Genomic DNA, 72,089 nt, shown 5'->3' with positions numbered 1-72,089 from the left:
TAGCCACAGCCAGCCTCTGCACATCGCGTGCCCCTCATCAAAATGCATTTTTTTCTGCCTACAACCCTGCACCTACAGCGCATTCGCCCTTCGATCAGGGTATTATGCATTGCCTCAGCAACCTCTTCTGTATGCGCTGCCCATATCTACGCCAAGTCCTCCGCTCCCTCTGTACCCTTTTCTTTCTCATCTTTTGTTGAAGCCTGCATTTATTTTCAAAGACTCCTCTACTCAGCCTTTTATGTGCTGTGCTTTAAACCCTTTTATTCCCTTGAGCATTCCCAGCTATCCATTCTTTCCCTGAGAGGGAGGTGGATCTTCCTTGAAGTCATTATTCAGGGGAAGGAGACTAGGCCCCATTATTTGATTGATTTCACAAGTCATTTAAATGAATGGTACGTATGCGCAACTAGCAAATGCTTGTTAAAATGGTTAATTTGATCATTTCTTTCCAGTGATAGTGGGAGAACATAAAAATCACAAAATGAGTAACTGAGCAAAATGGCAAGAATTATATTTTGTCCTGCTTTCTTTGAAATAATATTAAATGACAACATAAATCCTATAGAAATACTTATGGGGTATTACTGTATCTACCAAGAGTTCATTATGTCTTACATTATTAGAATGAAAGGCAAAGAAAAGAGTGATTAGATTATGATGTTAAAGCTGCACCATTTTTATTTAAGCAATTGCATTACTCGCAGTGCAGTGTGCCAGAAAAATGACTGGTTCGGTGACAGATCTCCTTTTCTATTACAAAGCCCCTTTTAAAATAATTAGGAACAAGACAGAAAGTAAGATACAAAATATCTTTAAATGTAGGAAAAACAAGAAATTATTCTTGATGGTCTAAATTAGCCTAAAGCACTTGCTTGTATGACAAAATCACTGCAATAATTTGTCTAACTTAGTGGTCTTCATGCAGGGGAGGTTGAACTCTTAAATAGGGTAGCAGTTAGGATGGGAAGGACAGCGACAAAGCTCTTCAAACAAAATCTTGCCACGATCTGCCTCACTTATGCATTGCTTCAGCCAATACCAGAAATTTTGTACTTTACTGAGGGGAAAAAAAAAAAAAAGAGTTTTTTTCTTAAAAACAAAACTGTCTACCGTCAACTTCTTAAAACATAAACAACAACTTCCTGATTACAATTAATTAAAAGACCTTGGAAAAATGCTACATTGGCTTCAAGTGAACAGGCTAAATTTCTGTTGCCAAACATTCGGGTATGATTTCCACTGGCTTTATCAGGAATTGCACCTGTAGTCAGTTAATGGAGAGAAAAATACAGCCATGGAAATAAAGATTCCAAAGTCATGTCTGACAGTGTCTCCAAATATGCCTGTGACAATTGCTGGAAGTATAGTTGGAAACCACACCACTAAATTTTGCCAGGCAAGTGTACTGATGACAGGCATCCTATGTTTGGAGACCTCGTTTAGGCATAAACGTATTCCTTAATAGCAGAGCCTTTAGTCTCAATGCTGGAATTTCCTATGGGCTCAGCATTTGTTAACGTCCAGCCCTGGTCCCAAGCTTGCCTCCCTTCGCTCAAATAGAGGAGAGGAGCTGCAGTAACTCACCACTTCTCCCTGGCCAAGGACTTCTCTCCAGCACGTCCCCAGAAGCGTTACAGCCAGCACAGTGCCAAACCCTTTGCCATCACCTTTCGCAGCTCCGGTCCTAGAGGTGTCTCAGGGACAGCTTCTGTACAGAAATCCTCAGCTGCCAAAAGCCCCCTAGAAGCTCACGGGCAGAAGGTACAATGTTAATTTAAGGACTAGATTAAAACGTTTCTGCAGAGTCATATTGCCATTGGCCATTGGACTAAATGCCATAAGGCACTCCGTTTACTAGCATAAGCTTGATTCCCATGAGGGACTGTTTCTCCTTGGGGGTTAATCCTTCAACTGTGTATTCTCTATGTCAATAACTTTATTATACTCTTAACAAGAACAGAGTCATATTTCATGCATCTCTTTTTAGCAGTGATTGGGAAGCACCTTGAAACTGATTATTATTAAGCTTGCCTATACTTATGTGCAGTTTGCTAACACTTCCCAGACGAGAAAGCAATGACCCTTTGTTCAATGTTAAGCCTTGAGCTTGTCAGAGCTGTGGCAGTGGGTCCATCTTTATCAGACATGTGCTCGTTTCCTGATTGAACTTCCATAGTTCTTTCTGATGTCAGCTGGCAATAGTGTCTGAAATGAAAGGTCACTCTTACTGAAGTCTATGCAAAGCAGTGATTCCAGCAAAGCAAGTATCCTTCAGGATGTATAGTGCCTTCCATGCACTGAAAAACACCAGTCTCTTATATGCATGCAGAGATATGCTTGCATAACTTGTATTATTTATGCTCTAGACTTCATCAGTTTCCCATATTAAAATGTGATGATTTCATATTCACTCTGTGGCAGCATATGCTGATCATCCTGGAAAATATTAATCATTTTTCTACGGTTTCAATTCTACAGAATCATTGTTCTGCCATTTCTATCTTCGCACTGGATGAAGGCTTACCCACTGGTGTCATTGTAAGATGATAGACTGTTACCAGGTCCTTACTAGAGGCATAAAGCATGTGTTTAAAGAATTAAGTTAATAAAGAAATAGGAACTCAGTGGCAGGAAGTAGCATTATAGACTTTAGAACACCAGGAGCATAATTAGTACTGTGGCATAATGATGAAAGAAGGCAATAAAATAATTTTGCTTCATTCTGTAATTCTTAGAGCAATGCAAATTAGCTTGTCAGCAGGGAAGGGTTGGTTTCTTTTCTTAAAATTTCATCTGTATGCTGTCTTAATGTTATTTTCTTTTAAAAAGATTTTGCAGAACACAGTGAATACCATACAACTGAATTTTGAATTCACATGGTACATGAATGATTGTCCTTTTCCAGGTTGAGAATCTCATCTACAACACAATTAAGAGACTTTGTAGTGGCTGGAGAATCAGTGGTTCTCTGGTCCCAGGAAAAAACGCGGGATGTGAGCATTTGATCTGTGATCTCTGCAAAGCCATGGAGGCTCAGGAGGGCGGAGATAATAGCATCACTGTACCCACCTTATTCAAAGGAAAGAGAAATCATGTTGGTGGCAATTTGAAAAATTCAGAGTGATGAGAAGAACCAACATGCTCAACTATTTAAATTTTGTGGGAAACAAAACCAAAGACTATCTCATAAAATAATGGTGGAGAAAAGTTGTAAAGCGATAAACCACTAAAACAATCAGAGTAAAAGCATATTAGAAGCAGAAGCACAAGGCAAATGACACCAAGTGCCTTCTCCACTTCCTGCTGATGCCCACATTAAAACTTCCCCTGCACTACTTGTTATTTCTACCATATATTAAAAAGTGATTATTTAAAGTACTGATCAGAGAGATCATTGTGCCACTGTTTTATTTAAAATCCTTACATTTTTTGTTTCACAGACAGAACATGTTTGGCCAAATTCAGCTGGTACATGTTAAACAACTGCAAATGCCCTGACATCAATGCTCTTCCAGTATCAGTACTGCATTTGCTCTATAACCATTTTACTGTTGGATATTTATTTCCTGTTGACTGTATTTATAATACATTTGCAATACAAAACTGAAACATTAATTTGCTTTTTATTTCTGGATGATAATTGAATGTGATCTGATTCTCTGCTTTTTATTTACCTTTACTATTTTCAGCAGGGTACTGGAATTCAGATTTCTTTAGAAAGAGAACAGTCAGTCTGAGTTTCTATATATAGTAAGTCAGTTTGGTGCTATTTCATTAAAACCTAATTTAGACTGAACTAAACACTTCTCTGAACTAATTAATCTGACACGGAAAACTTCAGAATACTAAATCATTAATGGTCTCATTTTATATTAATAAATGCAGGCAGATGTATTGACATCTTATAGATTCATGTCTATATGGTATAAAAACACAGAACAAAAGAGAAGGAAGGGCAAGACCTGACAGGGACATAAGTTTAATGGAGCCAAGCTCGGTCAAGAAATGGGACCGGGTTCTTTTTGAGAAAGATGGACAGGAATTATAGGCCCAGAAGATGGGATTTGGTGATGGGATGTAAGGCAACTCAGGACACCATTTAGTCTGTTCCAGATGGTGAAGGCAGCATGGGAGAAAGAGCTCACTGCCAGCTGTGGCGAGACAAGCAGGGGAAACACAATATTTAAATGATTTCTATTGAATGACATAAAAAGCCTACATTCAAAGAGTGTTAGGGTTGCAAAGTTGGGTACTCAGAGGATAGGAAATGCCTGATTTAAAGTTTCCCAGACAAATTAAACTTGTAACTCTTATATGCACTGTAAAATCTTTAATTACAGGATAACATATACCTTTTTACACAGGACCTTTGGCCTTTCTGTGCACATGGAGGGCATACATTTAATGAGCAACTATTCATTAGCTTGTTTTATCCTCATTGTTAAGTGCATGGCCTCATGCCTTATTTACTATATCCTATTCAAACTCTGCCCTGAATACACAATTAGTAATATCCTCATAGGATCTCCCATGTAATTTATTGCTATAGTACTTAGTGCTTCACAAACATTAATTAATGTCTCCAACCTCCTTGTAAGGACAGGTCATTTTTCTTATTTTTATGGTTGGGAATAGTGTGAGATGACAAAGGACTGATTTTTTTCAGGAAACCTTCATGCCTGTGTCTCTTCTTGAAGAAACAACCTGGTGTTTCCATCCTGGTGTGAAGCTGGGGCCCCTTCCCCTCCTCCTGCAGTAATACCGTGCCAGTCATTTGACAAGCCAGTGAATCTCTGCACTTGATTGTTTTGGGGCAAGTCTATCCCACTGGGCCATCTACAGCCTGAGCTCCGACCAGACATTTCCTCGGGCAGCAGCGGGAGAAAGCGAACAACCGCCTGTCCGAACCTACTGCTTGAAGGAGAGGAGACCACTGTGTAACCAGAGTCAGGGAAGTGGTCCTTCAAAATGAACCAGCAGCCCCACGGGAGATGCTGCTCCCACAGCTCCTCACGTGTTAGTACTGGGGGTGTACGATGAGGGTTTGAGTGGCTGCTCTGCCTGGCTGCGGCACACAACAGGGGAGCAATGCCACTGGCCAGAGCTGGCGGCTGCCACCAGAAGACGCCTAACTTCCTACCTTGCCCCATGCAATGACAGCAGTACAGCCATTATATAAAGGTCCAGCACTTCCAGCCTGTCATACTGTGCTCTTGCCTGCATGGAGTATAGAGACATCCCATGCAGCCAACCCGGTATTCCTGCTCCTCCCATAGCCATAGCTGTGGCATCCCACTGGGCCCTGCCTCCTTGCTGGTAGGAAGAGAGCCTCTCTTCTGTGCCAGCCAAAATGTGTCCCCTGAGCAGAGCCTGGTTACTGTATCTTTCCTGGGTTCATAGCCCATCACCGATCTCCTGACAAAGTGAGTTCCCACACCAATACACTCACTGGGACATTGATCTTGGCCTGGGGGAGATACAGGTGGTCCAGCTGATTCTCCCACACTTCTAGAAAGACGGGTAGCTGTACAGCGGGCAAAGTTTGACCTCATCCATGGCTCCCTCCTTAACACACATGGCCACCCCAGTGCCTGTAGACACTAGCTCATGGAAGTTATAAAGCTGCCCTGGATCTTATAGAAGTGTACACCTCTAAAGTTGCTCTGGTGGACTCCTCAGTACAAATCCCAGGGAGATAACCCTAAAAGACACAGGTGTACCAAGCTTCTCTTATCATGGTACTGCACATTCACGTGAGCTACCTTTAATTTTAGAAGTTTATATTTGCATTGCTCCCTGTACAGCTGAAACAAGCCTGAGTTACTGCCATAGCTGGCAGGAAATTTTTCTAGTAGGAAATGGCATCAAGCACATTCCTCAGTCCTCTGCCTTCCCAGACCCATTAGATGCCAGCCTAGCAGAAGCAGAAGTGCTGCACATAATTCTGTGAAGAGCTGTAGTAGAAATGTCAGCCTTGGTAAGGATGGTGCACAAGTCAGAAATGTCTGGGTGTGGGAGAACAGAAAGAAGTGGAAGAAGGGGTGAAAGAATACCATGCGTTAATGGCACATAAATTAGTAGGTCATCAAGTCCCCAGCACAACTATCTGCAGTTTCGCTAAACACCCAGATTGAAAAAACAAAGGGCAATATAAATACAACAGCCTACACCCAGAAAGAGAGACAAAAGAACAATGAGTTAATCAGCAATTTTACCTAATGATTCACAGAGGTGGGACAGCAGGAGAGACAAACGATTCACAGTCACTGTCAACTTTTAAAAGGTGTAAAAGAGACATTCAAAAACCAGCCACGTGGTTGCCAATAATAAGAACAACCCAGAAGACACGATGAGAACTAAATAACTAGCTTCCCTCATCCTCTGTCACCGCAAATAATCCTGGACAGACCACATGCAGACACATCTTCCAGCTTCTGAGTACGAAAGAATGAGTGAGTAAAATCTATGAGAGAATGATCATGCACGAGTGATACCTCATTTGTACAAAATAAAATGACCTTTCCTTCTTATGCTGTCTCTTGTTGAGGGTTGCTCCATTAGTTGACCTTTGCAGAACAGTTCTGGATGCTGGATGCCGCTCCATGGCTCCCCTCCCACCGGGCGAGTGAAGCCACTCCTGCCAGGACTCTGCATCGGCTTAGCCGCAAAGTGCAAATCAGCTGTGCTGGCTAAGAAGCAGCACATGCTCCCAGCTGCTATTTCCTGGTGGAAATCAGATTTGATTTGAGTCCCAGGTCAGATGATGAGGGAGAACCAGCACACGGTGAAGGGCTTTGGGTGGGCACAGGCGTATGGCTCTGGCTCTCGTGCAGGGACAGAGTGTACTCGGCTTCCCGCAAGCCAGCATCTGAGTGTTGCACGGGGAATGCTACGCAGATTGCAAAAGAGGATGTCACCTATCCACCATCATTCCCTGGCCCTTCATTAGGTCCTCTCTAACCACTGACAAGCTGTGTCAGTCACCTCTACTGTCTGCAGAAAGGCAACATCCATCTCCACTCCCAGATGCCTGTCTATTGCAACAGTTTTAGGTCACCAGTCTACTGAGGCACCCACTAAACTTCACAGGTTGGGGAGGGGATCTTAAATACCAAGGCTACACACTCTTTACAAGCAAGTCACTCCTCCCTTGCCTATTAATGGCTTTGCAAACTCCTGTAGCATGTAGCTAGTGTACACATCTTTAAATGTTTTACGAGCTTGTGATAGTCATCCATTCATTATGGTTGAGCACTAAAATGTTTTGCAGGCAACTGTATCTAAGACTAGAAAGTGTTAATAAATATCAGTTACGTAGTGAGAACTACAACTTTCTTATATGTAAGAAAGTTGTTACATCAGCATAATTAGCATTTTAATTTTCAAAGCACTTTAAACAAGAATGAATCCATATAGGATCCTCGTGACAGAGGTAGGCGCTGAAGAGAAATTCAAACTATTTAATTTCCATGCAGCACTGGGAATGTGAGCCTGGGTTACAGTCTTATGCCATCAGGGCTGGAAGCTCTGCTTACGTGTGAGTAAGTAGCACATACTGTAGTTGTATTTTCTTGTATACCGTACTCTGCTTTCCTTACAGGTGAGCTTTTAGTTTGGGCTCGTTGAAGTTACTGCTGAACAGGCTGCATTCAGACACGGCAGCATTTTGGTTATTGCAAGGCAAAATAAACTGCTTCAGTGTGTGGCTATCTACAAACATCATGCTTGGTCATAGTCAAGATTCACATAGAATTAAGTTACTTTCTATATCTAAAAGCTAATCCTTCATTGTAAAACAGATCCACGCCATCATAAACAAACAGAAATTAATGGTAAAGTAAATAATAAAGGGCTAGTTTGTTTTCTCTGCATCTCTTCAGCAGTGCAAAGGGATCCCAGTGAGAATGATAATCATGGCCAAAGCCATTACACAACACAGCTGTAAAATTAGTCTAACAGTCTGAGGCAACAGCTACACATTAGGTTCAGCACTCCTTAAATAGTTATTTTCCCACCCAATCAGCTCCCTGATCTGGTTCATCACATAACCAACGAATATAACCATGCTGGGGCAGAGGGCAGAAAAGAGTGGCAGAAGAGAGTGGCAAAAGAGTTGAAGGGCAAAACGCTTCTTAAGCCCTCACCACCAGCAGGTGAAGATGCTGGGAGCTACAGCCTTATGCAAACAGTCCCGTGGAGTTCATCATCATGTCTTTTAAGGACATGGTTTAGCGGTGGATTTGGCAGTGTTAGGTTTATGGTTGGACTCGATGATCTTAAAGGTCCTTTCCGACCTAAATGGTTCTGTGGTTCTATGATCTTTCCATAGCAGTTTGTGGTGTCCTTCCTCGTGGTCATTAGGATGCAATATTTTTAGAACTAAGCAGTCAGGGACCTGTGGTAGTACGTTCAGGAGAAAGTCCAATCTTATGAAATGGTCGACAAAATGTAAACATTAGGTGACAGCTGATCAAATAATGAGTCTACACAAATCTAGCAGCAATTCAGCTGCGATGTGATAAAATAATTCAGAAACAGATTTATAGCAGTATATAGCCACAGCCATCAACTAATTTCTACAGATGTATAATAAATGTACAAAGCCCCAAAACTGCCTATGTTATTCAGACTTGAAGTGAAAACTCAGAGCTGGTTTTTCCAATCCTGGGTGTGGCTATAGTAACAATGACTTCAAAAAGGACTTTGGTCTGATCAGGTATTGCAAAATGGTGGCTATCATTTTCCCAGACAGAATTTTGGTCTGGCTGCAAGAGAGGGAATTATCCTCTTTGCTTCCAAAACCAGCTGAAACCCAGTTGATGGTTTTCTCAGAGTTTGGGACTCACCAACCTGATGATTCCTGGCAAAGTTTAATATTAACAGTTGTGACCGTTCACTCAACTCCTGGTCAGATTTTTGGCTAGCACAGCTCATACTAAGGCCTGATGTATTTTGGGAGCCATGCTATTAGGTCAGGGGAAGAGCACCACATAGGCAGGACAGGAGGGACAGGAAGAGATAAAACGCTGTTATGCAGCCATAATCACCTGCAGACTGCTGTCTCCTGCAGCCATCATCTTTGCATGTTGATTGTCTGGCAGTTTCCAGAATCCCTAACTCATGGAAATGGCACAGACCAAACTTCCAAGCTGGAAGGTTGTGCTGGTTTTGGCTGGGGTAGAGTTAGTTTTCTTCATAGTAGCTACTATGGAGCTGTGTTTTGGATTTGTGCTGGAAACAGTGTTGATAACACAGGGATGTTTTCGTTACTGCTGACAGTGCTGACACAGAGTCAAGGCCTTTTCTGCTTCTCACACCACCCCACCAGCGAGGAGGCTGGGGGTGCACAAGAAGTCGGGAGGGGACACAGCCAGGACAGCTGACCCCAGCTGACCAAAAGGATATTCCATACCATAGGACATCATGCTCAGCATATAAAGCTGGGGAAAGAAGAAGGAAGGTGGGGACGTTTGGAGTGATGGCGTTTTGTCTTCCCAAGTAACTGTTATGCGTGATGGAACCCTGCTTTCGTGGAGATGGCTGAACACCTGCCTGCCGCTGGGAAGTGGTGATTGAATTCCTTGTTTTGCTTTGCTTGGGTGCACGGCTTTTGCTTTGCCTATTAAACTGTCTTTATCTCAACCCACGATTTTTCTAACTTTTACTCTTCTGGTTCTCTCCCCCATGCCACTGGGGCAGGGGGGGGGTGCAGTGAGTGAGCGGCTGTGTGGCGCTTAGTTGCCAGCTGGGGTTAAACCACGACAAAGGTATAAAAACGTCAGCTTAACCAAAAAGCTTTGGAAGCTGATGCAACAGCAGCTGGACTGCTGAGGCTTTTGTGCTTCCAGGTGTGATACAGGGGACACTCACATGGTCACAGAGGAGGAAGGATGAGCACTCTCACCGCCAGCTAGGTAACTATTTTGCTCATAGGTGCATGAGTTGAGTTACAAGTTATGTGAGTTGCAAGTTATGAATTGGAGAACTTGCAAGTGAGAAATCTCACGACTTACGTAATGAATTAATGAATTCACATGATAGACTAGTCTGTGCAAAGGGGATTGAGCCCTTGTTTGTTTTGTTAGTTTCTTTCTTAATGAGCTTATAAAATAAAGTTTAATTTACAGAGTAAGTTGTCATGTAGATTTGAGAGATCCAAATGGACCGTGACAACAGTCTTCAAAAGTTGAATTTATTTCAACATGGCTTGGTCTATTTCAGCACAGAAGCATGAATGAAAAGTTGAATTAATTTACTTCAACATATTTTGAAAAAGTAAATAATTAAAAAAAACCCCACAGCTGAGGCCTGATACATATGAAAGTTTGCCAACAGCTAGCCAGGCGGGTGAGCCTAGGAAGCCATATTCACTGTTTTGATTACATAAGATGCCTGTGAAGCCAGAGAGATACAAACCCCAAATAAACTTATTTAAAACCAGATTGGACTAGCTATTTTGTTTTTTGCCAGTCTACTACACATCTGCCTTTGAAGTCTGGAATTTAACGATTTCTGCTCTAAGTTTCACTACAGGGTTTCCTACATGACATTAGCAAACTTATATCACGTATTTCTAGAGATGTCAAAACTTCATACAACATAGCGCTGATGCTTGTGGAGACTTTGAATTTAATTATACCACTTGCACTTTGTATGATTTGACCAGGGTGAACCATCTCGATTAACCTCTTCACCATCCTTTCTAGACTGCTTCATTTGTCTGTAAGAGCTTCCTTCATGATCTCAATAATTATCATTGCAACATCCTAGGAGTGCTTTTTTAAGGAGACTCGGTTCCTCATCTGTGATTTGTTTACAAGCATGGTCTCATGCCAAGAATTTGTAGATAATTGTATGGTCTCTGTTTAGGCATATTGCCTGTGAGTATTACTAATTCCCTGTAAAATGCTGAAGAAAAAACCACTGAGTTTGAGCCAGTTCAGTGAATTTTTACTGGCATGGTAAAGAAAAGGGAGGAAACAGAACCAGGATCTGCCTCACTGGTACTCCGTCATGGAACAGACAACTTTTACACCAAATGGTCCCTGAGAGCTACCAGAGAGTGTGTGGATGCTGGGTTCGGATGCTTTTCTTTTCAACGCTGTGTCAATATCCCTGATTGTTTATGACATGCCTTGTGACAGTTCTCAGCAGTGGACCAAGACAGTAGGTGCTGTGTTGTCAGAGGAGAAAAAGGTCCTGGCCCTCAAAGCTTCCTGTATCCCTACGCAATGCAGGCAGGGTGAGACGGAAATCCTGGCCAGGCACACGGGTGCCAATAGCCCCAGCCACAGACATGGGTCCGTGGCTTGAACATTGGTGATCTGCTCTGCACCCAGTCTGCCTTGGGGTGGAAGAAGAGTGTTGTCAGGCCTGGTGAAATAAGACAGCCAAGAAAGTGGCAGCTCATGTGGTCTTGTATGGCACAGGGGACAGCCCTTCTCCCCTGGCCAAGGGATGGGGCCGTGGCACGGAGGCAGTCGCTCGCACAGAAGGCGCTGGGGATGGCAACTGTACTGTTTGCAGACACGCTGCCTGGTTGCACATAAATGGAGCTGAAGAAATGTGGCAAGAGAAAACTAAACAGAAGGTCTGTCACATGACTTGTGATAATAAATATCGTGTTGTATAACCCCATCCCAGATCTCCTTCTTGTGGGCAACAGAAGCAAATAGTCTATGGCAAGGGAAGGAAGACACAAACAGACAGACACACCAAAGAGGGAGCAGAAGCAGCTCCCTGTCTATAGCTAGTAATGACCTTTTCCCTGGATGGACAAGAAGCAAATCTGTGCATATTCACACACACACGCATATTACCGTGCCCACACTCTTACGATGCTCCAGCTCTGAAAACAACTTTGTTGTTGTGCAGACTTTTGTTTAAAACGAGCAGAATGGGCAGCCCAAACGCAGCCTGCTGACCAAGCATGCATGCTCTTGTTTAGATAGGAGGTGCCATGACACTCGCCCAGAGCAGCGCTCAGAGATGGGACCTACGGGTTTCTCAGCACCACCACAGCAGAGGCTGGCCAACACTTGTCTTCTCACACTTCTCATATAGTATTTCCTGCTCTGCAGAATAATAGAAGATCTCCCCTATAGCAACATTTTTATAGAGGTTCTGCTACTAAATTTCCTGTCTGGGAGGGTATGGCTATTTTTGTATTTCCAAGACACCAAGTCAACAGCCAATGTTGCCTCCTCAGACAAAAGTCACTCACCAGGCATCTCTAGCTCTCGGTTGCTATTGTGTTTTTGCTTGGACTGTAATATTCTTTCTTCTGTTGCAGCATTTATTATTACATTCTGTACTAGAGGTACCTTACATATCCCTAGCAGCCAAAAATCAAAGGATGCATTTCCCAAATAGGTGGCAGGTCTTGTACATCTGTTGAGACTGACTCCATTCCTCACCAGAGAAAATTAGTCCCAATTTATGTTCTTTGAGCAAAGCCTCGTATCACCGTAAAATCCCAAAGCAATTTGTCTAACAACTGTCTGCTACGTTCAGCCTTTATTACTGGCAGGCTTGCAACCCTCAAAGGAAGAGGTTTCTGAAACATGTAGTAGGAGGGCTCTTTCCACATCTCCCAGGCAACACAAAACCTCTGCCACAGACTCAGCTGGAACCCCTTTCTCTGCAATGGGCCTCTGGCACCTCAGGGGCCAGAATTTACTGACCAGCGAAAGCTTGTGACGTGGTTCCACCTAATTTCAGCTCTAATCTGCATGCAGTCCTGGTCAAAATGTCCCAGCTTCCAAAATTTCCCACTGCCCATAGCATTTTCAAATTTCATGTAATCCTCAGTAATCCATGTCAAACCTTGGTCAGGGCATTGCTCTGATCCTTCTAACCAAAAAAGCTGCACAACTCGTCCCAGCACCCCTGGTTGCAGAGAAGCACCCGCTGCCATTCCCATGAAAGCGTCCCTGCACTCAGCTTGCACTTTCCCTGCCTCCTGCAGCCTTTTAATTGCACTCATTCCTCCCTCCTTGCATTGCCGCTCCTGAGCTCCCCAGCTCAGGATCTGCCACTTTCCGACTATGGATTTGTTCTGGTTGATGTCCAGCGCAACGCTCTGCACTGCTGATATGCAGGCAGCTCTGCGTAGCCAGGGGGCTCAGCCAGCCCATCCCATATGGCTGTTTATATCCCTGGACAGGCTTTTGCTGCTAATCAGGCTGACCTGATTCCCATAGGCTCTACTTCTCTGGTGCTGTTTCTGCCTAAGACTGATTGCCAAGGCCTCACACTGCAGCTCCAGTGCACCTTTTAGGGCACTCTAATCCATTGGTAGCACAGGCACACACAAGCCTGAAATCCCTCCCTTTGAAGGGCAATAGCCCAAAATCTGCCTTCTCTCCTTCAAACAAGACTCCTCCTTGCAGCTTAATAGTGGTGCATTATCTAGGAGCTTTTACTCCCTCAACCACTAAAAACATTTCAGGTGTAGAAAGCGAGCAGAGAGGTCTGCAGCTTCCCCATCCCTGGACCTTGCAGCAGGTCAGTGCAGGCAGACGCAGGCCCATGCTCAGCCCGGGATGTAGACGGCGCTGCTGGAAGTGCAAGCAAAGGCAGCCGAGGCAGCCGACTCCCACAGACACCAGCTTTCTCTGGGTGTGAAGTGTTTTCCTGGGCCCAGGCAAAGACTGAGCTACAATAGCTGTTCCTGAGCTCTCTCTGGCTGTGGGAACCCCCATCTGTCAAATGTGAACTCTACAGAAATAGCCAAGTGGAAATAATCATTTCTAAAGAAAAGAAGAAAGAAAGAGGGTTTTGATGACCTAAGATCCCAGGAGGCAACTTGTTGCCTGGCTCACTCTTTCCCGCCCCCTTGTAACATCATCCCAACCGCTTTGAATCAAAAGTTTAAAGATCCTTTGGGAATTTGGGTTTTAAAGATGCCTGAGAAACCTGCAACAGGTTATTCAGTAAGAGGATCTGCAAGAGGTGGCTCTGCCAGTCCATCCTGAGGGACCAGGCTGAGCTCTGCAGGAGGCCTGCCGAGGGATGCTGACATGTTTATCCCGGCCATAAACACAGACGGAAGGAAATTGCCATAAAAAAAACCAAAACATGAAAAGCCATAAAGGATGTAGCTACACCTAAAACGCGTCAGAGATGAGGCAACTTTGAGGTTTGTTAAGCTACAGAGGAAGATTTCATCCAACCAAAAGCCTGCTGTACTCAGCCAAGTGACCGAGTTCAGAGAGGTCCAGCAGGCTGCCCCAGGCCAGCCACATGGGACAACCCATCCCGGCCCATTTTCTCTTCTGCCGAGCTGCCAGGGAGGGGCCCAGCCACCAGCACGAGTGGAGATCCCCAGCAGCAGCGAGGGTTTGGAGGTGGCCTCAAGTCTCAGTGTCACATCAGTACCCAGCGGTGGCCACCAGAATGACATGCCAGCCATGACTCGTATTCCTGCTGCCTCTGAGAATGGCAGTGCAACCAGAAATAGGATCAGTGGGGACAATCTCCCCATTAGGAGGAAAGCATTAGCCACAGAAATGAGGAATGAGCCTATAAAAGAATCTCGCTATCGAGGGACCCATCTGGCTCTCACCAGCGAGCATTTGCGTGGCTCCCAAGCATTTAAAAGTAGAATTAATAAGAATCTTTTTCTTTCATCAGTTCTAGGCAGTAGGAGGAACAGTTGATTAGCTTGCTTGTTAAAGTATTACTGACATACCATACTGCAGTTTTCAAACAATCAGATCTTGATTAATTTTGGTCATGTAAATAAAGTTCTTACAAGGATTATTTTCAAGCCTATTTAAGTCTATATAAAAATGCAGCATTATTTTCAAACCTCAACTTCCCTTGCCCCAACAAACTAAAGAATATGTTTTCATGCACATGGCACAGGAAATGAAGAGTTTTTATGGGAATATTTAAAACTCACTTTTGCAGACAAAGCAGACTTAGAAAACCTCATTGAAAAGGGTCACTTTTTCAAGGTTGAAAGGGGCAAATTTTGAGCCTTGGAAACAGCATTCATCCTCCCAAAATAATTTCATTTTAATCACACTGTTTACTGGATACTTATAAAGCACATGCAGAAGATTAAAGGTGGAGAGATGGAAGGGTATCAATTGTGCAGAGCTTGGGAAATATCCCCAGATTCCGGCTTTGGAGAGAAGTTCATTGGAAATTCTTGGTGAGAATTCTTATTACCATAATAAAACCAGAAAACAGACATCTTCCAAATGCAGTGGATGCACTACAGTGGCCTATGCCCACAAGTACATCTACTTTGGGAAAAGCCCAGATTACCAAGCTTCTGGGCCAAGAAGCAAACAAACAGCAACAGAAATGTTTCTGGGCAGAGATGGACTCTTGCCTGGAGGACTGCGGGCTTCCCTGGCAGAGCCAAGCATCCTCAAGGCAAGATGTGTTTCAAGAGCATGCAACATGCCAATCTAAATATAAATCTTTGGTTCATCTCTCCTTGCACAGTTTCACACTTGTGCTTTAGCTGAATATTCCCTAATGAAAAGGGAAAGGTTTTCGGGGGGGGGGGGGGGGGGGAAGAAAAATCAAAGCAAGTCTACGAGGAAAGTGTATTGACAGCAACATCCACTCTACAGAGGCACAGACAGAATTTGCCTCACTTCCCGTTAGCCTGTAACTCTATTACAGAATAAGCAGAGGAGGGCCAAGGCACAGCTAATGAAGGATCTTAGTGACACACACCAAATAGCAGGAACTTTTAGATCATCAAGGAACAAAACTGAAATGTTCTTCATCAGAAAAAACAAAGTCAAAAGAAAACATGTAAAAGTAGGAGAATATCTCACTGATAGGGCAGGAAGAAAATTCAAGAATCAGTTCAACAGCAAGACGAAAAGTTCTGGGGGATGTTTTTCCACAAGCAGTGAATTTGACAAAAAAAAAAAAGGAAACAATGAGTAAATTCAGGTTGAATTCAGCTAAATTCCTGGCTGAAAGGAGAGTACAGGAATAGATTTTTGAAGATGGCAAATCCTTCCATTCTAAAGGTTTGCAACTAAAATTTTGCAACTTACTCGTTCTAAGTGTCATTCAATTAAAAAAAAAAGACAAGAATAATCAGAACACAAAACATTCAATATTGGTGGAATAAAACATTTTGGTTCATTCAAGGTTTTGGCATGATGAGTTTTTTGGTTTCATTTTGCCAAAGAAAACTTTAGAAAATTCTGACCCAAGACATTTTTTTCCTGCTTTTTTGGTTTGGCCTCTGAACAAGAAAACCCCCAAAGCAGTATTTGCCCAGATCTATTGGAGTCATTGAATGAAATGATGCCAAGGTAACATCATTTTATCATAGCAAAATGAAGATGCTAAAGCATCAGATTAATCCGAAGCAGCTGTGTGCTATTTTATGCTTGCTGACTGCTGAAGGAAATACAAAAGGAACGATGCAATGCTACACATGATGAATTCTGGAATATGATCTATGTGTCTAGAACCCAGAGAAGGTGGAGGCTTTCTCTCCCTCTGTCCTTTGCTTTTTCTCCCTAGGCTTCTGGCCACACATACCAATGATATACCGCTAGTGAGGCAGACAGGTGCTCCCCAAAACTTTTTTAAAAATGGACTTCACTGACAAACAGCGGCTGCCTTTTGCTAGCACAAGTATTGTCTTGGCCTTCACAGGTTATTTATCGGTGCAGTGCTGCAACATACTTCATTTCAAAAGACATAAGTCATTTTAGCTGTAAAGTTATCTGAAGTCCTTTCAGTTTCTGTGTGCCCTCGCTTTTAATGCTGAATGTTCTCCAGCAGGCGAGACGTGATGGTTCATGAGACAGGCACAGCCTCCCGCTGCTCTCTCTGCTCCCATTTATGCAGCTCCTATGGCCATTCCCGCCACCACCGAGGCCACCGCTGGGATCAGTGAACTGCTGCCAGCATCAGTAACAGCAGCATGAGTGGAAACATGTTTCAGTCCCTTTCATGTGTATTTGGCAAACCTAAGTTTTTAGAGCTCTTTTCTCAGAGAAAAAAAAGGTCCCGTATTGTCTTCACCAGAAAATATATGTACACAGGGCACAGATAAAGAATAATGAATGGGAGCTAACAGAGCAGTTATTAATGCAGGAGGAGTCCTCACAGCGCTCTGCTTCCAGCAGCAATGATCTGTCCCATCTTGCTGATGGTCCGTGTCTGGGGCTTGGGGGACTGAGAGCAGCGTTTGCTGCCAGGTAAAGAGCTGTTTCATGCCCCCTTTGTGCTCCCTGCTATGGCTCCACCAGTGAATGCCTCTATTTTATGTAGAAATTAATTAATTAATAAAGTAAACACCAATAAAAGAGATCTCTTTGAAAAGCACCCAGTCAAACCTGCCAGTTAATTGTTTCATGAAAACATCAGTAAAATGCAGTGTGTACTACAGCCCAAACAGAAATAGTCTTCCTGACACGACAGTAAACAAGAGAAGCAATGGAGCAGTAACAGAAATGATGAATTAAAAACAGGGAGCATAGCATTTTGACACTCTTGCAAGAGCTTAAGAACATTATTTTTGTGCTGGCATGAAAACTCTGAGTAATGTAATAAGGTGTGATATTTTCAGTGGTTATTAGCCCATTAGACAGCACATGTGACAGCCAAGCACTTTGACAATGATGTTAAGACTTGCTTAAGACCACCTGGGAGGGGAGAAAGTGATTTAGAACAACATTTTATGGTCTGGTGAAGCCCAAATTAGTATGCTACAGTTTACTAGAAAGGTCCAAAGATGAAGCAGGGAGAAAGAGGACCTAATAGGGAGACATCTGCTTTTTCATATTTAGGATGGTGCCAGAATAACTTCCAAATGTGTAATGGTACATATTGTAAATATATGCTTAGTCATATTTTATAAAAGTATTCCATGTGGTACATACATAGTAAGGCAGTATTAAAGCAGAAATACTCCTGTCAAAAGGCAAAGACACTGTAGCCATTGGCTAAAACATGGATAGAGGACAACAAGTTACTGGAAAGAAGATTTTACAGGAAGCTAGGTAACATGCGCACACTGGCATCCTTGCACCCATTCCCACACCACTGTAACCAGTTGTTCCCCAAAAGAACAAGTTCAGATTTAGAAACATGATGTTATGTCAATTTATTATTCAGCACGACACACACAACAGGTGAGGGTTTCACTTCATGTATTTCAGGTTTATAATGAAAGCATAAGTCAAAACTCTATAGCCAGGCTATATCTCGGATTCACCCACTGTGGGTCTGGTACCATGGGCAGCTGCTTTGCAACAAATACTAAATAAAGGATAGAAAACTATTTTCATATTCATTGAACTTTTCTCTTTTGAAACTGAGGAGTCACAGATAACATCCTTGATATGGTACTGAAAGAGGAAGACAATTTCACTTGTTCAGAGAACATAATATCTGAATATCTATTTTTGAAGACACTTATAGTCTGTGGTAATTAACATAGATTAAAGTCTTAAGGACCTTCTCACCAGCACTAACATCTATTCCCAGTGTTGCCATGAGTGAAACAGCAGGAGAGCTGAGTTTGGAGACCCTCCCTTTAGACAGTGGGCTTGCCAAGACTAAATTACCTCTGCATCCTTCAATCTGGAATCAAAGTTTTTTGTTTCCTGGCTAAGCTTTGTCCATGGTATTTGTTCCACATAGCTGACACAATGCCAGTGCAATAGGAGTGCTGCTGTCTACTGCACAGAGGATGTACCTTCACCCCAAGGACTTGCCTGCTTATCTGACTATGCTTGCTGTGAGGAGCCCATTTTGAAGCACTACGGCAATGGGCTGCATTTAAACCACTGCTTACAGAAGTCTTGAAAATAGACACAAAGGCAATTTATATTCCTATTCATGTTACGGGTTACTTATATCAGGCAGACCAGACTGTCGAGGGGTCTCCTCACTGCATCCCTTAAAGGCAGGTGAGACCTGCAGGCTTGGACTTAATTTAGGTAGGCAAGAAGTCAAGCCTGCATTGCAGGAGCTACAGAGTGACATGGCCTTCAAGGCACTGCATGACCAACATACCAGGTACAGAGCAGATGTTGCCCAAGTTAAGCATGTGAATTGTTATCTGTGGTACTAAGACTAGATTTCAGGCTCTTTGGTCCAGGAAAAGCATCTTCCCCTTTGTAGAGCTGAGGTGAAAAAGCTACAACTTCCAAACGTGACAAAAATCTCTGCTATAAATTATGCATTAGCTTTCTGTGCAAAGTCTTTCAGGTGACAGAAAAGCAGATGGTTTTTAAGTCATGTGTACATATGTTTCTCAGCACAAGAGGTTCCTGTGGAAGCTTCTAGGCACAAAGAACACAGAAAAGATCAGATAAAATCCTTTCAAAGAGGAAGAGGAAAAGATGTCATTCCAGTGACAACTTTAAAAAAAAATAATCAAATAGTGAAAAAGATACTTCAGCATGTATTTACAGCTGAGTAGAAGTTTTCTGGATCGAGACACAAATGAATATATGAGGCTTTGTGTCTTTGTTTCTTTTTAGTGTTTTTTGAGCAGGTTGTCACAGGGGCCTCTGAGAATACACACCTCTAGGATGACAGCAGAGGCCTTGAAAGTACAGGCACAGGACGACTCCAGAGGTAAAAGCACAAATACAAATGGTCGAGGATGGTCAGTAAAGGAATGCAACCCTGAGAGCTGCTTTAGGGCATAATAAAAAAAAACATAAAAAAGGGAACAAAGAACTTATATTGAATAGATATAAAACATCTCCTATATGGTGCAAATGCAAAGGATGAAAAAAGGAGGAATAGAAAAAACCCTCTGCAAGATTGGGAACACAGGAAGAGCAGAGTGAGAGGAGGTACGCCTGCACTGTGCCATCACCTCGCCCAGGCAGTAACAGCATCATGTCCAGCCAACATTTATCCACAGCGGGTCCTCACTCCCCTTCTGCGGAGAAGGAGTGCTGTCCTACCGAAACTCAGCAACTACCCATCAAGTCTTATCTTTTTGTCTATGGGTTAAATAATCTGGAATTACAAAGAGTTTTGTACACTTGCATATGTGTGCATGTATTAATACATGTGTGTGTTTTCTGCTCCAGCCTTCCCACAGAAGGTGATTGAGACCACAGCACCAAGTCAGGCTAAAGGAAGACACAACCCGGTTGGTTTTTTTTTTTAATTAATTAAAAATGTGGAAGAGTAAAAAAAAAAAAATTCCACAAAACCTCTAAGTACTTAAAGATTTATAAAATGGTGTAAAACTTCAGATAATGAGTAAATAATTCATTACACAAATAATTTCTAAAGTTGCATTTCTTTGCTTGAGGAATTCCTGAAATGAAGCCTGGCAAATGCAATGAACCTATGAGAAGAACGGTATTAATTCCAGAAGGTACTGAATTTAACAGGTTTGTACCTTAACATGAGATGGAAATTATTATTCTGTCACTCTTTCTGGAATGCTATTAAGATTCAGACACCGAGCGTGGCAATGGAGTGCGAAGGTTTGCTGTACGCCGAGCAGCTCCTCACTGCACCTGTTTACGATCGATTGCCTCATTATCATTTCGCACAGCGGGAGAGAACACAGCTAAATTCACCTTCGGAGAAAACTGAAAATTCACCGGGCTTATTAATGTCCCTTTCATCTGCAGCCCCGCATGCCGCTTCCTGGGGGCCGGGCAGTGCCACGTGGCCGTAACAGGGAGCTTTATTGCCCGGCGCTGGATGGCAAAGAATTGCATCAGAGAAGTCTCCAAGCTGCCAGGACGGTGAGTGGGCATGATAGAGCAGAGAAATAAGAAGCCATGCCCATACAATGGATTTTTTTCTCCCCCCCCCGCCCCAGATAAATCTAACCAAGAGCAAGGATAGAATAATACACAGAGAGGAAGGAAGCAGGAAAATCATTGCATTTTTCATGTTTTCGTAAATCATAATAAAACACCATCCCTGACTATTTCATCCCTGCGGACAGGTGGGCTCCGTGCCGTGGTGCACAGAACCAGAGTTTGGGCTTCACAGCACGACTTTTTGCTTCCTGAGCTAGCGAGGGCACTGAGACCCAGTGCTGCTGGGCTGCTCACTGACTTCAGAGCTGCCAGGAGGGCTTCAGGCACCCCTCCAGGCACTCCCCAAAGTTGACTCAAGGAGTAACTTTAGGAGGTAGCCTCCTATCCTCTTGGAAATGCAGTTATTACAACTGGAGGACCATAAGACAAAAAAAATGCTATAGAGATGCATTTCATTGGTACTGACGTTCCTCCTGACAATATTTGCAACCCCTTCTCTCTGTTTGGTTTTTGTATGCACGCTGCTGAAAGCAAAATCTATTTGCACATAGGGAAAGCTTGAAAAATAGTCAAATATATTCACCCAAAAGAGCCACACGTAAGAATCATGTGTGCAGAGACTGGTAACCATCACGCAGAAATAGGTGACCAACCACAAGCCTCTAAACAGCAAATACCCAGTGAAATGGTTGTAACACTGCAATATGTTTGCATAAATTATTCACTGAATAATTCTCTGTGCTGGTTTTGGCTGGGATAGAGTTAATTTTCTTCATAGTAGGTAGTATGGGCTATGTTTTGGATTTGTGCTGAAAGCAGTGTTGATAACACAGGGATGTTTTTGTTATTGCTGAGCAGTGCTGACACAGAGTCAAGGCCTTTTCTGCTTCTCACACCACCCCACCAGCGAGGAGGCTGGGGGTGCACAAGAAGTCGGGAGGGGACACAGCCAGGACAGCTGACCCCAACTGACCAAAGGGATATTCCAGACCATATGACATCATGCTCAGCATATAAAGCTGGGGGAAGAAGGAGGAAGGGGGGGACATTTCAGAGCAATGGTGTTTTGTCTTCCCAAGTAACTGTTATCGTGATAGAGCCCTGCTTTCGTGGAGATGGCTGAACACCTGCCTGCCGCTGGGAAGTGGTGATTGAATTCCTTGTTTTGCTTTGCTTGGGTGCACGGCTTTTGCTTTGCCTATTAAACTGTCTTTATCTCAACCCACGAGTTTTCTAACTTTTACTCTTCTGACTCTCTCCCCCATCCCACTGTGGGGGAGTAAGCAAGTGGCTGTGTGGTGCTTAGTTGCTAGCTGGGGTTAAACTACAACATTCTGAATATTGAATAAGTACAATGTTAAGGCAGTCTGGGAAACTCTGCACACATACATTTTTCCTTTTTGTAGAGTTTTTTATCACTTGTCCTGCTGGTCCCCTTAATTCCCGCTCTCATCACAGCCTTTGCAGACAAAGGTGTAACTAAGTGTTCTTCTCCAACAGAAGCCCTCGTAAGTCAGAGTCTGACCAACTCTGAACACTAAGAGCAATGGTTAATATGACCAAAATGGTTAAAAGGATTCCTTCATTACAACAACTGCCTGTCTGTTATTAGCAGATCCTATTTGCTTGATGCTGAAAACGCTTATGGAAAATGAATGCTGAGAGTTGACTTGTTTTATTTGCCACCGGTGCATTGCATTGGCTTTTGGTTGCCCAGATCCTATGCTGACCAGTCTGTAGCAATCTGTCACTTGCCCAAAAACCGCTCATGTCTGTAAGGTGAGATAAAGTACCAAAGGTCCAAAAAGAAGCAGTTTGACACCACTATTTATTTCCTGTGATTGATTCAGCACAATGCTAGTGGTACCACACAACAATTTCAGTTCTTTTCTAGAGTGAAAGTACACAAGAAAAATAAATATTCCTTTCTTAAAATTCACAGAAGGTGAGTTTGAGGATTCTCTTGATTCATCATGACCAAAGTATTTAATCCTATTCTGACAAGTGCATTAATTTAAGTCAATGCATCTTTGGTGGAAAAGGTATGAATCAACCAATTTCTTTTTATTTATATTCAGTAGTAAAAAAAGAAAAATTGTAGGGGAAAAAAAAAGTCTTGTACCACTTTTCCTCTACTGATTCTCCAGCAGCAAGTAAAGAATAAGAAGTGTTTTGTGCAGGGTTGTAAATTCTCCTACTAATGGTGTTCCCTGTGGTACTTGTGCACAGTGAAATGAAGAGGAAGCAATGCCTGAAAGGAGAAGAGGCAGAAAATTATCATCTGATAGGTAGAAGAGGACAACCACAGAAGGGGAAGGCGGCAAACAGCAGAGGTCAAATGAAAGGAATAAAACAACCAACAACTTCTGAGAGGTTTCAGAGGCAGAAGTCCTCCGTTTTTCAGTCAATAAAGCCATAAGCAGAAAGTGATTAGCTTGTGGCCACGTGCAATCCTTATTTTCAACACTGAACTCTGTCCAGTGTCTCAGGATACATCTTCATGGCACAATACCAGGCCACACAGGGACCCTGAATGAACTTGCTCAAAGAGCTAAAGCAACTAAAGCCCTTCTGAGAAGTGTATTAAGAGCGTCACTTTATCCCGGCTAGACTGTGTCTAGCCCTGAGAGGATGATTGAATATAAATCTCTCAAGCTCTAGAGAAAAATATAGCCATTGGGTGCTTGTGTGCCATCTGCACGATATAGTATTTTTCCGTCTAGAGAAACTCATCATTGCCTTGTCTGATGCCGAATGTTTCTTTTGGATGGCTAACTTACAGACCTAGTGATGTAGGTATTATTTCAATTATTATGGGAAAAGAAATATAAATAAGAATAAAATCCCTTAAAGGGTAAGTGGATCCTAAGAAGTCAATAATAAAATTCACCACTGATCTCAAAATTACAAGAAGTTCATCTTTACAGCCAAAAACGTCCTTTCAGACAAGATGGAAAGGTCAAATTAGCATCAGGAACTATGTAGTCCTATTTGTAGTAAATTTATGACTTCTATACCTATTAGGTATGACAACTTCACGATTGTTAGTACGTTTATCAAGTATATGAATCATCCCATCTCCATTTTTCAGGTACAAACTCAAATGCCCCTCAGAGAATGTCAAGATACTTAGCATCTAACCTTAACCAATTTCCATGGAAAACAAATAGGCTTTATACCTTGAAGAATCTAACACTAAATTATTTCCCTCAGGTCTTAGAAGTAATCAACTGCAGAAGAGAAAACTGAATCCAATTTCCCAAGTTCAAGGCTGGCAACCTAAGCTCTGGACACGTTCCCTCTCTTGCGTGTTAAAACAGCAGCCTGGAAAAGGAGCCATGTGCTGTGCATCGGTCGAGTCTTTGACCTTGTCATGGCACGAAGGATCAGTGGGACTTCTTGGGGCGGGGTATGGGAAGAGGGCTTTCTATATGGAGTAAATGCTTACTGTAGGATCTTACTGCCCAGAGTCACTTGTATTGCTAGTATGTATTGCTACAAGAAATATCACAAATCCACCTGATTTTTTGGGTTTTTTAATCTCTTCCACCATACCAGTGTTAGGGAACTTGACGCTAGCAGAACCCTGCCAGGAGCCACAGTGGCGACTCAACAATTGGAGTCAGAGCGTGTTTTTCGCATTGCGAGCACATGCTGGTGCATTACCAGCAGTCCCATGTGCTTTGCAGTATTGCTGCTAAGAACTGCTGGGAACCTCAAGGGAGAAGGGGACTGCACAAGAAGAGCAGCCTTCTTGAGCAGGCAAGACCTGCAAGTTCAGAGGCAGATTTAAGGTAGCGTTTCTGGCATGTCTGTGTTCTCAAGAATCTCGTGTTTTTCCCTCCACAGGCCCCAGAAAACTCTCGTTCCCCACCTCCAACCCACAAGCGAGTCGTAAGTAACAAAACATTTCAAGGTGAATGTTGAGGTGTGTTCTAGGCCTTCTGCCCCACTTCTGCAGGCTTTACTCTGGAGAGTGATGTGAAGCACGAAGTCAGAGAAGGCTCCTATAATCCCTGGGATCCCTGTAAAAATCCAATCCTGATTAGCTCTGCCGTCCTCATCTCTAAAGCAAATGCATGAGACTTTGGATTTGTGGGCTCTAGGAATAAGTTCTTTAAGTTATCAAAGCCTGTTTATTCAATGTGGAAAAGAAATCTGTTCCTCAGTGAGTTTATAGGACTATTGAATAAATTCCACAGTCAAACACAATCCTTAATCTTCAATTTCCTGTTCCTCATCACAACAGCAGATTTAAATCTAATTAGTTTGTTTATTTTTAATGGAATTCTTCTCTTATGAAAGATTTAAAATCTGAATGATTGCTTGACAGTGGGTTCACAAATTACGTAAACAAGGGCTTCATCCCAAGACCACTGAAATCAGTGTTTTCAATGAGTTTTGGATCAGGCACTGCATCAAGTAAATTTTGTACAAATATCTATATATATTCTGTTGTATAGGAAAACTCTAGAAAAGCTCCCGTCTCGGTATACAATCATTGCCTTAAGATCACCTGTTGCTTCCTCAAAAAGATTTGAAAGACGTTTTATTTGGAAAAAAATTTATCAACATGTCTGGTACATAGTATACTTTCCCCATCACTCTGTTTCAATTACTACTAGTATTATTATTAATAAATCACAATTAGTTACTATGGAGGTAATTAAGTCTGCAAATAAAAGATTATGACTGAGCTTCTGAGGGAAACAAACAGTAAGTATCAGGAGCAGATTAACCCTAAACTAGCAATGAGTTTATTTCCATGTAAATTGTGTAATCAGAAAAAGAAGAAAGAATAAAAACCAAAACATAACACCCCCCCTCCAAAACCCCGAAACAACTAAATCATTCTCCATATCCAGCATTTTCTGATGTCTTCCGAGAGACACCATGTCTGCTAGAAAGTTTCACTTCAAAATCTGAATATTTATTAAATTACATTATAGCTATCGCAAGGGCCGGGCACTAACACGTTATCACACCGTGTTTACCACTGGCAGCCATGCCAGTCAAAAAGAAGCACTAAAAGTGCTGTGTGTACACACAACTTCACGTATCTGCTTATTTGAAATAGGATTGCAGAGTTAGAGGCAAACGTACACTTTAACATTGATACAAATGTAAGTTTCAGCATGTGAAAAAAGCTTTTAGCCTTGAGCTATGAATGTAACTGTACCAGGCCGACAACAGTATTTTACTTACAGTAAATTGGGGGCTTCTTTATAGTTAAGGAGGGTTGCTAACAGACCCTCTTTATCATCTAGGCAGAAGATAGTTTCACCTAGCCATGCCCAAAAAACATAAGTATTTCTGAAAGTGAGGTGGCAGATGGGAGGCAAACCCTTGGGAAAAGATTGAAATCAACATTTTGACTAAATTACATTCCAAATGGAACCACAGAGAATAAATTAGGTGTAAATGTTATACCCAGAAAGGATCCCAAGCAATCGCTGCACAGAGAAAAGCCTCTTTGAGTTCGTTTAAGTATGGGTGGATAAAAGAACAGTTTTCTTCTTGGTGCTGTCTCTAAATTCCTTGTAATTGTGTTGCCGACATTTGTGCTATGTAAACAAATTCTCATTTACATTTGCTTTCATCTTTACTGCTGTTAAGTGTGATTTCAGGAGAGCTAGAAAGCAATGAGGCTTGGGTGTAGTAAGCCTTAAAACTCTCCATGCCGGCCACTGCAATGTCATCCCCAGGGCCTCCAGAAGGAAAAAGCTGTGCTCTTCTGGAAACCAGAGGGCTCAGGGCCAGTGCTCACCCCTCATGGTGTTTGCACAACAGAAATGTCCTTCTGCACTCAAGATTAGGAGAGGTTTTCCCCGGAGCAGGACACTGGTGAAGACTGCCAGCACCCTACAGCCTTAGAGTGAGTTTGTAACAGTGGCCCTCCTTTCTCGCAAAGTTTAAGGAAAACACTCGTCCCCATTAACTCTGTCTCCAAAGACGTTAACCATCTGTCATTCCCATTCTCCTCCTTCCCAGCTTTCATAATAACTCTTAATGGAATAAAGTACAGTCTCGCTCTCCTTCACAAGGTTGACTGCGGGTGGTCACGGTCAGAGTCTCATGTAATAGCACTTCAAGAGAGATTCCTGTTCTGCTAATTAGATGATGTTCTCAGCACTTCTTGAAAACAGAGAAGGAATTTTAAAGTAATAAAGTCAACAGCTGAGATATGACAGAGAAAACTGCTAAGCAAACCTGAGATTTTGAAGTTCAAAGTAATAGCGAAGACCTTTACAGGCAAAGGCTTGAAGACATATCCGTGGAAAGAGAGCCCTTTTCTTTCTCCATAATCTGACTGATGCATCACTTTGAGCTAAAGATTGTTTTGACTTTCCAGTTCATGTGCATGATGTACGACTATCACAGCCCTGATTTTTCGAAAGTGTTCAATACCCACAACTTCAGCTAAACTTAACGGCACCTGGATTTGCCTAGCTCCTCTGAAAAGCCAACCCTGCATTTCTTCTCTTCTCTGAGCAACCTTTGCAGCACAAACCAGATTGAACAAATATATATTTACAGCAATCCTACTTTCAGAAATTCTGAACAGGCAAAGTATGATGTTCTGGCTGACTGCAAAAATATATCTTTTCTTTAAACAAACAAACAAAAAGTCTACGTCTGACCTTTTACTCCAAAATGGAAACATTTTTTGAATCATGGAATTTCCTGAAAAAAATGGAACTTCGGGTTCCTGCCCAGCTCTGCTCTCTCCAGCCTTGTTCCTGCTCAAGCGTGAAACCTAGGAAAGCCAGTCATTACCACACTCTCCCTTTGCATCTCATGGTCTTGCCAGGTGGCTCCAGCTGTGTTTTGTGCTACAGAAAAGAGGCTCAGCTGCTTCTATTGCTGAGCACAAAGACTGATAGTTTAGCACATTTAGCTGCATTAGAGATTTATGATTGCCTTGGTATAGGATCTCTATTCATGGGCCATTAAGCTTCCTCTTTTATATCTAGAGTAGACAGGAAATTTTCTATGACAGAAGAATTGCCACATGAAAAAGTCAATTTGAAAGCTTCCCAAATATGTATTATCTTGGGGGGGGGGGGGGGGGCGGGAATCCAACACCTTTACATTTTCGTTAGTCAAAAGATATGCAAAGGTTTTCATCTTACTCTTAACATCAGTCTGTGGTTACCTGAATTTCCATGGTTCCTTATGAGAGCTGTTGTTCAGAGAGCTGAAGTGTGTTCCCTGCCACAAGCTGAGCTCTTTGGCCAAACTAGCCCTTGTGATGAACCATTACTTAGGACAAAAGCAATATTAAAATACTGGAAGTCCTCAAAAGATAAAATTCCTTCTCCCCTGCCCCTGCCATCTAGCTCTGCTTAGAAAGTTTAGCTCTTTACTGAGCTTGGCTTTCATCAGTTGTTTTTAAACAGTACACCCAAACGGGTTTGGTGGATCTTGGATAACATCTGTTTAGAGCCTCCAGCACCATAAGCACACTCCTATTATCAGTACTAAGTGGCTGCAAAATCTCATTCAAGACTGAGCTTTCTTTACTACACTAGCAAGCCATGTTTTCCATGGATTTAGCTGGAAAACCCCTGAAGAATAACCTCTGAGACTTTTACAAGCCTACCCGGAGCACAGCCAAACACATCAGTGAACAAGAAAAACTCTACTATGCCCTAACACAAGCAAGTAGGAACCATGATTTGCACCCAGGCAGTCTGAAGATAAGACCCTGAGGTTTGAAGCTGAGGAAGAAATTTCTACATTGAAGTCAAACTCAGTGTAAACATTTATTTTCTACTCTCAGGGTGCAAGAGTACCATCTGATGGTACAATCCCATCTGAATTGTCATCTCATCTGAATTTAGCTGGCTAAAAGCTAGATGCTGAATCTCAACTTAGCATCTAGTCTCTCCCCTAATGTCTGCAGAGGGACGTAAGCATTTCTGGGGGTGATTCAGTCCACCTATTTGGGATACCTAGAAACAATACCTTAATTTTTGGTAACTAAAGTTAGATCAGGTGAGTCTGGACTGATGGCAAATCTCCATCAGGCTAACTCAGGGCAACTTTTAAAATTTATGTAGGGCCTTAGTCTGTTTCTTTCTACTCTGTCATGCGTACACAATTGTCAGGGCCCTGAAGGCACAGACAGGCTTTAATCACCCTGACCAGTTGGTAACCATCTTTCTCTGTAATTCTTCTCCCTCTGCAACCTTTTCCCTCTGGGGTTTGGCTGTCTGTGTTCAAGGTCAGCTCTGATACATATGGCAGTGGTGGTTTAGCTGTGAGCCCTTGAGGTGAAGATGACTAACCAAGTACCAAGCAGTATTAGCAAGAGTGTAGCCAGCAGCTGAAACAAATTGATCCTCTTCCCTTCTATTTGGCACTCGTGTGACCACCGTATCCTGTTTTGGGATCTCCGGTAGAAGAAAGATATTGACAAACTGGAACGAGTCCAGCAGAGGGTCACCAGCATAGGATGACTGGAGGGCTTTCTCACACAAGTACAAGGAGAGGCTGAGGAACTGGGCTTGTTGAGCCACAAGAGAAGGAAAACGCTCAGGGGAGATCTTACGGCTGTCTTCAACAACCTAATGGTAGGTTGCAGAGTAGACAGGGAAACCTGCTTGTACGTACACAGCAAAAGCAGGAGGCAAAATTGTGCAACAGGCAACAGGCACAAGTTGCAAAAGGGAAATTCCAGCTGGATATTAACAAAGACTTTTCCCCATCAAATGTGGTCAATTATTGGAAAAAGGTGCTCAGAGAAGCTGCAAAGTCTACATCTTTGAGCTCAAAACTCAACTGGACAAGACCATGACAACCTGACCCAGCTCACCATGCCATTAGCAGGAGGTGGGGCTGGATGACACCCCAAGGTCCCCTCCACAAGTCTCTGTGCACCTCAGGGTTCACTTACCTCCCACTAAGTCAGTTTCAGACCTCCACCAACTATAGTGTGGGCTTTCTATCCATTCTATTCCATTACACCTGGAAAACAAGGATAAAATTCATGCTGAAAACAGGACAAAAGATTGAGATATATTTAAAAAAAATCAGAAATAAAGAAACATTTTATTTCAAAATTTCCTGACCAAAACTTTTTTTTTTTTGGTTTGTTGTTCCAATTCTAGATGTGGTGAAACCACCAATTTTTCTGATCTCCACTGGCACATACATGTGGGGGGGTAAAATTACTAATATTTAAGATTGAGAGGTCTGGCTAGGAAGTTATCTTTACTAAAAGAACGTTCCTTTTGACTAAAAGCTGGCAGTCTGTGATTGTTTCCAACTCCCCATTTCTGAGCTAAGATAATACTGGGTGTGCCACTCCTATAGGCTCCACCCAGAGCCACCTCTCCGTATTGTCACGTGATTTACTCTTTGATTCCTTAGAATTGTAGCAGTTAGCAAGATACTTAAGGAGTCCATCCCTCCCAGGGATGGATACCTGGGTTTGTTAACACTGAACTGATTTCCTCACCTCTTTTGTTTCTGAAACAGTATATAGGTTGGGTCTCTGCAATCGCTTGGCAGGGCAGAGGGGAGCAGAGGGCTGGAGGCTGTCTGAATGTTCTCTCGCTATGATCATAGTTAATAAAGCTTCTGTCTGACCTGTCCTAAATTGTACTTGTGTAATTACGCACTTGCAGTCCCCAGATTCTCTGACACATGCAAATAAAAATGAAAATTGAAGTGCTCAAACGTGTACAACTTTTGTACTTTGTAAGGGCTTTCACAGCTCACCAATATACAAAATGAACAAACCTCAAAGGTGTGAAAAACAACTGATCGCCCGTAATCACAGGACTGAAACAAGATGGAAAACTTAAAGGCAGTTCTCCTCTCTACAACAGCTCCCAGCAGACAGTAAGGGCAGGGGAGGAAATCTGATAGAATCTATTTTGCATTCAAAGAGGCATAAAGCAGAATTACTGAGTGGGGAGAGAGAGAGGGAAGTGAACAGGCTGGACAGTGTTCAAGGTAGTGATTCAAGGTTGTGAACGCTAATGTTCTTGCTGCAATTCCCAACTAAGCCAATTTAATGTGATGACAAACAGCAATAAAACACAACGCTGCATCATGCTTCTACCACAACATGACTCTGCACGTTACAATTTAAAGATAATTAGCTTACCTTATCAGAAAATTTTGCCATGGCGCCTAGCCTTAAAGTATACCAAGATGATAAGGAAATTCGGCACCAAAGTAGAATTGGAGATTCACAGCAGTTTCCCTCTCAGGGTGTGACAAAATTGTACTTCTACCCAAGTACATGTTTCCCGGTTTAGCATTGTTGAATAAATTGCTTTCTCTGTGGCATTTATTGCAGCGCCCCTTTCATTAATTGAAGAAGAATATTTATATAATCTCTCTGGCAGTTGCTTAGGTTATTAAATCGGCTCCCTATGGAATCTGAATCCCACCACCACAAGGGGTGCAGATTTATGTTACAAAGGTTTTTGTCCTAATTTTTCTTGCTTTGTAGAAAACCAGCACATCTCACTGGCTAGTGGAATAAATACTCCTTTCTTCAGAGCATGGGGCTGTCCTATGGCATCTGAGCAACTCTCAGTGCTTGTTCAAATTCCCCACGCTTAAGTCAGACAGTGTGATCAGTTCCTGAAATTTGCAGAGCTTAGATAAGGCTCAAAGCTCTCTGAGTTTCTTCAGAAATGTTCTTTCCTAAGCAAGTTTGATTAAAATTTGGCTGTTTCATGCAAGATTCTATGAACAGCTCAGTTAAAGAAACTCCTTTGTAAACCCACGGATAAGATGCTTGCTTCCTAGGACTACGTGAATGGGAGAAAGTATATAGTTTCTGAATCAGGATCAAGAGTCAGGTAGGGTTGGTTGACTTCCAGTTTGCTTATAACTATCAGCTTGGTTTTTTTTCTTTTATGCATGATTTTCCAGCTCAGCTGGATTGATGGTTTTGATATATTTTCTTTGGAATAAAAATACTACTATCCTGGAACAAGGTCCTGATATTAATTCTTTTACCACTGTCCAAAACATTTTGAAGACCCTCAATTATCAATTTATCACTTGCAAGACTGTTGAAGATAGGTAATGTATCTCAGATGGCTAACACAGGCTGAAATCTCTGCTATCATCTCTTTGCTTTTATGGCTTAGCCATGCCAGAATAAAAAGTAATTGCACATTTTTCTAAATCTGCTATGGCTATGCTTCAAACTGTGCTGGTTTTGGCTGGGATGGGTAGAGTTAATTTCTTTCATAGTAGCTGCTATAGAGCTATGTTTTGGATTTGTGCTGGAAACAGTGTTGATAACACAGGGATGTTTTAGTTATTGCTGAGCAGTGCTTACACAGAGTCAAGGCCTTTTCTGCTTCTCATACCACCCCACCAGCGAGGAGGCTGGGGGTGCACAAGAAGTTGAGAGGGGACACAGCTGGGACAGCTGACCCCAACTGACCAAAGGGATATTCCAGACCCTAGGACATCATGCTCAGCATACAAAACTGGGGGAAGAAGAAGGAAGGGGGGGATGTTCAGAGTGATGGTGTTTTGTCTTCCCAAGTGACCATTATGCGTGATGGAGCCCTGCTTTCGTGGAGATGGCTGAATACCTGCCTGCTGCTGGGAAGTGTGAATGAATTCCTTGTTTTGCTTTGCTTGTGTGTGCAGCTTTTGCTTTACCTATTAAACTGTCTTTATCTCAACCCAGTTTTCTGACTTTTACTCTTCTGATTCTCTCCCCCATCCCACCAGCGTGGGGGGGCGGAGTGAGTGAGCGGCTGTGTGGTGCTTAGTTGCCGGCTGGGGTTAAACCACAACACAAACACAGAGTACCCATCCTCTCTGAAAGCTCTGCAATCTTCACGTTTTTATCCACGCAGCTGAAGGAACAAAATTAATGCTGCAATACAATAGCATCAATGTAGTAAATCTGAGTTCAAGACTGTATAGCAGGGGAAGGTGACTATTTTGAAGCAAAACAGTTTTCACCCACTGACACTGTTATACCTACAAGGACCAAGATGTACATGCCCAAGAGCATTTGAACACCAGGCTTGCATGCCTCCAAGACATCTGGCCAGGATTACTTGCTGTGGAGGAGGACAAGGTGTACAGTTATCAAATCCTCACCACCTCTTCAGGGCTTTTCTCAGGTTGATTTTGGATACACGTACCCTTCAGGAACAGCAATTGTGATTCTCCTTCTCTTCATCCTGTCTTACCTCTGTGAGTCATTAGTCACACACTGCTCCTTTTTCTCCTTATACGGGTGTCTTATCTCCAGTCCTGTTATCTTCCCACTGTATCTCTCAGTGGCTGCAGGCTGGCCTTTGTTTCAGCCAGACCTTTGTTTTCTTCATCGGAATGTCCTGAGAAACTGCATGTAGGTGGGTTGGGATCTTGATGACCTGCTAATCTAGGTGCTATCAGCACACCTCTTGTACATCCCCCATTTGGTTGTTTCTGTGGATGATCCCATACCCAGACATCCCCATTTAGGCTAGGGTGGTGCTTAGCCCACCAACAGGCCCTGCCACCTCTTCCTCTAAGTGAGCCTTGATACAAGGCAGCTGTAATCTTGGATCAGAGTGGGTGGAAACAGCTAAATTGTGAGGAGGTGTGAGAAGCTTCAGTATGGGCTTTCATCCCTGGGTTTGGAGCTGCACTTATGCCTTGGTCCTTGCCTAGAATCATCCCTACGCTGTGGAGTCCCCTGCCCAGCCCAGTGCCTTGCTTGCTGTCATGGTTTAACCCCAGCTGGCAACTAAGCACCACACAGCTGCTCGCTCACTCCCCCACAGTGGAATGGGGGAGAGAATCAGAAGAGTAAAACTGAGAAAACTCGTGGATTGAGATAAAGGCAGTTCAATAAGTAAAGCAAAAGCTGTGCACGCAAGGAAAGCAAAACAAGGAATTCAATCACTACTTCCCAGCGGCAGGCAGGTGTTCAGCCATCTCCATGAAAGCAGGGCTCCATCACGCATAATGGTTACTTGGGAAGACAAAACACCATCACTCTGAATGTCCCCCCCTCTTCCTTCTTCTTTCCCCAGCTTTATATGCTGAGCATGATGTCATATAGGTCTGGAATATCCCTTTGGTCAGTTGGGGTCAGCTGTCCCGGCTGTGTCCCCTCTCAACTTCTTGTGCACCCCCAGCCTCCTCGCTGGTGGGGTGGTGTGAGAAGCAGAAAAGGCCTTGACTCTGTGTAAGCACTGCTCAGCAATCATGAAAACATCCCTGAATTATCAACACTGTTTCCAGCACAAATCCAAAACATAGCTCCATACTAGCTACTATGAAGAAAATTAACTCTATCCCAGCCAAAACCAGCACACTTGCCCAGGCACCTCTTGCCTCACCCATGGGATGCTTCAGCATCGCCACCCACCCAGCCACCCAACTAAGCCTAGTCACCATTGCTGTGAGCCGCTGGCCCTCGCCTTCCCCAGGCCATACCAGCATTAACATTTGCTACAGGTCTCCACACCCTGGTCACATTAATTAAAAATATATTGTTAACAAAATGAATGCAGATTTTCTAGCACCACTTTTTATTCTCAACTCTGCTCATAACATCCAGCAATCACTGTTACAGCTTCTTGTCTGACTTTGCTTTCCACGTACAAAACTCTTGAAGTTAATTTAATTATGAGTTTTTAAATTCACTTTTCGTACATAATAGTAACTGATTTTTGTTTCAAGTATATTTAATATAGGCTAGCCTCAAGTGCTGGAAAGTGTATCCCAAATTTTGTTCTACACTGAATTACTAAATTATTTCAATTAATGTAATGGATTACACTTAAAAATATTTCCAGTACTAAAATATTACCTTTTTATTGTTAAAGCATGTTCCCACTTCTGTAAGAACCTTAGCATTATCTTACTAATATTGCTTAAAGCATTGTAGGAAGGTTGCTCAAAGTAGATTAATTCAGTTGGATTCACTTTTTAACGTAATGAATAAAGCTTTACATACTGCTTTTCACTGAGCATTTTAAACCTCATAAAATATCTGTTGCCATCCTGAATCTCACTAAATCCCCCATACTCACTTCCGGATCATTAGGGTTTTATAAAACAATGGAAATTTTAGGCAGTTATTCTTTATCACAAAGCTTGAGGAAAACCCCTCAGTGATTAATTTCTTACTATGGATTGTTTTTGTTGTTGTTGCTGTTCATTTTACAAGGATATCCTTCATATCTTGAATTTAATGCTATGGATTTAGTCTGTTTGAAGATAACAGAAAAGGTTTTATTTTCACCCTGTTTACTAGCTAGTTTCTCCATGGGCTGGGACTAGAATTTGATTATCACCACACATAGGAAATGACTGTTTGCCTTACAGAATTTTTTTAAGCTGTGGCATTCCTGTCACTTCTAAAATAAAATACATTAAAGATCTCTGACAAGTATTAATTTTGTGGGTGACATACTTCTCCTTGCACTGATTTATCATTACAATTTAAGACCCTGTGAAATTTGCAGTCCTTTTGAATTCTCTAGGTTGAGATCCATAAAATCTGACACACAAAAAAACCCAACCTATAAAAAAACCACCACAAAAAGAGTGAAAGACATACTGTTCTTTACCAGTCGTAAACTTCTTTAGGTTTGAGTGATCAGACAGAGCTCATTTCCTCTTCTCTTTTTCTATAATTTACTCTTTTCTCAAAATAACAGCTAAGGATTCCAAGGTGGTAAATAAAACTGTAAGCTAATTTCTAGAAAAGAGACAACATGCTAATTTAAACCTTAAGAGTTATCCTGACAGTATATAACATGGACCTTGAGTGTAATTCTCATACCAAATTTGCTATTGATTTCTCCTCAAGTAGAGATGGATACTGCCATCTCTAAATAAAAATAAATAAAATTGCATATTATGCAGCCACAATTAACCACCTCAGTTTATCACACTACAAATCTAGGTGCACAAACCTAAACTCTATCCCCTAAGCTTGATTTCACTGTCATAGTTTCTATTCAAAAAGTAATAAAAAGATTTTAAATCATTCATGGATACACCTCTGAATACTGAGGAACTGAAGAAAGAAAGAACACTTAGGTAAGGTAACTCAGAGATATCTGATTAAAATTAACATACACAAGTATTTGCAAATGCAAATCCTTATTCATCCAACTTGGCTCTATGATCACACAATATTCCATAGTATATAATATTCATATCTCATGTGAATCTCATGAATCGTATCAATGGTTGGCTTAAAACAATCATAGAAATAAACAAAAATGCTCAAAGGTACTTTATATGCTCCCCAAAAGAAAATATGTTGATGAGTACACAGGAATTTTAATTTTGAATATGCACATATAGTCATATACCAATGGTGTCTAAATAGGATTTGCACACAAATTTTTCCTTTCTATGAAATATATCCTCAGATGTTTCTGGAAGCAGTTTTACCTAGTGCTAATTTCTCTTAAACTGTGTGAATTTATATTAAATATTTGTTCTGTGTCCATCAAGGATCCAGAGTGTTCAGATATGTCCTGTTATTGTGTTAAGCTTTTTAGTCTTTTTTTTTCCGCTAAGCTATTTTTCTGCTTTATCCATTAGCTCATTAATTATAACCTAATTTTCTCCCTGCTCAACGTGACAAGCTTGCATGCCTTCTTCTCCTGTTCATTTACTCTTTTTATGAACTTATGATGCTTTCCTTTCCATTTTAGGTACTCCTCAGTGGGTTTATTTAAGGTGCTGACCTCAATGGCATTATATACATTATAAAGCTAAGCAAATACAGGATTGAGTCCTTTGTTCCTAAGTTATTAAGAGTTTGCATATTTCATTACCTGTGAACAATTTTCCTTAATCTTAACTTGAATTATTTTGGTTATTAAATAAACGACTACCGAATGTTGCTGAAGTATTGTCTCCTTTCTGGGGACAAATCCCAAAGAAGCAGTTTTCAATTATTCATTGTAACATGCCTCCTTTAGGAAAATAGTATCAAAAATCTGAATATGTATATTTACTTTCTGTTGTTCTTTTCTGATGGATTTATTCATATTGTTATGTTCTATGCAAAATGTCCTTTATACTGCATGTCATCCAACTGTCTTCACCGCTGCTCCGATTTTTCACTTAGACTAAAACTCCTTTCTTCATTTTCATTGTCTTTTTCTTAGATTGTGTTTTACCAAGGAAAATTACATTTATGGGTTTTTTTAAGCTTTCCTACAATGGGCTGCCATTTCTCATCTATTTATGCAAACGGATGCATAACCCAAACAGCCATAAATTCATGTTAAATGAGTTGCAAGTAAAACCACCAAAAATAGCTTTTATTCTATTTGAGCTCCTCTTGTCATAGGCAATGATGAAGACCAGCAGCAGACATAGGAAATGAATATATGTACATCACAACCCCAAACTTATTTGCCTCTCAACTGAGCAACTTTTAGAAAGAAAGCAATTTAATTAAAGGAGATCTCTTTGAAATGTTTTGCTGTTTTTACCTTATCTCTGTTAATACATTTTCCCCAAAATTGCAATCCCAATTCCACAAGATACAAATCTAGACAAACCACCACCAAAATAAAAATAAACACAAGGGAGGTGAGAGAGATTGTGACGTGAACAGTTCACTTCAACAAAATTTTCACTTCTCTTCGTTGCTCTTCATTCCTCCAACTTGCTGATTAATTGAGGAGTACCAAGAGGTTGCTTCTACCTCTCCGTGTATCTGCTCCAGGAAAGGAGGAGAGAGGAAAAAACACAACACTGAAAAGAAGCCAGTCTTCTTTTAACAAAATACTTCAGCACATGCTTAAGGTTAAGCCCACGTGTGACTCATCTCGTCTATACCCAAAAATTACTGGATAAAATGCTATGGTCTTCTGAGGACACACTTGTTCCTCATGCCTTAGTATCTGCGAAGCTATCCCCATGATCCTTATTAGCAGCATCCATCATTTTTGTATGTGAGCATCGTGACCTACTTTTCAAGATCTTCAGATATGATCATTGGCTATTTTTAGCACTCTATGGACTCATTTTGATGTCTCTGCATGTAGAGGGCTACCCACTCAGGAGATTCACCTCTCTCCCCAATTTTACTACACATTTTCACCAGCTTGGGACCACAGATGCCAAAAATCTCCTGCAAGTCTGGACTAAGACGGAGATTTCTCACGTGAGCTACTACAAACAACTACGATGACCCTCAGGAAAGGTTGGGGTCAAGTTGCCAGCAGTCATGGCTAACCTCTGCATGCTCACAGAGCAGCTTATGGCCTTGTAGAAATAAATTACTTCTTTCAGTTTTTCTTTTCTTGCTTTGTTGGCAGCTTCCCTCGATGACCTTTTTTTTTTTTTTTTTAAATTTGAGCAGAAATTAAGATATCAGATTCTTGACTCTGCCAAGACATGTCTCTGCATGACAGGAGGCCCTCTACTGACTGTCTCCAAAGGCAGATGCTTTAAGCATGATTCACAGTGGAAAACAAGAGCAGCAGTGCAGTTACTCCACAGTATAGACAGATGTTAGCAATTAGTTAGTTTGTTGCACTGCAACAAACATTAGAAATGGCCATTTAGGGCCTAAAGAGTGAGAATTGCATTAGTCTTCAGAGTCACATATGAAAGGTAAAGCGTTAACTGCAATATGACTTGCTTAGAAGAACGAACGCTACCTGGGACTATGAACTTGTAACCTCAGGGTTGACGTGACCTGAAGACCCAACCTAAACAGGCTTTCACCAGCTGAGAACATCCCATACCGACAATAAAACAATAGGAGATTTGCCTAAGGAGGCCAAGTGTATAACCGTGGCCTTGGGGCCTGATCACATGCCCCTGATCGGTAAGGGGGTGAGGTGCATGACCAGAGTCCTTCATGCATTGGGCTGGGACACAACTTTGCACATAGCTAATATGACAAAATAAATTCCCTTATTAATTCTATACTGAGTGTCCTTGTCTCTCTCCTCAGTTGGCAAAGAACTGACTTTGACACAGGATATAACGCAGGAGAGCGAAGTGTCAATGAAAGGGAGAAACAGGCCAACCACCATCTCCACTAGCAGCTCTGCCTTGACAGTATCAGAGTTATTTCTGGTCACTACCAAAGACATCTGCCCTACCAGAATTACAGGATGAATGTCAGTGTAACAGCATGGGGGAGGAGGGCCGTCTTACCGACTTTGCATTCTCCGGCATGAAAATACGCTGCACTATTCATTATTTTCTCAGGAATAAAAAAAGGCAAATATATCTTCATCAAAAGACTTCACTCTTCTGGTTTATTTTTCTAGTGGAAATAATTGCAGAAGCTACTTTTTTCAGTAGGTAGAAGTTGTAAAGTCCATGATTGCAGTAATCAATATAACAAGGGTTTCTGCTTTATTACCTAAGGGAAGTTTGTGTTTCCACTGCAGGATTCCTACAGATTGCAGATACTCATCTTTCAAACCTAGAAGTGTTAAAGGTGTCTGTGGCATGCGGTGTTGTCGCCAAACGAGACGGAAAGAACTTATCAACACCAATGAGATGCAGATAAGCAGGCACTCCTTTAATTCAGCGCTGGGAACACGGGGATAGCTCCGCCAAACCGTGTTCCCCTTCACATCAAAATCTATCGCTTTTTATACACTTTTTCTGTCAAATCATTGTTATATAAGTTCTTTTGTATAATATGCTCACTATTAAATTTAACCTTTACTATGATTGGTTTTATTAGTTATATAACCTTATCAATATTCTTACCGTAAAACAATCATTGGTCAATTTCACTTAATTCTACTGATTGGAATCCTTGATATTCAAATCAAGATGGGAAGGGTAAGGGGATTTCCAAGCAGCATAACTGGTATCCATGACAATCATCTCCTTAGTTTCTTAAAACAAAACAAAAAAAGCCATTAATTTCTAGTGAAGTTTCTATAGTTAATTGTTTCAAACTTATCAAACCTATGCTTTATAACTCTTCTATATATGTAGAATCAAATTTTGATTATTTTATCATTATTTTATCAGATTAATTCGCAACAGTGTGGCAACCCATCCTACACCATCAAATGCCTTGTCTGTATCAAATTCAAATGCTTTTGCAGCTCTTTATATGATTTATTTCCTGTATATTCTGTACCATTTTTCTTGGATTATCAGAAACTGAGCAGTGTGGGAAACAGCTTAAATGAAAAGAGAGATTTTTCAGGTGTACTGAGCTTACTAAGAAGGCCAACTGAAGTCTTATTTAGCCTGTTAAGAAAGCATTTTCATAGGCTTTTCAAACCCGAGCCTAGACAACTGAAGTTATTAAGAAATAAAACACAAAGAAGAGTCTTCCTCAGGCTTTTAAAAAAGACTGCAAAACATACCTAATAATTATTAGATTAAATTAAAGCAATTAATTATGGGAAGTTACAGATCCTGTAGAAATCTTTTCTGAGATATTACCTACTCCGGTTGTTTTGTATTCTAATTTTAAATATTATTTATTTCCCAAGAAGGAAAAAGCCTCAATCATGCTTTTCATGCCTACTGCTAAAAGTTCTGAAAGGTAGAAAATAGAAAACACCAGAAAAATTTCCCTCCTTCACACAGCACCTAGGATATTTTCACATTTAGTCCATGGTAGCATCCTCTAAAGTGAAAAAAATTAAGGCAGAGAGATTTATTGGTATGAGTTGGTACAGCTGCTTTTCTCAGATAGTCACTGAAATAAAAAACAAAGGTCACAATATCAGTTTGGCCTGCATACCTGCTAGTACTTCTCTGATCTAAGTAAAGCCAATTATTTCAGAATATTGTACAAACTCATTGCAAACTTGAAGCGTAAGCGATAGCTATGAAGCTATGGAGGGAGGAACAAGCAGGTCAACGCCTCTCCAAACAGTAGTGGAAGAAACATGATTCACATCTCTGCAGAAAATCCTGGTGCCAATCTAGTGTCACCCAAGGACATAAATTGAAGGAATATTCTCCATCTACAAGCTCAGATCTGTAATCTCAGCTGAGTACTGCTTGTTGCCAAAATCTGAATAAGGACAAAATGTCACAGATCAATACTGTCAGAAACTCTGCAGCATATGCAAAAAAAACCCACTTTTGATGCCACTGTTTTGAAAGAATAGGACAGCGATGACCCTGACAAAGGACAAGAGAGAAATTTCTAAGAAGTCACCAGGCTCCAAATGTGCTAATGATGTTACATTATGAGGCAGAATATATCTTTTGCTGGAAGAAAAACTAGTACCTAAAAAAACCCCAAAGGACTCATGAAATGCTGGGTAAGTGAAAGATGCCACATGCAGAGGGGTGGTACAAAATGTTGCAGTGAAAAAGATGGACAGCAAAACCTCTGGTTTTGCCAGTAAAGGGACTGTGGCTCTACCGGATGGCTGACCCATTCTCAGATGATGGGAAGCTTTTCCTGCAGGCTGCTTCTCCACAAAGTTGAGAGGCGGGGAGGGGTGGGTGTGGGTGTGAAATCAAGCAAAGTGTCTAGTCTGACTTTATTTGCAATCCTTAATGAACAACTGCTTCTTTACTTACCTAATTATTACTGAAGTTTTCTGTTATGTTTGCTAATTATATGAGTAAGTGTAAGGTGCAGCACTTCAACCACAAACCCCAAACAACAGAAAGGGAAGATTCATTATTCAACATTTAAAAATTTTAACAGACAAAACCAGCATTTACCCGTATGTGTATGTTATTTTTCAGCAAGTTTTTTTCATTATCCACAGACTACCACTTATGACAGCAAACCAAGACTGAGACTATATTACATAACAAAGTTTGCAGTACCACAGGCAAATCCCTCTGCTTTGAGCTAACCAAACATGCAGTCAAGGAAGCTGAGCTTCTCAAATAATCTAATATTGGTTTACAACAGAAAAATACAGTTAGGGTGAATTCAGAGACTGTTGTCATCAGGAACGTACTAATCACTATGAAGTTACTGCACAACTCAGTGCCTCCAGCGGTGCATCCCAACCAGTCACAACCATTAATGAAGCCTTTGAGCTGTGCTAGGTGTTAGGCTATGCGATAAAAGGCTCGTTGCCATGAACACAAAGGAACACAGAGGAAACCTCAATAACCTGATGACAGAGAGAGCAGCCTCAGCCCTGGGCCCCCCCGGGCTGCTCCAAGGGAGCCTCAGCCCCAGGGGCCAGGAGGACACCCCGCACCAGACAGGGAGTATGAGACTCATCATGGGACACAGGGGAAGAGCATTTGGAGATTGCACAGGACTTATAATGGGATGTTTAACAGAGGAACTATGGGTGGGAGAAGGGAGGGAGCAAGATGGTTTGGAGAAAAACATGCTTGGTATAATAGAGGATAAGAGGGAAAAAGGAGGCCAGTCACATGTAAGCAGGGCTGGCCAGTACACTTGTCTAGCATCAGATCACCACAGTCTTCACCATAGTTGCACCAGCAACTGCAGCAAGCGAGGGTGCTCGTGTCAATGTGTGATCACTGGCAAATATCAAGCCAGACAGCCAGTGAGGAAGGTAAGTGGCCTGGGAGCCAGGGTGCATATGTGCGTGCTTGAGACACAAGCAGAGGAGCCAGCTACTAGAGGGACCAGGAGATCCAGGCCAAATGCTGGAGAGACCATTGGGTCAACTGAGTGATGCATTTGCATGTACGTGCATGTGTGTGTGATATTGTATATATTTCCATGCATGAGGCAGCTGGAGATGATATGACCCAATGGCCATTTACAGGGCAGAATGAGTGTCTAAGACCATCACCTGGGTGGACCCACATTGCATATTTGTATGTATTCCCACTAACAGACCGTCATCCTAATCAGCCAGAAATGGGAACAAGATGAGGCTGTTGGTGCTGTTTGCTTTTGCATGAGCAATGAGTGTTTCTGTGTGTGTTCATCTGTGGGACTTGCTGTGCATATACATATAGGTGCATTGCGTACATGTGTTTGTGTACACACCTATTGGGAATACATGCTCAGCCCCACAGCTCCTTGGACCTGTGGCATGGAGCTGTGGCAGCCTCTTCCCTATCAGACAACTGGATTTAGAAATCCCTAGCAATAGGTTCAGCAATAATATATCTTGCAGTGTATTGTTGCCGTGAAAGGCTGAAATCAAAGACTCAATAGTCTAGGGACTATTAAGTAGGTATTCTTTATTGCAGCGCTGGACACACAGGGGATATCTCCTCCTATTGTGTGTGTCCGGTCAGGTTAATTGCATAGTTTATATACAAGCTTATACATACATATTCATCAGATTTCCGGGAACTCATTATACATATTCACCCGAGTTCCAGGAACTCATTATCATATGCAAATGTCTCTTGCGCATGTCTGTTTATGTCTCCGGTGGTCGTCGGGGGTCTCTGGATGAAGGATGTACTCTTCCTCACTGTGTCCGCTGGCTGACCTCTGTTTTTGCGCATACTCAGTTCTGAGATCATGTATATCATGTCCTTCAAGGGTAGTCTGTTTTGGTTGAGGTGTTTGTTTTAAAATTTCTTTATCTTTATGGTTCCGCGTAACTATTTTCTCTAAGATCGAACTGTCCTAGTGACATTATTTAGGAGCCTCTTGTCTTAGAGCCTTCCTGACTTCCTCAAAACAGTAAAAAGCCAATTTGGTTTAGTTACAACAATTCTAGTAAGTGGAAAATTTTACATTTACAGGTATCAATCCCTCCTTTTCTTTTGAGGATTCGTAGCTAGGAAGCTATGAATCCTCACTACAGTATCTTGTCGTTATGTCTTAAGCAAAGTATTAATAATGATCATTACACTTACATGCAAAACCATGGTAAAATGCCTGTAAAGTGGTATATATTGTATCATGCAACGGGTTACAATAATTAGTTTGTTATAGTATTGAATTGTCATGTATTACTCTCAAATTTCTTCAGACCTAGCAAAGGTATCCTTAATTATTTCATGTTTACTAAATTTATAATAGCTCATCCTTTTCAAGAGTCCGAGTGAAATAATTTCCTGTTTCCACTTGATGTCTAACCTTGTTTCTTTTCCAATCACTGTACGTCTCAGGTGAATTCCAGCAACACCAAAGAAAACATTTGAGAGATATACAAACAAATATTCCTAAAACCATCAGAGTAATCAATCCAATGAATAATTGTTTCAACCATCCTAAATTAGGACGCCAAGAGGTTAATTTATCCCATAAATCTCAAAACCCCAAAGAAGTATCATCCAAAGATATTTCATGGAATACTTGTGTTTTCTCCCAGAGTGTATTCAAGTCTGCTTCTATCTGATTATCTTTATTGATATATGCACAGCAACTGGTATTAATGATCATACATACCCCTCCTTCTTTGGCGGTCAATAGATCTAATGCCATTCGATTCTGTAACACAGCTTTATTAAGGGATGACACTTCTGTCTGTAAATTTTTCATAATATCTATTGTTGGATTTTCCATCCTCTCTAAAACTGCAGAAATATTTACTATGGCCTTTTCTAGCTCACTTACTCCCAGCCACGATAAGAACCATCTGACAAAGCTATGAAATTTTGTTCCTCTAATTACAAGTGGGTTATCTTCTCGTTTAGCCCGTTTCCATGATGTTCTCAGTATGCCTCTAGGTATTTGGGACTGGTTATATATTTGGTCCTAACTAACTAGATGACCTATGGCACACATTCCCTTCCATCCTGCAGGGAGTCATTTTCTGCTAACACCGTTGCCACATAGCCACCAATACCCATCGGGTAGTTTGCAGGGCCCGTCAGTGGCCATGAGGTTAGCTCCATAAAATGATCTGTGGTTTACCCAGCCAGTTGATACATTCCTAAAATAATCCCAGTTCAAGGAGCTATAGGTTTCTAATTGGGTTCTATTACAAAAATCAATACATGTCACATTTATCCCTATCAAATCCCAGGTCCCTACTTCCACCGTGGTTTTATTGATTCAATAATCATTCCACCCATCCTTGCAGGTACAATTTTTGTGTGTATAGTGGGGGGGGGGGGGGGGGCGGCACGAACAAGTGTTGGATCTTGCCTTCCATAGGCAACTATTATTGCTAACCAGAATCTGGGTGTTATTATCTAGTATTTGTAGGTGAAATCTCAATCCAGTCTCATAACTTGAATTGTCGTAGTCACAGTATCCCCCATCGGGTCCTTTCCAAAACTCAGGCCAAGTATTATTGCTTCTTGACATATTTTCGCTATCTGTTGTTTTACCATGTGGTTCATTTTTTCTACTTGCCCACTGGCTTGTGGTCTGTAGGGTGTATGTAATTGCCAATCAATTCCTAATAGTTTGCTGACAAAAATGTGTACCCCTGTCTGATGAAATGATTGTTGGTACCCCAAATCGAGGTATTATTTAATTTAATAATACCTTAGTTACCTCTCTTGCTTTGTTAGTTCTACAAGAAAACGCTTCTGGCTATCCTGAAAAGGTGTCTGTAAATACCAATAAATACCTGTACCCTCCTTTTCTTGGAAGTTCAGAGAAATCAATTTGCCAATGGTCTCCCGGTACATTTCCTTTCCCAATACTTCTTAATTGTACCCGGTTACCTGTATTGGGGTTATTTTTTAAACATATTTCACATTGCTGGGTCACCTGCCGGACTGTAGTATACAAATTTTTCCCTATTAACTTCTGATTTAAAATTTATACAGGGAGTCCGCCCCCAATGTGTCCTATTGTGTTCTTCTTTAACTACTCCCCATATTTGTTTGGCAGGAATTATAATTCTGCCATCACTCGAGTGGGCCCATCCTCTGGAGGGAACCTGCCCTCCTATTTCCTCTATCAGTTCTTTATCAGCCTTAGAATATTCAATATTTTCTTGGTCGTCTAGGTTCCTACTTCTATTATCTGGAATTAAGGTTAAAATCTTTTGCATTCTCTCCGCTGCCTGTTTAGCCTCATAATCGGCCAACCTATTACCTTTTTCCTGGTCAGTGTTACCCTTCAGGTGTCCTCGGCAGTGCATGATGGCAACTCTGGCTGGGAGTCGGACTGCTTCTAATAGGCGAAGGATTTCCTCAGCATACTTAATCTGTCTCCCTTGTGCAGTTAGTAGTCCTCATTCCTTCCAAATTATTCCATGAGCGTGGACAACTCCAAAGGTATATTTGGAATCTGTCCATATATTTATCTTTTTCCCTTTTGCTAACTCCAGGGCCCTAGTCAGGGCAATAATTTCAGCCTTTTGAGCTGATGTTCCAGCAGGTAGTGATTGAGATTCAATTACTTTGTTTACTGTTGTCACTGCGTATCTGGCCTTTCGAATACCTTGTCAGATGAAGCTACTTCCATCCGTGAACCAGGAGTCCTGTGCATCTTCCAGGGGTTCTTCTTTCAAATCTGGTCTGCTGGAGTACACAGTCTCTATGGTTTCTAAGTAATCATGTGTCAACAGTTCAGAAGTCACCCCACTGAGAAAAGAAGCTGGGTTCATAACATTAGTTACTTCAATATTAACATCATCTGGTTCAATCAGAATAGAAATCGGGACGGGGAAAGCCAGTGATTCCCTTTCTGTTCCAGTACAGCTGATACTGTGTGTGAAACCATCACTGTGACCTTTTGGCCCAAGGTAAATTTTCGGGCTTCCTGAATATTCAAGACCACAGCCGCCACAGCTCGCAGACATCCTGGCCATCCTTTGCTTACTTCGTCGAGCTGTTCAGAAAAATAGGCCACAGCTCTTTTGTAGGGTCCTAGTCGTTGAGCCAGGACTCCCAGAGCTATACCTTGTCTTTCATGGGAGAACAACCAGAAGTGTTTAGTAACATCAGGTAGACCTAAGGCCGGGGCCTTCATTAGTTCTTTCTTAAGTGTCTCAAATGCATTTTGAGCTTCTTTGGACCAAATCAATTGAGCGGGGTTATTTTTCAAAAGCTCATACAAAGGTTTTACTGTTATTCCGTAATTATAAATCCATAACTGGCACCAACCTGTCATTCCCAGAAAAGTCCTGAGTTCTTTTACTGTCTGAGGGAGGGGAGTCCTGCAGATGGCCTCTTTTCGCTCTGTTCCTAGTTCTCTTTGTCCTCCAGATAGTTCAAATCCAAGGTAGGTTACCCGTTGCCGCACCATCTGAGCTTTCTGTTGAGAGACTCAATATGCATTTAGTCCCAAAAAGTTCAACAAGCTGATAGTCCACTGTATACAGTCAGGTTTTGTTTCAGTTGCTATTAATAAGTCATCCACATACTGTAAAAGGATTCCATCTCCATAGGGAGGATCCCATGTTTCAAGTTCTCGTGCTAATTGATTTCCAAAAATTGTTGGACTATTCTTAAAACCTTGGGGTAATGCTGTCCAGGTAAGCTGGGTTTTTCTACCAGTGGTAGGACTTTCCCATTCAAATGCAAATAAATTTTGACTTTCTTTGGCTAAAGGCAAACAGAAGAATGCATCTTTCAAATCTAATACCATAAACCATACTTGATTATCTCGTAATTTAGTAATTAAAGTATAAGGATTGACTACCACAGGGCGTAGGTCCTTAACAGTTTTATTGACTTCTCTTAAATCCTGTACCCGATAAGTTCCGTCCAGCTTTTTCACCGGTAATATGGGGGTATTATATTCTGATTCACATTCCACTAATAGTCCATGCTGTAAAAAGTTGTTAATTGGTCCTTCTATTCCTTTCCGATCTTCTAACCTCATCCCATTTTCCTTCTCTCTGTAAAAACAACATTAACTATAATATAGTATTATAATTAAAAAATCCGTTGAAGGGCCATTTTTCATCATCTTCTAGTTTATAAAGGGGCCACTACTGGTTACAATATTTGATCAATGTTTTCTTATTCACACTCCCACTTGGTGGTTCCCCTATATCTTTCCGATGTGCTAGGATGCATCCTAGGGGGCTTTTCCTTACAATACCACCGCTTTGCTGTCCCCCTGTTCTACCTTACTGATTCTGTACTTCCGTTTTTCTCCTACAGATTATTTTAATAATCTCAGCCTGTCGCTCCTTTTCATCCCACTCTGACTGCGTTCCGCAAATGTCACAATTAATATCCCATCCAAATTTTACCCACAAATTCTGATCACAAATAAAACAATTCACAAGAAAAAAAAATTCACATTCATTTTCATGGTGAAACGCACAGTTCTCCAGGTTTTTCACACTCACTTTACAATCGTACCGTACCTCAATCACTCATTCACTCACCAGTCACATCAGAGTTAACTCAGCTCAGCTCATTCATACTCAATTGCCAATTTTACAATGCCTGACGGGTATGTTCAAATTCAATATCAATAAGCCAATATCCGAGTTCAGTACCAATAAATCCGTATTGCCAAAAGTACAAAACTTATGCGGGTTACATAAGTGTACCAATACCAAAAGTACGTTATTGCAAAAGTACAAAGCTTAACCCGTGCCTGTACCAACGTACCAAAATACCAAATGTATACCCTCAGGCACTAGTAGCCTGGTATATGGTGCTCAGCGTAGGACGTCTCCTACAACTTATGAGAACCTTCCAAATGACCGGTCCCAAATTCCAAAACAGAAAACCAAAAGATTTAAAGAATACCTTTACTCCTTTAGATGTTAGATGGTCCTTGTCTGCTCCTGCAGTGATCCGATTGAGGCAAGGAGTCCCTCCAGGAAATCCCGGGGGTACCCTAGGGAGTCCTGTTCTCAGCGGGTCCTGCAGCCGAGCAGAGCAGGTCCCATCTGGGGTGCCAGAACTGTTGCCGTGAAAGGCTGAAATCAAAGACTCAATAGTCTAGGGCTATTAAGTAGGTATTCTTTATTGCAGCGCTGGACACACAGGGGATATCTCCTCCTATTCTGTGTGTCTGGTCAGGTTAATTGCATAGTTTATATACAAGCTCTACATACAGTATCCAAAAAGTTGGAAGGTAAACCCAGACAAGATTTACTGATGTTGACAAAGTAACTGGTTGCCTTGGAATTGATTTGTGCAGAACAGCAATTGGCTTGTTCAAGGTTTTGCTCTGCAATGCTACTAAAACTTCTACAGGTAAAGAATAGCTGAAAACTGTGAAGCTTCAGCAAAGGGAATGAAATTATCGGCAAATCTTTCCCAAGCTGGACAAACAAGGGAGCTTTTATCAGATCTTTCAGAAATCTCAGGAATTCAGATTCCGTCTTGGATTCCCCTAAAAGTAAAAATGAGGGCAACAAATGCCATTATGACCTCTTCAAAAGAGCTCAGCTATTAGCCACCATAGAAACTTTTTAATCTAGTCAGAGCTTCTGCAAAATACCAAGCAAGAGTTTAGAGCTGAGCCTGAAATGTGAATCCAACGTACTAGGGACACAGCTGGAAAGCTATGCCAAAGGGAACTTGGACAATTGGCAGATGACTTGACCATCACCAACCACAGCAGCCCTGACAATTGTGAAATGTAACCATGTCCATTCCTGCCATATCAACAAATACATATAAATTAATAACTGACTTCTATCTACAGAACTGTGGAAAAGTAGAAACCTCTCCTATAGATAGTGATAAAAAATTGATGGTGGGTAATGAAGACTTGGAGGAAGAGAAAAAAAAAAAAAGAGAACTGTGATACTGTTTCAAATAAACATCTAATGTCCTGCATGTGCCTTATAGCACAACATGCTATAAAAGCAAGAAAGAAATTATTACCGATTGTAACAAAATTCCAGTAGTGGCTGTCACGCTTTTTGGTTAGTGGGTATCCCCCTCACACACAAACAGTTTGCTGTGGCATAGCTGCAAAGTACTTCCATTTCTGGTGTAACACGAGGCTTGCTGCTAGTGCATGCAACATTCACATTTAGTGCAAGAAGAAGAAAAAATTCAGACAGATTTTACCCAGACTTCTACAGCTCTGGTGAGCATGGACCCCACTATCCATATGGTAAGAGCTGCCCCTCTGCAATTCTAACAATGAATATAAAGTTGTTAGCACCTTTCTTATTTTAAAGAACTGGTCTCCTTATGATCAATAAATAGCAATATTTAAGGTGTAATGCAAAAAAAAAATACCAAACCCCAAACCAAACCAACAAACCAACCTAAAAAACTCAAACCAAAACAACAAGAACAACAACAACAACCACCCAACCCCCCTCCCCAAACAAACAAACAAAAACCCAATCAAAAATCCCACATTTATCAACTGGGAAGTGTCATCATCAAGACTGTGATTACCACACACAAGGCAGTACTCAGCAAGGGTTCTTATAACTAAACTGAATCCACAGACTTAGATGTCTCTAGAAAGCTTCATCAGAATTTGCCATTTCAGGTTGTATCATCTGCTACAGTTTCTGGCACTTGGTTCATTGACTAGAACATATTGCCTGTTTGGAAGATGGTCTGGTAGATATACTGCCCCTGACAAATGGGCTGAGCTGTAAGGAAGCACCGGCTGGATAGAGCCCAAGGGGCTTTAATCCTTCCATTGTATGCGATATATATTTGCTGAAAGGGGTTTTTTTGGGGGGGTTGTGGTTTTTTGTTTGTTTGTTTGTTTTTTAAACAGCCATTTGGAAGGAGCAGTAACCATTGGGAGGAGTATCACGTAGGTGCCAATGGCAGCTAGGCCTGCCACCCCAGCACGACTGGTAGCAAGGACATGGGACAGCTCTTCAGTGCGTGGGCTGGGTCCCCTCCCAGAGAGGTGAAGGAAGAGGGGACGCATACGGGCACAGCAGGAAAGCACTGCAGCACTGCTTCTCCTGTAGCTCTGCAAACATAAAGCATGATCACTGCGACCTCAAAGTCTAAAGTGGGGTGCATTGTAAAATTTTGGGGAAGAACTGGGAGAACGCCCCTGAATGACCCCAGGGAAGCAGGCTGCTCCTGAGCTGTTGCTGGAGATGCCATTTATGAATGGTGCTCCAAACCACCTGGGTGCTTCACAGACTCACGATCCTCTCTGTGGCTTTTGGGGGGAAGACACCCAGGATAACTCAAGCCCCCACAGTATTTTATTGGGTGATGGTAGTAAATGAAGGCTGAATTATTTGAACTGGAGGCAGAGGAAAACTGACATGATTTATTGAGCCTTTGTCAAACAGAGAGTGACAATTTTTTTTTTTTTTTTCTTTTTTTTAAAGTTTAACTTCCTACCGAATGTACCTAACCCAGGTCAGCTGAAATCAAGTTTAGGTTGTCATAAGAATAAAAACTGAACATGGCAGGGAAGGAGTGAGGAGCTGTAGTGCAGATAACTTTGCAGAGACAGGATGGGATCTGGAGAGGACAGGACACTGGAGGTGGCGAGTGCTGAGGAGATAGGACAGGAATGTGCAGATGTTCTTTCCTGCACAACACCTTAATGAAAAAGCAAAATATAAAAAATAGGTGAGTGAAAAATAGTAGAGAGAGGCCTCTCATATTCATATTTAGAGATTAATGCTTACTGAATAACTGACCCACCGGCACACGATGTGGAAAATTGCATGGGGAGAAGAGCTTGCTGCCTGGAAATGGCAACTAGAGATATTCTTGCCCCTCTGCCAAAGTACAGAAGACTCTGGCCCCACACAAAGCAGCCTCCAAGCAGGGGGCTGCACAGGTGCACCCCTTCACACCTGCCACACCATCCACTGGTAACTAGGGGAGTGGGAAACAAGCTTTGTAAACCCACTCTTGCAAAGATGATTCCTATATAGAGCAGAAAAAGTAGCAAGAAGTAAATTACCCAGTGCTTTGCTATGCATTAAATGCACATACAATTTGATTTCTGAATTATGGATTATCAAATGCTGGCCAGTTCAGCTAGGAACTTGAGGTCCAGATACCCTGTTGGAAGGAACACGTGCCTTCACCTTTCTCTTCACCCTTATATCGTGACTGAGCAGACCTATAGACAAAATGTGGCTGGTAACAGTTTAACATACAATGTCTTTTTCCATCAATCATCTGAAGCAATTGTACTCTGGAGCACACAGCTAACCCAGGAACAAGCATGTTTAAAGCAAATTTCATAAATGAGTTGTGGAAAATAATTTTTATCATGTAACATAAGAAACTAGATCTCAGTGGCCCTGTCTGCACTTCATTTTGACCCGTCCAAGTTGCTTTTACCCTAGCAAGCTCAGGCACTAAAAGCAATTTCACCACAGAAACTGGGGGACACCATCACTAGCATTCCAGATATTGACCTGTCTCCTTTGTTAAGTTTTACAGATTGTGCTGGACTCCCTGCTACAAATACCCAAGCAAGTTTCAAGTTAAATTAGCTTTAGATATGTCTACGAAACTACCCCTTCTCTCTGTCCTGGTCCCACTTGTGAAGCTGCTGACTACCTAGATTATACCCCATGCTGGGCGTGGAGACCAGCTCTGCATTGCTACAAGTGCTCAATAAGGAATCCAGAAGCGCCACCAAGCACCTTCCCCAGCAGTGCAGTAGCCCTCTGCTTAATATGAAAGGAGGAAAAAAAAAAGAAAAAAAAAAGAGATTTCCAGTCGATGCCCTTTAAAAGTTATGCAAGAATAGAGGACGCTGATCACGTACACACACTGCTGGATAGCAGGAGATTTCAAGAAGCACTATTTTTGCCTGTAGACAAGCTCGAGTGTAAAAGCAGATAACTGTGACATTTTTCAGAGGGTCAGCCCTGCAGTGCCAGTGCAGATCTGAATTTGGGAGGTGCCGGGAGATGATAAAATTAACATGAGAGCTGCTTTCAAGTCGCAGAATCTTTGTTTTGGGAGACTCGCACACTACACCACCAAATACCCAACTTCCCTGCCTTTACCCTCATGTCAGTGACATTATCAAGAACAAACTGCTGTTGAGAACCCTGCTTTAGGCTGAAGGAAGAAGAGATGCTGAACTGGTTATCTGAGGGCTGCTGGAAGCTATTTTGTGCTGGGGAGAATGATAAGCCACATTAATATACTCCAACATTTTAAAAGCACAATTTAATTGAAAATGCATTCCCTCAGGGAAAAAAGTTCAAAATGGGATTTACTTGACCAAACACTGTGGTGGCTGTTATGGTGATTAAGAAGTCTGAGATAAACTGACTGGAACATATATTGACATTGAACCCTTTAATCAAAGAAACAAACACATCATTAACAACCAATAACTCAGAGTGATGGATAATAATTACAGTTAGAATGAACCGAGATCTAAATCACAGGACAAAGTGGGAATTTTGCGTGCCATAACAAATATTCTGCATTTTGGATGACTGTGGTTTCACACTATTGGTAAGATGTGGGAAGTGAATTACACAGATTTTATCTTATGAATGTTTTATGTAGAAGACAGTCATAAGGCATGTGAGTCACTGAAAGCCTCAAACCAGTATATTATGCCTTCATAAATCTATTACTTGTGCCATTTTATAGAACACAAATATTCTTAAGTGTCCCCAAAAGTGATTCAGTCCAAGTGTGGTGGAAATAAATAGGTCTAGGACAAAACTAAATTCATTTTCCCAGTAACTTACCATTGGAATTTGAGTACAAACCCCTTCATCAGCCAGCATAATAATTTACCCAGCCTTCAGCAGTGGGAGCATTTCTGTATCTTTTTGTGTTAACAGTGCTAATGCTCTTTCTCCTGTTTCAATGCTGTAACATAAATGGTTCTGACCACCGCACCACCAAAGCTAAGCCTCCTTTGCATGCAGTGGATTAAGGCTATAGCTTGACCACTAATTTCCTTTTCAGTGGCAATATCAGCTCCAGCAGTTCCCAACATGCTCATTCCCCCTGCACACACCGTTCCTCCGCAGCACCGGTGCTTTTCTTCCGCCCCATGCCCGGCACTGGCCAGGGTGCCCGAACGGACCAGGGACAGAACACAGGTGAAGCAACAGGGCTGCTTGCACAGGTGCTGCTGCCTCCAAGCTCAATGCCAGCTGGGCCATGCCCAGGCTCTGGTCACAGATGTTTTAATAGCTCAGCAATGTTCTCTCGATGCCAGTAAGAGTATATAGCTAATATGAGAAATGCAAGGAGATTTTTTTACTTGAAAAAAACGCCAACATTTTCAGCTCTTACGGAAACTGCTTCATGAACAAAGGGTTCCCTTTGTGCAGGAAAAGAAACTACTTCTTGTCACATGTGAGCAAGGATGGTAGATACTGGATGTAAGGATCAGAGATTTGGAAAGATTTTGCCATGTTTTTTTCCTATTTCAGCTATAATTTCAGCAGTTCCAGAGAGCAGGGCCATAAAGATAAATTCACATTGAACAAAACTGTAGTGACCTTTAATGTGAAATGCTGTAGGGCTCCTAGGCCTTGGAGAAGATACCAAAGTTAGATTGGAAAATAGCCTTCAGCTGGGAAGTCTGCCTCTTGCCAAACATGTGATGAGCCACAAAGGCAGGGGGAAAATGGTATGCCCTTGAAACACCACAGTTCACACCCAATCACACTTTTTTCAATCTTAGCAGCTAAAGTTTCTGCACAGTCCTTGAGTACAACCGAGTCTCTCCCAAGACCTTGCTGTAAGCAGGCTGCAGCGAGTCCATCCTACACCAGCTTTTGGGTGTGCTCTTCTCTCACCACCCATGAGAGTGCCCCATCAGCCCTCAGGACACCCCTTTCCCTCACAATACCGACACAAGACCTACCACACACATCGTCTCGAGGGTCACTAAGTACATTGCAGGCCAAGGCTAAGACATACACAAAAGATGATCTGCCAGTCAGCTCTAGTTCATAGGACAGCTGTGAAACACGCACCCTATGTGGCTTGGAAGTGCTTAGACACGACGGCCCCGTAAGACATGGGGGACAACCATGAAGCAGACTTACAGCTTTTGTCAGGAAGGCCTCTTTCACCAGATCTCTGCAGAGCTGATTGCTTTTCCCCCACAGAAAGCTTTTCTTTATCTTATATACCCACCGAAGCAGAACACCACACAAAAAAAGCATTTAGGCTCACCAGTCAAGCCCTGAGAAGGGCACCACCAGCAGCCATGCTGCCGCTCCCCTGGGGCTGCTCTGTGCCTACTCCAAACCAGCACCATGCCAGCGTGCAGCCCCCAGGCCGCATACGAGCTCAGCGAAGAGACAGAGCTTAGCATGTCCAGCATGTACCACATCCAACAGGCTACAGCAATTTCACACCAGAGCTGGCTCTCTCCTGGCCAGCTGGCAGGGAGTGCTGAAGAAGCCCAGGTTTGCAGAATACCGTGTGGACATACCTCGAGCCTGCAAAACCGTCATCCTAAGCATTGTGCCTTTAGTCAAGGAAGTTATGTAGGCCATGTAGCTTTGCTTGGTCCTGCCAAGAGCCTCCAGCAATCCCTCCTTTATTTGTTGCTGCTTTCTATAAAAAAAGGTGATTGTTATTTTTTTTTGTTAAGTGTAAACAGGAATGTTTGGCATGAAAGACTATTAACTTTCATGTGGCTTGTGGCTGTCTTGGGATCAAAGACTCACATTACAGGCACCCAATAAAATTTTCCAGCTAAATGAGAAGCAAAATAAAACCTGGAATTTGAGTTAAACTTCTGATTACAGAAGATTTTTGAAACTAAAATTAAACATAGAATTTGGTTTTGAAGTCTGAAGTTTTAGGGCTGCAGAAGATTAAACAAGCTTTACTTAAAATTAATTAAGACCCTCTATTTAAGGTATTTCAGATGGTACAGAGCTGACCTACTTAACATCCAAAGAAATTTATTTAGGCACAACTGGATGAAATTTTTCTTGTCAACAGAGGAAGCAGCAAATGCCATTGAAACACAAAATATAGTAAAACACACAAGTTATGACAAAAAAAAAAGAACGTAAGAACAACATGGGTTGGAGGTTAGAGTAGTCAATATTGCCTTAACAATTTTTCAGGTGCAGGGTATAAAAATAGTTACTGACGTACATGCTGAGTAATAGCAGGTAACAACAGCCACATCACCATCCCGGAGGAAACTGGATTGGGAATCAGCCTCTTACCACCAGAGAGACACCTGCACAGCTGCCCCACAAAGGGGATTAAGCAGGAGTCAAAGATCATCCCCCACCATCCAGGCCCTCACCGAGGGACACAGATCTACAATGCTGAACATGGAGGGCTCATAATGGTGTCCGTTGACAGTCTACAGCTCAGCAAGGGATGAGCCAGGACAAGGAGCCACCTAGGAGAGGGGACTGGAGACCACCACCCCACAGCAGAGCTCAGGAAAGGACTAGCAGCCTCAAGCTGAGCTGAAATGGCCCCCAGGCCAGGGTGTGGTTGGAGGCCCCAGGTGGGACTGGCTGATCAGGGTCATTAAGGCCCATTAGTGCCCATTAGGCATTTCCACAGGTTGTTCTTGAGGCTATGAAAGACCTTGAGCACATAGCCATGGCTCACAGTGCATGAGAAACTCTGCAGAAGTAACTGAGTGCAAGATGGCTAAGGGACATACAACAAGGGTCTGGACCTATGAACTTTTGTAACCTTCCCAGGTGTCTGAACTTATGCATAACCCCACTTGGCAAAACAAGGTCAAAAAGTCTGAATATAGAATAGAACAACTCTTAAGAAAGCTTGGAATGAAGCAGATCAAAGACCACTTGGTACTTTGTGTTCAGAATTTTTTTTTTTTTAAGGTTGTAATTTCTCTTTTCTTCATACACGCTGTGTTTTCAAGCACCATCACCAAGAAGTCTCTAAGCTATTTCCCTTCCCCTGGCATGGCAACAGCTTTTGAAGAATGATTCCAGAAGTTGCTTCTGGCCTCAGTTATTCTGATTTGAAGCCATTTTGGATACTCAGCTCACAGCACTTCTAAGCAACCAATTTTCAAAGGTGGATGCTTAGAAAAATTAATGACTCCTTAGGGTTCTTGAGTTGGAGGCAAGCAAAAGCATTACCTGCTTTTGAAGGTTCCAGGATAGAATATTTCACTGGTGTAAAAAAAAAAAAATCATGGAGCTTGTTTCCTTCAGTTAGAACTTGCAAATCCCATTATGGGCCCTAAAATAACTATGCTTTAAAGTTCAGCAAATACAGTTCTGACTAATTTGATGACCCGTAAGCAAACTGTGAACTTAGGTCAAATTATCGACCGACATATTTTTTTCCTGAACAGAATATTATATACAATGGCCATATGGCTAACATGTACATTCATACAACAGTAATTTCCCTGAGGAGTTTGCAGCACAGAAGCTAGTAATTACGTTATGCAACATTTTCAAAACACGCTCCGCATGTTCACGATCAACCGCACAACTATGTGCGTGTGCCTATAATTTTGCTCTCTGAACTGTGGTTCTTCATGGGAACCGCTGTTCTTGCATCAGTGCTCTTTGCCCACGGCAAGGTGAGAGGAATCTGAGTCATGAGAGGAATCTTGCTCAGGAGCTGGTTTCAGTGCCCTAGTTTTCACCTTGGATTTCCACGATCTGTGAGCTTACCAGCTGGAAGATGACAATCCCAAATAAGAAGACAATTAAGATGAAAGCAGCGGCTCCAGAGTCCTCCAAAACTGTGGCCCCAAACCCTGTGCTTAACTTCATCCAGGGCACCTTCCCACTGACAATCTTCCTGTGCACAGCTGCTGCTCTGTCATGACAGCCAATTACTCCTATTCATCAAAGCCAGTGAGAAACCTCTCGTGATTAACCTTTAAGCATGACCTTTTGTGCTGGTTTTGGCTGGGATAGAGTTAATTTTCTTCATAGTAGCTAGTATGGAGCTATGTTTTGGATTTGTGCTGGAAACAGTGTTGGTAACACAGGGATGTTTTAGCTACTGCTGAGCAGTGCTTACACAGAGTCAAGGCCTGTTCTGCTTCTCACACCACCCCACCAGCGAGGAGGCTGGGGGTGCACAAGAAGTTGGGAGGGGACACAGCCAGGACAGCTGACCCCAACTGACCAAAGGGATATTCCATACCCTAGGACATCATGCTGGGGAAAGAAGAAGGAAGGGGGGTACATTTGGAGTTAGAGTGTTTTGTCTTCCCAAGTAATCATTATGCGTGATGGAGCCCTGCTTTCATGGAGATGGCTGAACACCTGCCTGCCGCTGGGAAGTAGTGAATGAATTCCTTGTTTTGCTTTGCTTGTGTGTGCAGCTTTTGCTTTACCTATTAAACTGTCTTTATCTCAATCCACGAGTTTTCTCACTTTTACTCTTCTGATTCTCTCCCCCATCCCACTGTGAGGGAGTGAGCAAGCAGCTGTGTGGTGCTTAGTTGCCGGCTGGGGTTAAACCACAACACTTTTAAACAGCCATGGTAAGACATGGAACCTCGACAATCAGTGGGAGTTGGATGCCTAAACTGATTACAGAATTGGAAATCTCTTGGGTTGCTCACAACAGCATTAGATCCTCAGATTTGTTAGAAATTTTACTATGTACCTGCATCCTAGAGATTTTCAGTGGGACACACATGGTTAGATATCTTTAGACATCTCAGTTTTGAAAATAGGACTTAGTTGCTTCTGACCCACACCTTATTCTGCAACCAAGCCACAAAATTGTTTGATTTTTCTTTCAAATAATCCAGAAGAATAAATTGGCAGGATGAGTTCCTCTGGCATCTACCTGGAGTTCCCCACAAGACAAATACACACATTTTTTGAGAAGCTAATAACCAGCAAAACTGCCAGGATTAATTAAACACTAGAGTTACTGGAAAAACCTCTGATATTAGATGCATAATTTGCTGTTATGCACAAGTACATGAACCTGAGCTAGAAAATAAAAATTAATGAAGGTGGCAGGTGGGGAACACCAAAGCTGTCAAATACCTTCTGGCCTAGGTCACTCCAGGGTCCTGAGCATTCAGATAGTGGGTATGTCCATGTGTTCCCAGCCTTTTTGGGCAGGGAACAGCCTGTTTTCCCATGGGAAATAACAGAAAGCATGGTGGCATTTTTGAGACACCACCAGGCATGCCGGCAGAGCCAATGCACACGCAGAAAGAATGGAGCCCTCAGACGTGCTGGGAGCAATGCCTGGTTTCAGGAGCGATTTCCACCAGGATTTGCAGGGGGAAGGAGGAGGGAAGCAGGAGTGGGGCCATGGCTGCTGCAGGGCTGCGGCACGCACTGCCAGCTCTCCAGGCCAGGCGACATGAGAGGCCATGCTGGGATGGATGCATGGCCGCAGCCACATCCAGGACTGCGGTAAGCACCTCCGAGCCGGTGCCTGGAGCTAGCACGCTGAGAGGGGCTTCACACCTGTGACGGAGCCAGGGTGTTCAAGAACCACTGGGTTTTCAAGGCTTTGAGATCGGAGCCCTAACTGCTTTTAGTAGTCTGGCTTCTATTTACAGGCGTAAATGGAGCCTGCTTCATTCAAAAATTTTAGGAAGTCCACCCCAGGTCCCCACTAACGCAAGTCCTGGCTTGCCCTTGGCTACATACACATGCCACAGTGGCATTACTGCTGTGTCCACGGCTCGACAGGAGTTACTCCATTGCACAGACAGACACGGACTCGCAAGAGCTTCTCAAATCTTTAAAGAGCCTCAGAACAAAACTGAAAGGAAACTATTGATAATAATCAGTGTCATGGTAGGAAAATAAATAACCAAACTGTATGGAAAAGCAGCCTTGTCAAGGGAATACATATTCTGTTCTCATATTTGTTTTAAAGCTTTAAGAGGTGAAGGTAAACATTGCAATGCGTGAGTCCTGCAAAGAGTCCATCTGCATGGTGCTCACATAAGAACCTCATGATTAGGAAACTGCATTCCCAGGGGATGATATGTACATTTGTTAATGAGGTCTGCAATGAGGAAGGCAAATATTTCAGGTCTTGTCTGGTCTTCCGGCAGCGTTCAAGACTGAGTTTTGCTGACCAGTGTTGTCCCATGTGCTGTGTGTGGGTCAGAACGGCTGCATTTCCAGAGACTTCTGGAGATTGCTGTGTGGCATAGCAATTCTGTGAAAATTCATCAAGCAAGTTGGAAGCTATCTCCTCAAAGCACTGAAACGAGGGTGCTGGCAGTACTACTTAGTCAACACATATGGCGCTTTGCTATGATTTCCATTTCAGAGTGTACTATCACTTATTCTCTGTTTTTCTCACAGCTGCTCACTCCCAGTGTTAGCACACCCAGAATAGCCTGCTGGCGTATAAATAGGGTTCTCCCTCTGCCGCACATGGCGGTGCTGCAGACTGTACCGCTCCCCACTTAATTTTAAGACTGTGTTAATGCCATTAATATCGTTATGTGTCTTCCCGTCCCCAAGAGCCTGAGGCACCGCAGGTTCCTGGCGTCGCTCATTCTAGGGAGTAGGACAAATAACAAAACATATAGTTACATCCCAATTTAATCAGCAGGGAAAGCAATATCAAGAAAAAAAGATCTCACTACCTAGGCGATCTTAATAACTCCAAGTATCTACCACATGATTCTCATGAGGTGCAAAACGAGCACTCATTAAAGCAGCCTCACCTATAAAGGAGAAATATTGTCTTCAAAGAAACCCTGGGCTTTGGGCAACACAGTTCTCCAAAGTCAAGCTCGTGGTACATCACCACCAGATCCTGACTACATGACTACTTTGGGCATTGTCACATTGTCACATGTCAGTAACAGTGCCCCAAGAGCTTCAGAGGAAAGATTAGGGTAGAGCACAGCATGCAAAAAATATTATTATTATTATTGAACAGATTCTAATAGTGAACACATAAAAGAGGTACCAAGAAATACTGAAGCTTCTGCTTTTTTCTGCAGCCTGATACATAATTTCTGTTTTCAGTATGTCCTTGGAAGAAGTTGGAAAACTGTGTTTTGCTCTCAAAGTAATTTTCCTTTTTCCATTTGGCAGATTCCTTGCCATGATGAACAAAGATGAAACAAAAAAATTATGCACAAATCAATAGATTTTTTTTTCCTCTCTCTGCCCTGACTTATACAACCACTAGTGTCAGGGCATTATTGTAAGAAAAATATTTACATTCTATATTTTTACGGACTCTTGTATGATGGGATCTTGAAGTCTGGGTGGCACTTCTAAATGTCACTGTAATAAAAGGCAAATATAAATTAGAGGTGTTTGAACTGTTTTCCTCAATGTATTTTTAACCAATAATTACTTTTTAACCAAAATAATAAATACTCTCTGGTCTAAAACTTCTAGTTTTCCAAACAATAAACCTGACAATCAATTTAAAATAGCTGCTTGCACTGTCAGCAAAAGTTAAGATTAGATTTTTTGAAAACTAAAACACTCCAAAACATTCCAAACCAAAACATTTTCTATTTTTATGAATGGTCAAGAATTTTAATAATTGTACACAACAAAATATGCTTTCCAAAAATACTGGGAGAAATGATGGTCATGTTTCCAACCACTTGGTTAAAATAATAGTACCACACAAATGCTCCCTCTGTTGGTTGATTTTCAAAACCTATTGCAAATATCACAGTAGCATGCATTAAGAGAGTATTTTTCTCTTTGCAGGAAAAAAAAAAACAAAAACAAACCCAAAAAACCCCCAAACTCCATAAGCCAAATTGTGGCACACAAGAATAATTTGTTCAAATTATTGCCAATCTGCAAAACAAGATTAATTAAATTTTAGCAGCCATGAAGCCAAATTATTTGGTACCAGAACTAAATAGTATTCACACATCAGAACTCTTAAAATTTAATTTTGGAAGGTTTGCAGGCTCATTTTTTCTGGACCAGGAAAAGTGCTCTCTTGCAGTGGAAAGAATACTACCGTTATTCTATTTTCTTGTGGAGTGAAAAGGCACCACTGTGTATCATTAAGAAAACAGTTCTCTATTAGCATTGACAACAATAATACTAAGGAGGAATTTGAGAGTTTTGTTTATGCACATTAGATTTCCAATAAGTAGTTCTTTAGGAGCTGGAGTGGTTTTGTGCAGCGAGGAGCATTCCCGAGCCTAACAGTTGCCATCAAGGAAAAAAATTCTGTTTCCATGGAAACGTCCGAGGTGGACCAAGCATGGATTAATCAAAATACAATGGAGCCTTTTTGCAAGGTACTAGAAAAAAATCCAGTTTAAAGTGAGCACCGCTGCTCTTTCCTTCCATTCACACTGGAAAGCATGGGAAATTCTCCCCAAATGTCTATGTGACATATAGTTTAATTAGCACGGTAAAAAGTTAGGTTTTCTTACATTCATAATTAGTGTGTGGTTGTGAACTAGGAGCCAAGGATATATTAACATGAAAAAAGAGAGGGAGTGAAATCAATAATTTAAAATTGCATTTATATTCCTCTTTTATTTGCTACTGATTTTATCAAGTGGCTTTTTTATGTTTAAAACATTTTAATAACTTTTTCTGTATTCTTAGTACTGCAGGCTCATTTCTTAGTACTGAAGGCACATTCTGGTATTCAAAATCCAAGCTATAGGTTAGGGATTTTTTTTTTTTGGTTATGATTATACATGATATTATATCATTCTCAGCTACCACCAGAGGAGAACTTTCTGCCACCAGAATTTAGCTGCGAGTTCTGCCATTGCCCAGGGATGAACAAAAGAGACCACGTAAAAGCCAGCCTCCCTTCGCCAATGTTCTCAACAAAGAGAAACGACAACACCGCTCCATTTTTATAAGAGCACTTCCACTGAAGCAGTTCTTTTGTCAGTTCTTTGCGTTAGCAAAATAGACACCTTTTTTTACAATAGCTGAAGTTTTTTCTAATTATTATTGGAAGATGTTCAAAAATACTCTGAAGGTGTAAAAGCAGCACGCAATAATTACAATAGAAACCAACAAATGTCAAATGACTGTAAACCCTCCATTTGTACACCACAACATGATACTAATGTCAGAGACACAGAATGCACTTCCACTTCTAATCCTACCTCGGAGTGAGGCTCCGCTCTGAAAAATTGCCAGCAATAGCATTGGCAGGGTTCCACTTTTGTGTTTTTCAAAGGTTTGGTAGCAAATACACTCACAGATTTTGTTCCTCTTTATTTTATTACTTTCCAGCAGGGATCTGAGAATCAAGCTGGGTTTTCCATCTCCAGCATCACCATTAGTAATAAAGGCTATGTCGGCCAAATTATGATCACAATAATCTGTGTGTAGTCCCTCTGTTATTAAGTGATTTGCTCAGACGTTACTTGGTGAAGAAGTCCCTGATTGGCAAGCTGCACACGTGGATACCTTGGTGCACGAGGAGGATGAGCACTACCGGCTCCCGCAGGTTTAAATGAAGTAGAAAGCAGCAAATGCTTCATTTCTGCCATTCAGGCGGGCATATATGACTCTGAATACACAACAGCTTGGTTCATGCAACCACGCAGCGCAGCGGCACATCCTAAGAAACAGATTACAGTCAGTTATTACTTACATTTGAGAAATGTTCATAACACGCTAGATATCGTCTGGGCAGATAAGCCGGCGTAGTTGCTTTCAGGGCAGTTTAGGGGCACACACACCCCACTATGCATGCAGTGGTGGTATGCGCAGAAGGTGCATGGGGCACCACAGCGGACCAGGAGCAGGAGGAGTTGCCCAGCGCAAGTTCAGGTGAGTCTTTGCAAGGGCATGGGCATGCCAAGCGGCACAGATGTCCACGCCAAGGTGCAGCCACGGGAGCCAGGGACATATGGAAACACAGCTTCCACTCCAGTGAAAACATGGCCACAAGTCTAGGGCACAGGGAGGAATTAACTCTTAAAGGACTGCAGGAGAGGCCGGCACACTCCCATTGCTGGAGGCTGCCCTCCTAGCCCAGCTGCCAAACTGGTCTGGAGGGGCAAGAACACCCCCAGCACGGCAGGACCAGCACAGCTGGCTGGAGGGATGGTCAAGCCACACGGCAAACACAAACCGTGCGGCCGAGCAGCGCGGGCTCCACATTGGGGCTGTGTGTGCTGGGTGACACAGGGGCTGGGAAGCATGAGAGGTTTTGGGAGGCCAGGTGGAAGCAGGTTTGGGACGTTTCCCTGTGCCCTGCTTAGGCACTGCCTCCAAGAGCTTGCAGACCCTTGCCCTTAGCTCTGCCTGCTCCATGCCACATGCCTACACCAGCCCACCTCCCTCAGAGGCTGCTCCCTCTCCCACCAGCCCTTTCCCCTCTGTGTAGGGGCACACTGAGCCTTTGGGGCTATGGCTGCACCAGTGAGGTGGAGGAGCTGAGTCTGGGGTGATCCACAGGGAAGAGGAGAGGTGGCCCTGGGGACCATTCCGAGGAGTCTGGCATGTGGCTTCTGCTGTTCTCACAGGGCTAGGTCCCTGCTGGGTGTTCGATGGCCAACTCCAGCTCTCTCAGCTCACAGGAAGCAGGTGATCTCCTGCCCCCAGCAGCCTGCAAAGAGGAGGAAAGGTTTTATTTACCATTTCTTTGGTTTGTGTCTGAACCAGATTGAGACCAATTTCTTTCCCTCAATACATAGTCTTCCCCCCTCAGCTAGTAGAAAGTGCTTTGGGTGCAGCAGCTGTTCACAGAAGTGACCTCTTTTTCTGGCCTTTTTCAATATAAACATGCCTAAAATGGCAAAATCACTAAGAAGGTGCAAGGAAAGCCGACAGGTACTTGCCCCGCTTCCCCACCAGCTCTGCTGATGCAGGCTGCCAGGACCCCACCTCGCACCGCGCAAGCCTGTGTCAGAGTTGGCAAAAGTTAGCCAAAGCCGTGATGTTAGGCTCACCAAACCAGCATTTCCTAATGCGACTTCTTTTCACCAGGAAATATTGATTGGCCCTGGTGGAAATGACCCTTCAGAACAAACACCTCCCTACGACGGAGTCTCATTCGCTGGGAAATGAAGAGAAAAGAGGCTGAAGAAGTGACTTTCTCCTTGCTACCCACGACATTACCCGCAGGCTAGTACAAGACTTTTTTTCTTCAGGCAGACACAACTTCTCTCGATATTTAACGCTTCAAACACTGGCTTCTTTATCGCGCTACATCATATATACCCGCAGCGCAGGGATGGGGACGAGCCGCCTGCCTCACTCGGGTGACAAGGGACATCTAGCGGCATCGCGGCTCCCGGCACCGCGCACACGGCGCCCGGCTCAGGCCGCAGGGACAGCCAGCCCCGCTGCCCCAGCAGACACAGCCACCTCACCTGGCCCCACGGTATCCCACCCCACCGCAGTGAAACCCCATGGCTGCTACGGGGAGCGTCAGCTCTCTGCCTTCCCCAGCCTCCTCGCATCTCACCTCTACGCGCAGAACTACCGCCCTTTGCCGCCTCCTCCTCTCTCGGTCGGGTCTGCTCAGCTCTTTCGGTCCTGCTCCACCGTTAAGTTTTCTTAATAGTATATTATATATATCATAATATATTCGCAGTAAGGGGCTGGTTATCTCAGTGGCGAAGGCCTGTAATGGATAAGAATGCATGTAGACTGCTCCCTTTATCCGGAGAAACATACAGCTTAGGAGGAACGCATGTCTGTGTAAAAGTAAAATAAATCAGAACATAGTTAGAACAGGACTCTTGAAAATTGCAACCACATGTCCTGGAAAGATTTTCATTTTGTTTAATTAAAAAAAAAAAAAATAATGGCATGACATCCAGCTCAATTATTTACATCAGTAATAAAGAGTCAAGACGCTGTCATTAGAAACAGACCAGTACATACTGAAGAAATCAGTTTCCCAGAATTTCAATTTCCTTCACAAGCAATGGCTTGTTGCATGGCTTTTCTCACATCAGTGTGTGCTCCTGGTGAGGGAGTGGGTCCAGGCCCCTGGTAGGGAGAGACCAAGCTCTGGAGACTTGGGGAAGAAAGGAAGGGTGGCTAGGGGCAAGAAGGGAAGGTGCAAGGGCATCCGAGTCCAGATCAGACCTGTCAGGTAGTTGTTTCATTGGGAAGGAAAATGCTACAGGTGGTAAAACACAAAGCCCAGGAAGTGGTCTTTTAACTACTCACTAGTCAGAGCGGAGCTTTATAGGATTTCTGCAAGTCTCCAGCTGGACGGTGGGCAGCAGTACTGAGAACCAGTCCTAATCTCTCTTTCCTTCGGAGCATGCGTGTTATTTTATTTTTGATCACCTTAGAAAATTTGTTGCAGGGGTTCTTCAAGTGGAGCACCTCACCCAAAAGGGACGCCCCATTCTCGTACATCTCCCATCGTTTCTGTGCTTTGTTTGGTGGCTCTCCAGCTACTTCTGGCTTCCCACCCTCAAGCTTCCAGACATGCCGTTAGTGACTCAAATAAGTTCCTGCTGTTGACCAAATCTGTGATTTTCTCTTTATTTTTAATGAACAGACTTTAACTGTTATTTTATAGGTTCAGCCATAATTGGTACAAATAAAATGTTAAAATGACAGACCCTGAAAGACTCATAACGAGCAATGTAAATGACAAAACTCTTATAAAAAACCCAAACCCTTTGTGAAATGAGGTTATAACACCAAATAAAAACTTCTCTGTACTCAGCAATTTAAAGTAAAACATGGCAATTAGGTGATTTAAGCAATGAACATGCAAAGAAGGAATCCAGCTGAATGCCATGTAATATCCAAACTGTAAACACAAGTATTACAATACCGTTTCTTACTATAGAACTTTATTCTTGTTGCATTTATAATGTCATTAGATTAAATCTATCTTCATATATGAATGTGCTCTTACTGTCAGCAAGTGGAAAACCAGAACGGGTCCTGTGTGGGAGGAGATGGGGGAGAGAGAAAGGCCAGGAGGATCAGCTGGGGTTTGGAAGGCTGGATTATCTATCATCTCCCGAACACTGAGGTGATGTTACATGTTGTGACTTAGGTCAACCTAACAGCTTGTTGTCACTGAAAGGGGATGGTTATACTTCGCTCTCCCTTGCACGCTTCCTTGTGTCAGGTCTGACACTCACTTCTCTTGATAGAAAACCAACTTAACCAGCAAAACTAATGTCCCCGTTCTCCCACTCCCACAAAAGCTAGTTAAAAATGAGTTGTGAGAGAAGTCGACTGAGTGGCACTTGCAGGTGTTTGCAGCACACATCTGCTATAATGTAGTTACCATTTTGATCTGCTTTGAGTGCTTCTTTCTCCGCCTACAGCTATTACAATAATTTTCTGGAATATTCAGAAGCATTTGCTAAGAACCAAGAACCCCAAACTCCTTAAATTGTTTGAGCTCAGAGCAGTAGTGGTTTTGTGCTTAGTTATGGAGGTCTAGGGCCACATATGGCTCATTGCTACTGGGTATAGCTTTTACCCCATGTAAGTGCTTATATGCAGGAGCCAAATTAGAAATTAGAATAGCCTCTGCTGTCCTCGCTCTTCTTCCTTTTCCAGACTGTTAGAAAATAGGACTGTGAGTGTATCTGGGAGGGACATGGCTAGTATACAGGTGAGTAAGTGAACACTACAGTAGCAGCAGAGGGTTGGGATATTGTCATGTTTGCACCAGGTGCAAACACAGGGAAGAGGCCCAAAAACATGGGCCAGGCCCTCAGAAAATATTGAGTTTTGTTTTGAAAAAATGAAATTTCTTAAATTAAAAACTCCCTTTCTGTTTATTTGCCTTCTGCTTTCTCAGATGTTAGGCAATATGTGAATTTCACTTTCAAACCATTCTCAGCACCCTCAGGAATCAGGATATCACAGACTTGAAAAACTGACTGAGATTGTCCCCTAATTGCTCAAATTTCCCACTCCTGACATTTAGCAAAGCACCTGACTGCCGCAGGACCCACAATGTAAGCAGCGCTGCACTTGCATGCAATTTCTCCTCTGCTGAGCAGAGTGCGGTGGCCCTCCTGTCCCCAATGGTGCCCAGGGCCACCTCGGGGCTCCCAGATGGGGCTACAGTGGCAGGCTGCCTGGGAGCTACTTTTGTCATAGGATTTATAAGCTTCACCTGAAAAAACCCTCCCAAAAACCTGAGGTTTCAGTTTCACAGAAGGAGTTTTGATGTTCCTGTCTTTCAAAGTAGCATCAAAATGCCTTTTTTTTTTTTTTTCCCCCTGCCTAGTTTAGATTTCCTTATGAAGGCATTGGGGAAAAAAAACCAAACCACATGAGTGAAAGAGTAACAGAGGGCTGGAAGCGATGCTAAACCTGCTGGGTGGCCAAAGTTCTCCAACCTCGACTTAGAGACCTCGCGTGGCTGCAGTCCACCTGTGCCTCAGCCTGGGCTTGTCACGTATGTTTAAGAATAGCTGATTTATTTGTTTCCCTCTCGTGTTCTGTTCCAAAAAAAATTATGCAGAACATTTGTGGCTGGGAGGAAGCAGAAAATGGCCCTTTGGGAGGTGCAAGAAACCCACAGAAACCCTGACTCATCAAACTCACTTTCAGTTTGTTTGGCTGCCTGTCTCCTCCTGTCCCTCCCTTTTTTTCCCTCTGCAAACTTCCCCTGATCATCTCTCCCAGGTTTCTTGCTTTACCTATTCACCTTCTTTCCCCTTTCTCTGCAAGGCTCTCTGAATCTTTTTTTTTTCTTTTTTTTTTTGCCTTCCCTAGTTTCCTACTCCCCATCCATGTCCCCTCTCCTGCTACCTCCTGCAAACACTGTAACCGCCTAGAAAAAGACTGCAGGCCAAAAAGGGAAAGAGACAGGGAAAAGACAAAGTCTCATGGAGCAAAACAAAAATGAGAATACCTTCTCATAGGAAACTTTTAAAGAAACAGACTTGTCTTTTCCATTTGATATTTCTCTTGGAAAAAAAAAAATCCATTTTTTCCTATTAAAGCGTTTCACTGAAATTCTAATAAAATGAAACTTACATGTACACCTGTACGTTCTCTTCTTTTTCTTACCCTCCCCATTTTCTTTCCCTTTTTTCTGACCAAAACCACTGTGTGGTACCCTGTGCAGAAATACATAAACCACCATTTCATTTTCCCCAGAACTCATTGTGGCTGTAACACATATGAGCATCTCAAATTTGTAGCTGGCAAATTGCTGCCACAACTGAATGATTAAAAAAATCCCAGGGAGCACACGACACCTTTCATGGCCCTTCCACTGCTCAGAGCAGAAACCTTCTCCTCCCTCCGAGCAGCCAGCCCTGGGAGATCAGGAGACACACAGAGCTTTAAAACAACATTAACAATTAGTTTTGAAATGAACGTGAGAAATGTCGCAAAGAAAGGTAACCGGCATGGGCTTGCCTGCGCACAACGGAATATTATTTCGGTATGGAAACAAGGACTACCAAACTGAGATATTACTGCTAAGTACCCAAACCATCAGCAAAAGGGATGCTGTGTTTTAAGTACCGATGCCCTCAGAATTAAGCTTACAGGAGCAAGCCCCCACGCACAGCCGGTACCCCTGGCAGGCCGGGCTCCGCAGCCAGCAGTTGGCACTGTTGCTCCACGGGCGAAGCGACGGGCAGCACCAGGCAGGGATGCAGCAGCAGCAGCAGCAGCAGCAGCACCACGCAGAGTGCAAGCCCACAGACAGGCCTTCTCAGCATCACCTGCAAACACAGTCATGATACGCATTGCCTGCACATGAGCGTACCCACGCTGAATACACGCGCCGTGCAGACGTGTCACCAGAAAGGAGAAAAGATTTCCGTCGTGCATACAAGTACCACCCTTGCTTAGGCCCTACAAGTGCAAATCTAATCTGTCCGGTGAGACAGGTGGAAAACAGAGCGATGTGCCGCAAAAGAGCTGGGAAATTCAAATTGATTTGCAGTGTGTCACAAAGCAGCACATGACAAAATCCTTCACAAAAGCAACAAGGTGATACTTCAAAAGTCACTCCAAGAGTATCTAGAAAATGGAAGCTTTCTTCCAAATGAGAGGGACCCTCCTCTCCTTCAGGGGTTTGCTGTTTGCAGTGCAGCCCAAAGTAGCGATAGTTGGTGTAGATGAGTGAGGCAAGGCCAGAAGAGGGGATATCACAACAGAAAGGCAGCCCTACAGAACTTGCTGATACAAAGAAAATGGCGTTTGCTAACTTTTCCCATTGCAGAGCCCTTCAGTACCTCACAAGCCTTGGAAAAGTCATGGCACAGCAAAAGGTAAAGTGAAATCCTGTGACTTTACAACTACCTTTTTTTTTTTTCAGAAATTGAGGAGGTTAAAATAAATTATATTTGTGCAGCCGGGGCAGGGAGAGTCTCACTGGGGAAAAAATACTACCCCCACCCACATATCTGCTCTTCATGGATTTTAGTACATCTTGGCAAAAATGTTAAGTAAGGAAGAATGCGTAAAAATTAAATAAGAACACGTTAAATTTTCAAAAATCAAAATATAATCAATTGGAAACATCTGGGAGGTGAGAAGGAAGGAATTTAAAAAAAAAAAACAACAAACCACATTTCATTGTGAATCTATGGAAAAGGAAACCACTTCAGTACGTCGCGTGGGGAATTTTATCCATCTCCAAGCACAGGAGCATGAAAGCTTGTCTGAAGAAAGAGTATGTGTCTGAGCTCTGCCTGTGCTCCCTGCTCAGCACCAGAGCTATTTCATCTCTGAGGGCGGTTCTGTAATCAAGGTAATGACTGGCCTTGAGCACACACAAGCCAGAAAGGCAGAGAAAAGTCTGGGCTAAATAAATTAGATGGTTAAGGGTGAGAGATTCTTACTCAAGGTCTTTCTGCTGGTCACTGGTTTGAGGAGGAAAAAAAGACCTCAAAAAAAAAAAAAGGAGACAAAATTATTGAGAAACAGCAAAGAGACATTCAAAGAAATGAATTTGGGGGTTCAGAAAAGAAAACTGGCCAAGGAGCTAGAGCAGAAGTTTCCCTGTGCATTAAAAACCCCCCAAGAACAAGAGACAGCTTTGTCTAATAATGTGCCACAAGAAAAACATGGCAACAGCGGCAGCAAAATCCTTCCCTGCTGTGATTGCAGCAGCAGCAATTCCAGAACACTTCGGGGGGGGGCACATATACATTGCATTTGGTGTAATAGCCTGAAAAATAAGTAATTAGTTCTTTTACATTGAGGAAACGATGCATTTCGTAGACTGGGGAGAAAGAAGAGGCAGTTTAGCAATACATTACCATGTCTGCCTGTTGCAATGATCCTCATCAGGGAGGACCATCCCTTTGGGAGCTGCACCTGAGTTTCTCTACCAGTTATTGGCACAGCCTCAAAGATCATTTTGCCAAAGAAAGAGTTGTCTTTCTGTGAGTACATTCCCTTAGAGCAAACCTACCACCAACTGCATAATATCTACCAAGGAAAATCTTTGTAAATCCTAACAGAAAATAGGATGATATTAGCGATCCTCTTTTAATCTCCCTTCAATATTTATTCACTGTGTTGTCTTGCATTGCTGCCTGTAGTTACATACATTCGCTTTAGTCACAGCAGTATATAAGCCTGTGAATAAGGGGGATACAGTGTTGTCTCTTTTAGTTTTACACCATGCTAAGGCCCCAACTATTGGGGAGGTGATATATGACTGAGAAAATCAATGCCCAATATTGAGAAATCAGCAGCCAATTTCTGTATGTCTGTGTCATACAGCGGGGTCTCACTGCACTGCCTAAGTCATGAATGTCTTACATATTCTGTGTATTCACATATAAAATTCAAATTACAAAGTTTAAATTAATTTTGATTATGGTCTGGGGTCTCCACGTGCAAAGACAGAGGCCATATAAAATCCATCAGGCCAAGTCAGAAAGACAGCATTGGTTTTGCACCAGTTATGCCCATTTTGCATTTGGAAGCCCTACTACCGTCACAGGGATTGCTGCACGGAGACTAAGAGCTGAACTTTGCCTGTATCCAGTAATTAAAGTCGGGAGTTTCTTTCACACGGGAAACATGACACAAGACACCTTTAATCTCACTGCTGCCTCTGCCCACCACTTTCGAGGAAGCTGCAGCAACAGTGGAAAAACTAGATGCCTCTAGTTACATGGAAATCTGGATCTTAAAATACCACCACTAGACATCCCCTTAGCTCCAGCCAACCAAGCAGAGGTGCTTCTGTAGCCCTGACAGCTTCTTCCAGCCGCCCTATGCAACACCAGCGGCCACGGCAGAGCAGCACAGGCATACGAGTGCAAGTGGCAGGAGCAAGGACTCTCCAGGGACTCTACCTACAGCCTCGCTGTTTCTAGACCATGTTAGCTGCATGCGTGATTTATGTGCTACAGTCACACCCCATGTTTGCCAAGCAGAGACATACCTTAAGTGTTAGCAGTTGGTGAGAAGAATGGATCCATTCAGGCCTGGTCACAGCTTGCCATTGCCTTCTCAGCTGCCCGGGGAAAGCCACCGAGGTGGATCTGCACCAATCCTGATCCCAGCAGGTCTGGAAATTTCCTCTGATACCCTAATTAAGAAGCCCAGGTTCAGCCGGTGTAAGGCAAGGCAGCTGTCAAGGGAGTGATGCCAGTTTACGCTCTCTGTGAATGGCCCTTACCTTTCAGAAGAGAAAATCTTACATTCCCCACATCCTGCCTGTGACATGAGGTTAGATAAAATATGTTTAGGAGGCATGACCTGGCCTGTGGCCTGGCTGTCTGACCACAGTAACCGCACTCTTTCCTTATAAACAGGACACTGTTCCTTCTGGGTATCTGTGATTTGCTAATTCAGCTTTATTCAGCTCACTAGAATTATTATTTTTTTTTTAAATGCATTTTCCAAAATCAAAGCA

General features: G+C 42.5%; 2 long non-coding RNA genes across 2 annotated transcripts; both read right to left on the bottom strand.

Annotated features, from left to right (window-relative positions):
• Positions 1–46,715: 46,715 nt before the first annotated feature.
• Positions 46,716–55,714, bottom strand: LOC127024358 (uncharacterized). Its single transcript, XR_007767547.1, has 3 exons — positions 55,494–55,714; positions 54,817–54,941; positions 46,716–47,359 (listed from the first exon to the last, which is right to left on the bottom strand). It is a non-coding gene; the product is annotated as an uncharacterized LOC127024358 (long non-coding RNA).
• Positions 55,715–64,259: 8,545 nt separating this feature from the next.
• LOC127026245 (uncharacterized) lies at positions 64,260–71,683 on the bottom strand. Its single transcript, XR_007767732.1, has 3 exons — positions 71,616–71,683; positions 64,722–64,880; positions 64,260–64,310 (listed from the first exon to the last, which is right to left on the bottom strand). It is a non-coding gene; the product is annotated as an uncharacterized LOC127026245 (long non-coding RNA).
• Between the last annotated feature and the right edge of the window lie 406 nt (positions 71,684–72,089).

The sequence above is a fragment of the Gymnogyps californianus genome, chromosome 1, assembly GCF_018139145.2.
Source record: "Gymnogyps californianus isolate 813 chromosome 1, ASM1813914v2, whole genome shotgun sequence".
NCBI classification, from domain to species: domain Eukaryota; kingdom Metazoa; phylum Chordata; class Aves; order Accipitriformes; family Cathartidae; genus Gymnogyps; species Gymnogyps californianus.
Note: the sequence above shows the minus strand (reverse complement) of the source record. Positions and strands in the feature narration are given on the sequence as shown.